At 40.9% G+C, this 72,089-nt stretch overlaps 2 protein-coding genes and 3 long non-coding RNA genes across 5 annotated transcripts; 4 read left to right on the top strand and 1 right to left on the bottom strand.

Annotated features, from left to right (window-relative positions):
• The first annotated feature begins 5,370 nt into the window (after positions 1-5,370).
• Positions 5,371-13,471, top strand: LOC116726796 (uncharacterized). The gene is made up of 2 exons (XR_004340666.1): positions 5,371-5,644; positions 12,587-13,471. It is a non-coding gene; the product is annotated as an uncharacterized LOC116726796 (long non-coding RNA).
• Positions 13,472-23,259: 9,788 nt separating this feature from the next.
• LOC116727400 (serine/threonine-protein kinase pim-2-like) lies at positions 23,260-27,605 on the top strand. Its single transcript, XM_032574811.1, is given in 11 exon segments — positions 23,260-23,311; positions 23,953-24,156; positions 24,657-24,944; positions 25,425-25,522; positions 25,525-25,546; positions 25,693-25,787; positions 26,296-26,343; positions 26,434-26,652; positions 26,974-27,151; positions 27,251-27,421; positions 27,514-27,605. Coding segments are annotated over 11 exon segments (1,467 nt in total).
• A 13,238-nt stretch (positions 27,606-40,843) lies between these two features.
• Positions 40,844-46,697, top strand: LOC116727403 (serine/threonine protein kinase KIN1-like). The gene is made up of 11 exons (XM_032574814.1): positions 40,844-40,895; positions 43,049-43,252; positions 43,370-43,654; positions 43,753-44,040; positions 44,521-44,643; positions 44,790-44,884; positions 45,388-45,435; positions 45,526-45,744; positions 46,066-46,243; positions 46,343-46,513; positions 46,606-46,697. Exons 1-11 carry the CDS (start codon positions 40,844-40,846, stop codon positions 46,695-46,697), a joined length of 1,755 nt encoding a protein of 584 aa, XP_032430705.1.
• A 9,603-nt stretch (positions 46,698-56,300) lies between these two features.
• Positions 56,301-57,034, bottom strand: LOC116726791 (uncharacterized). The gene is made up of 2 exons (XR_004340662.1): positions 56,914-57,034; positions 56,301-56,858 (listed from the first exon to the last, which is right to left on the bottom strand). It is a non-coding gene; the product is annotated as an uncharacterized LOC116726791 (long non-coding RNA).
• A 5,405-nt stretch (positions 57,035-62,439) lies between these two features.
• On the top strand, positions 62,440-63,425 carry LOC116726797 (uncharacterized). Its single transcript, XR_004340667.1, has 3 exons — positions 62,440-63,064; positions 63,143-63,199; positions 63,280-63,425. It is a non-coding gene; the product is annotated as an uncharacterized LOC116726797 (long non-coding RNA).
• Positions 63,426-72,089: the final 8,664 nt, after the last annotated feature.

The raw sequence follows: 72,089 nt of genomic DNA on the forward strand, positions 1-72,089 counted from the left end.
TCTGCAGTGAAGTGGGCGCTGTACCGGTCTGTTGTGGTGAAGAGAGAGCTGAGTCAAAAGGCGAAGCTCTCGATTTACCGGTTGATCTACGTTCCCACCCTCATCTATGGTCGTAAGCTTTCGGTCATGACCAAAAGAACGAGGTCGCGGATACAAGCGGCCGGAATGGGTTTTCTCCATAGGGTGTCTGGGCTCTCCCTTAGAGATAGGGTGAGAAGCTCAGTCATCCGGGAGGGACTCAGATTAGAGCCGCTGCTCCTCCACGTCGAGAGGAGCCAGATGAGGTGGCTGGAGCATCTGGTTCGGATGCCTCCTGGACGCCTCCTGGTGAGGTGTTCGGGGCACGTCCCAGAGGGTGGAGGCTCCGGGGAAGACCCAGGACACGCTGGAGGGACGATGTTTAAACCGAGATTTTTAGGATTCATGACCTCATCTATGGCCATGGGTGTTTATTAGCATAATTGGAGTTTCATGGATTTTCTCTGGATGCTCCGGTGTAATCCTTCAAACCAGTCAAAACAATTTGCTGGATCAAATTGAGATTAATAGGTTTATGCTCCTTTCTTCCCATTAGACTAAAAAGGGTCCATTAGCTCAAGTAGAGATCAGTGAGATTTTACTAGGTGATCTATTTTTGACCCTCTGGAAAAAATAAAACACGTGTTAGGTGGAGATTCTGCATCATCTTTAGATGATATAGAGTGTGCAAAATTGTCTTTGGTATGTGTTGTTGTTTAGGTTTTATTCCACTTCTTATCCATTGCACACAATAACTTAGCAGCGGTGGTTTAAAAATCCCCAAAGCATTTTAAACTGTTTTCATTAAACTTTGAATTACAAGTTTATATGTTATAAGTTGTTCCTGTCCTCTAGAGTCCATACAGGGTGAGATGCCTCTATGGGGCATTTGTTGCATAGGAATGGCCTACAGTACATTCATGTTGTTGATAACTTTCTTTAACAATAAAAATGCAGATTTCACATTAGGTAAATCAGTTAGGACACAACCACAGGCACTATCACAGTTACATGCACACAAAGATACAGAGCAGCCGAGAAAATGAGGAAAAAGTATCCTTGAATTTGTAGTTTACATATGTATTTGTGCAATGCATATTGTTTTTGCTAGTCATTAGTCACATTTCCATTGTTCATCCTATCCTGTCTCACTTTCTCTCCTGCCCCTTGTCTTTGATTTTTAGGTTCTGTTCTTCCATCAGAGCCAGAGCTCCAGTCTATGTTTTGTCTGTCTTGTCCACTTTCCTGTCCTCTCCAACCCCAGCCGGTCGAGGCAGACGGCCGCCCATCCTGAGCCTGGTTCTGCTAGAGGTCTCTTCCTTTGAAAGGGGAGTGTTTCCTCTCCACTGTCGCCCCGTGCTTGCTCAGGGTGGGGGATTGCATCCTGAGCTTTGATGCAATCTGCTGGTTTCCTCCCCTTCGCAGAATCGCCACCTTAACGTGGTGGAGGGGTTTGAGTACCCCTATGGTCTTGAAGTCTTGGCTGTCTGTGAGTTTCATCTCTGGTGGGGTCTCACATGGCATAAAGGCTTCAGGGCGGGGTCAGACCAAGAGCGATTCATAGACTTTGATGCAGAAAGACCATAAAAATGACAGGTATCAATTGCACAACGCACCTTCCTGGAGGGAAAGAGCTTCTAGCAAGCAACTGCTGGTCGACTTTGGCTGCATAACCTCAGCATCACTAACTCCGCTTAACATGCAACACCTGTAGAAAAGGACAATGAGGTCAGATGCCATGAAAATTCCTTCTTGTAACTTTTGCACGTTTTTGTCCCAAAGCTACAAACGTCAGTGTTCACATCATGAAGGACTCCACACATCCTGCACACAGACTGTTCCATTTACCTGTCATAATAAGCAGGGAACCCTGTTGCTTTTACATCACCTCTGTTTTGTCTCTTTGACCCCAATCAGCAATTATCCCTCCACCCTCCATTTTGGACTCCTCCTTTCATATGACAAAAAAGCCATGACGTGTTTATAATAAAGCAGGGGTCTCAAACTCCAGGCCTCGAGGGCCACAGTCCTGCAGTTTTTAGATGTGCCACAGGTACAAAACACTGGAATGAAATGACTTAATGACCTCCTCCTTGTGTAGATCACTTCTCCAGAGCCTTAATGACCTAATTATTCTGTTCAGGTGTGGTGCAGCAGAGGCACATCTACAAGTTGCAGGACTGCGGCCCTCCAGGACTGGAGTTCGAGACCCCTGTATTAAAGTTTTTAAGGATAACACTCTCCACAACTTTAGTTATAGGCCTTTTTGTATGAGTTGCCCACCTATTATTTATTCTACTATTTTCAATAAAGCACTATGCATCCTCTATTTTCCCAGAGTTCAGGCAGTCTCCACTCAAGAGCCACACAGATACAACCTGGGTGCACCTGTGTGGCTTGGTCATAGAAATAAAATTTTAAATTAAACTGGAATGAAATTATACAAAATTGATCATTTTCATTTATGAAAAGAGAGATGTAACTTCTAACATGACTATAGATGAGCAAAAACCATACAAATTACAGTGAAATGTTTTTTCTTTTCGAAATATTTTATTGTTTCTTGGGAAATTTTAAAACATGACATTGCACAGTTATACAGAAATGTTTTACTTTTCTTTTAATAAATACAATTCCTGAATTATTTGAACTTCATTTGTTTATATCTGTTTTCTTAATCTGCGACGGACTGGCGATCTGTCCAGGGTCAGCAGCCCTCATGACCCAACTATAGGGATAAGTCATGATAATTAATGGATGGATAAATGTGCTCTTAATGTAATGTATATTTGTCTCCAAAATATTGATTTGATTCATGTTTTATTACTTTTGTTTGAGATAGATTGGGTGTAAGGATAGATAAATACATCTCCATGTTTCCTTATTGTTGCTTATTCTAGATTGTTTGTTACTAATATAATTTTGTATAAAGATTTAATAAAGATTTGAAAATAAAAAAGTGACATATCACGTTTTGTAGCCATTTCTTTACTATTTAATTTGTATTTTTAATGTTGAAAGTCTTCTTGGGTGTTTTAAAAGGCGTTGTCAAATAAAATACGTTATTATTAGTATAATTATTATAACACGGTCGGTACAGGAAATAGTGTCACTAGCGCCCTCTTCATTTCCGGAATGAAATAGTCCCATTTCCATATAAGGTATGAGACTGACAGTGGTCCGTCCCCGCCCCTTTCTGTTTGCTGCAGCGAGGGTTTTTTTGGGTTGTTTTTTTTTTTTTTTTTATTAAACAAACAGTATACAAAGACTCGTTGAGGTATACGAACATTGCAACAAGGTAGAAAAAATAAACAAAAAACAAGGGGCTAAGACTAAAGATAAGCACATAAACAGTAAGGCAAATGAATAAGAATAGAGCAAGATTTTAAAACAAAAGAAAAGTAGAGATACTGGCAGTTACTTTTTTTGCAGAAATAGATTTCAAATGTTTCAATGAGGTGTAATACAATTTAAATTGGTTAAGAAAAAAATCAAAACAAGGTGTAGAACCTCTCCGTTTACAGCAGTGTATATGATATTTAACAAGCAAGAAGACAATATTTACCATGTCAGATATTTGACTATCAAGGCCATCAACATAGTATAATATGTGGGTGATGGTTATCTCTGGGATGTCTTCAATTTTAAGGGACAACCAGTTTTTAATGTCTCTCCATAGTTTAAAAGAAAAAGGACAGGAAAAAAAGAGATGATTAAGGGATTCTTCTGGACATTCACAAAAGGCACAACAGGTTGAATCAAATTTAAATCTTTTGTGCAAAAATTCAGCCACTGGGTAAAAATTGTGAGAGATTTTGAAGTGAGTTTCTTTAACCTTTGGTGAAATCGGCCATTTTACATCCTTGGAGAACGCCTTCTTTATATAGACAGATTGGCTGTTGTCAAGATACTATTGTTGTAATCATTAAATAATTTATATTTGATGGCAGTCACAAGCATAACATTATTGCACTTTCTATCAGTCACACTATATTCTCCAATTTTCAATTTGGGTAAAGATGAAATAACATTTGAATATCTTAAGGTGTTTTGGATGAGATGGATCAGAGCTACAGGAATAGCTTTGCATACTTTTAGATATTCATTACAAGTACAGTTCAGATCAAATTTGTTGGTAAAATCTATGATCTAACAAAACACCATTACTATCCATTAAGTCAGTTACAAATAAAATACCTTTTTCATACCAGTCAGTTTTAAAAATAGATTTTCTATTTATTAATATTGATCTGTTATTCCACACAATGGATCCATGTGGGGTAAAATTGTGGGTAAATATCATTTTCCAAAAAAGTAAAACTTGCTTGTGAAAATTAGACAGTGCAATATTAATCTTGGTTAATTCAAAATCACATTTAAGCAAGAAATCCAAGCCACCGAGCTTATTAAATATAGATTTAGGGATATGAAACCACATTGAGTTGGAATGAGACAAATAGTTTTTCAGCCAATTTATTCTAAATGAACCAATCAGAGCCTCAAAATCCAAAGCTCTAATTCCTCCTTTATCATAATCTTTAATAAGATGAGATCGTCTTAAATAGTGAGTTTTGTTCCTCCAGATAAATTGAAAGATTATTGAATTGGCTTTCTTAATATTCTTGTCAGAGATAAAAGCAGAATGGCATGGATAAATTAACTTGGACACTCCTTCAGCTTTGGACAGAAGAGTTCGTCCAAAAATAGTCAGATCTCTAGTTAACCAAAGACTCAAGGATCTCTTCATGCCATCCAAGCAACTTCCAATGTTTTCCTCCTCTCTTCTAATAGTATTTTTTGAAATCAGTATTCCCAGATATTTAACTTCAGACTTAACTGTAATGGAAGCAATAGACGTCTCAGAGCAGGAATGGATCGGCAGAAGTTCACATTTATCAATATTGAGAGACAGACCAGATGCGCCGGAAAACATTAAAATAGATTTTAGAGCAATGTCTACCATAGTTTTGTCTCTTAGAAAAATTGTTGTATCATCCGCAAATTGACTTATCTTGAATTCCTTATCAAAAATTTTGATACCGTGCAAATTAGAATTTTTCATAATTAGTAAGGTAAGCATTTGAGTTGTTAATATAAATAATTCAGGTGAAATTGGGCAGCCCTGCCTGATTCCTCTTGACATAGAGAAACTAGGGGTCATACTCGTTCCCAGGGAAACTGAGCTACTCATATCAGTATACAATAAACTAATATTACAAAATTTTTCCCCAAAGCCAAAATATTTTAGTGTTTTTATTATAAAGCAGTGTTCCAGTGAGTCAGAAGCCTTAAAGAAATAAAAGAATAAAATAAAACTGTCACTATCAATAAAGCTACGATAATCAATCATATCAAAAATCAGTCTAGTGTGTGTTGAGGCGCTTATCAAGCTCAAATACATTCACATGCTTTCACACACTCATATTCTCACACAAAGGCCCTTTGTAATTGTAACATCTATAGAAACTCCTCAGACTCCCGTCTCCCAGGAAATAGAAACTTAGTTGATAAAATGACGTAAGACATCAGATGACCACCAGGTGCATCCGTAGTATAGTAAACGAGTCTTCCCGTTTTGGATGAGATGCTGTATAGACTCGGTCACATCCACACCTAGTCTGTAAGGGTAAGCGTCTCCTTTTTTAGCGCTAAAAAAGAATAAAATAAGTAAAGTCTGATTACTTGTACTGGCTGATTTTCTGCTCTGTGTGCGGTACATTTTTGATCCATTTTCAACAATTGGTAGCAGAGGATGGTTGTGTGCTGAGACACGAGCAGAGATTGAACTGGCCGTTCCGGCGCAGCCTGCCGGAAGCAGTGCTCTGGTGTTGGGCCCACATATAAGGTGAGGAAAATTTTCCTTAACAAACGCCATAGCATTGTTTCTGTTGGACTGTCTAAATTCCAGAAATCAGCAGTGGATGGTGTTGCATTCTTCTTAAACCTCTGAATTCCAGCTATCGATTGCTGTTATATTGTGTGTTGAGTTGTCTGAAGTGGTCAACCATTGTTCGATTGTCAGCTGTTGTTCGTACTGCTTTTGATTTGTTTGTCTAAAGGCTTTCGAGTTATTCATAGGAGAAAAGGTTAAAGTTACTTAAACAGTTAATAGTCAAAGTAAAAGGTCGATTGGCTCTGTAGTGAGAACTGGTCGCCTCCGACCTTTCCTGGACGCGGGAAAGGGAAAGACTAGGTTTTGTCGGTTCTATCCTTGGGGAGTGCTGCCCCCTAAAAGAACGCGTTAGCCAATCTGTGACTTGCTCAAAAAACACAAAAGTGTTGAGAGGGGTCCACCATAGGAAAAAAGATAAGAGAATAAGATAAAGGCTGATCGCGATCTGTTCCTCTGTAGAGAAATAAGTGAAGAAAATGAAAAGAGGACATCATAGGAGCTGAAAAGCGTGGATCCATTTCTGTGTATCTGTCAGCTGTGTGTGTGTCTGTCAGCTGTGTGTGTGTCTGTCAGCTATGTGTATGTAAACGTCTGCCGCTGAGCAGACTTTGCGTGTTTAAATGTACTCTCCTTCGTTTATTGCAATGTCTTTTAAAACCATGGTAAACATTCGGGAATTATAATCTGTGGGAAGTTTCTTTATTTCATCTGTGGTCTTTGATTTTCTCGCCGCCGCGCGAGCAAAATCTTTCTGCTGTGTGTGATTTCCTCGCCGCCGTGCGAGCAAAAAAAAAAAAGGAGACAGAGGCTCGCCGCAGTGCGAGGCAGTAAAAAAAGGCAGGAAAGAGGAGAGGTGATCTCTGGGTTTGAATATGGCGCAGGAGGTCGACATGGAGAAATATGATCCAAAGTGGGGCATCGGGCCATGGATTGCGCTCAGTGAGCAAATAGAAGCGCTAATAACCTATTTGGCAGAACATGACGAATATCAAAATAAGAGAGAAAAAGAAAAGCTGAAAACAGGCTTGGGATCCCTGGTGCGGGAGAAAGGAGGCGATTTGCTAAGCAGACAGCCCCTGGGGAAACATTTGTTGCAGGGAATCAACAATTCTAAAAAACATTTGATAGACACTATGCAAAAAGAAGGAGAAGCAGGAGTTTTCACTAAAAGAAGCTGTAAAACAAACGAGCAGAATGCTGAGAGAGAACTCAGGCAGAGGGAAGAACTTTTGGTTTTCTGGCAGGGACTTTTTCATGCATTTGAACACAAAAAACAAAAAGTTGCCACCAGCTCTGAACACACAAACATAAATACAGACAATTCACTTCCTCCACCATATAGTGGAGACGAAACTCGGCCTTCCCAGGGCATTTATCCCATAGTTAACATTACACAGGGAATTTTAGCAGTCGAGGGGGAGACAGCTACCCCACAAAACGCTCCCGAAGTCCACACTGGGACTGAAACCCCGAACTGGACTATATTAGATCAGACCCCGTCCACACCAAATCCCATGGCTTGGTCTCAGTTAAATGACACCTTTGTCAGATCTGCTCAGAGGTTGCAGAACCTGTGTGACAGAGCAGAACAGATGGAGAGAGGAGAGATAAAATCTAATTCAGCCAAAAACGTTCAAATTAAAATGGATGCAAATGGAACGTGGGTTTCAGAGGAGAACCTTACAGATAAAACTGATGAACTGAAAGAGGTCTATCACATCTCGTGCCCTCTAGAGAGCATGTGTGGCTTAGGCCTTCACACAGCAGAAGGACAGCACGCCCTGGTTGGGAGCAACACAGGGGCTTATCCTCTTTTGAAAAACAGTACTGGGGGTCAGAAATACGTTCCTTTTCCTCTAGGTGACAGAGAGGCCATAGTAGATAAACTGCCCAGTATTACAGCTGGTGGGAGTCTTTGGTTGGCAGAGTTAGACCTGCTGACCTCTGGAATGACTCTAGCGCTGGGAGATTTCAGAGCAATAATGAGCAGAGCTATGTCTGGCATGGTTATGAGAGACATAGAACACGCAGCAGGGACCCAAAATGTAAGTAATTCTACTCCAGCACATCAATTCATCACACCTTTGGCACGGGAAATAAAAAGGCAGTTTCCACTGGCCACAATCACTCCCATCACCAGGTTTGAATGGGATTACAGCATGGATCCTAAAGAATACATAAATAAAGCTGCAGAAACCTGGTTCGGAAAAACTACAATTAATCCAAAAGGCCCACACTCAAACTTAACTGAAATGTTTAGAGAGGCAATCTTGAAAGGTGTTCCTGAACAGGTTGTACAATGTATAAGAAACAACCCAGATTTGACAGGGTGCGAGCACGTTAGGTGGGAGAGACATTTGCTTCATCACTTAATAAAGGCACAAGATGAGTTCAAGAAAAAGCAGTCTGACACTAAGGATTTAGAAATTCAGCTGTTGAAGCTCCAATTGCAGGAAGCAAAACAAAAATTGAATAAAAAGAAGACAGATAAAAAAGAACATGTGATGGTTGTGGCTGTAGGTGCTGCAACCCACACACAAAATGCAACTTCCTGGCAAAACACTAATCAGATTGGGGGAGGACTGGTTCCTCTTTCTGTTTTTTCTGTTTCATATCCTCAAAACAGGTACAGAGCGTTTCCTCGTGGACGGGGAAGGCGTTTGGCCGGTCACGGGGGCGGTGCTCCGTGGAGGGGTCGTGGGGCGCGGATCAGGGGACCACAGCAGGAGGACATATGCTACCGATGTGGACGTGTTGGACACTGGGCAAAACATTGCTGGGCCATACCAAATCACGGGGAACCAGGTATGATCCCCCACAATCCCAATGTTATACCTGGACAGTCTTTTCAGGGGAATAACGAGCCCACACAGAACATCTAGTGACACGCCCCTGGAGACCCACAGCCCAGCATGGGAACTGCAGACCCCATGTTGTCAGCAACACTGGAGGGGAGAGAAACACACTTCCTGGTGGACACAGGTGCTACACACAGCACATTGAACTTTGTTTCTTCCCTCAGTTTGACGTCACAAACTGCATCTTTAACTGGGTTCTCAGGGACAGAACAAAGTCTGCCTTTCACTAAGCCTCTGACCTTCACACTGGGCAATCAGCACCTGCAACATTCTTTTGTCAGCTCTCCCACAACTCCCGTCAATTTGCTAGGAAGAGACTTACTGATAAAACTGGGAGCAACAATTATGTGCTCTGTGAATGGATTAATTGTTTCATTTCCCGATGGCACGTCCCTCCCTTGTGCAAACTTTCTCACGGATGGACAATTTCTCATGCAGCCAGTTGTTTCTGAGTATGCAGACATATATTGGGGCCTTTTAACGAACTTACCCTCCAGCCGTCTAATGTCAACGTTTGTGGACTGGAAACCTTGGCTCCTGTGTCTGCGCTCCTACGTCTCTCCTCCGGATCCCCCCCACGTGACCCTGTGCTACGACAGAGACGTCTCTGAATGGTACCAGGAACCTTTCCTTTCCACTTTGGAGGAAACAACCTGGGAGGTAAAAATCTCAGATATTCATGTAGCTCCAGTTGGTGTAGCTGCTGCTGTCTCTTTCACAGAAACGCAGTCAGAATGTTATCAAATATCTGATGAAGCTGTGCCTCACATCTCTCTCTGTTTGCACCCTGAGCACCAAGCAAAAGAATTGGGCCCAATGATGAAACGCTCCCTGGCAGCCACAGATTGGATTGCGACAGCAGTGCCAGGTTTGTTTTTCTCCCCTTCTCTTGACACATATAAGATCAGCTTTTCAGGGTCTGAAACAGTAGAACTTCATCATGAACATGTCCAGGCATCACGGTAGGGAAAAATCAGACCACTCTTCAGCAGAACATATGATAACATCTATGCCTGCATCTCTCTGGGCGGAAACGCCTACGGATGTGGGGCTGGTCTCCTGTTCTCCTATTCCATTTCAGGTGGACTCTGAGAGACCCCTCTGGATTCCTCAGTATCCACACAAATCCGCAGCTGAACAGGGCATCGCAGAGACAATAACAGGACTGATTGAGGCTGGAGTGCTGGAACCCTCACAGTCTGACTGGAACACACCCATTTTGCCAGTGGAGAAAAAAGGATGTTTTGCAGGACTGTCCTCTCCCTCCACAAACGACCCTCATCCAATATGTGGACGACCTTTTGCTGGCTGCCCCCACCGCGGAGACCTGCGTTAAAGCGACCTCTCTGGTTTTGCAGCACCTACATCAGGCGGGTTTCAAGGTTAGTAAAAATAAATTGCAGATTGCAAGAAAACAGGTTTCTTTTCTGGGCAGGATAATTTCTGCAGGCACAACTAGCATGTCTCCTTCCCACAAGCAGTCCATTCTGCAACATCCTAAACCCTCCAGAGTTAAAGACATGCTCTCCTTTCTGGGTTTAACTGGCTACAGCAGAAGCTACATTCCGTCTTACACGGATCTGACCCAGTCTCTTCGGGCCTTGGTTAATGAACAAGGCATGAGAAATCTGAATAATCTCCTCTTTTGGACAACTGAGGCAGAACAAGCTTTTATAGCTGTAAAACAACACATGTCGTCCGCTGCAGAGCTCTCCATGCCAGACTACACTTTGCCGTTCTTTCTGGATGTTTCTGTTACAAAACTGGCCGTTAACAGAGTTTTGTATCAGAAAAAAGGGGGTGAGAGACGAATCATGATGTATTTATCTGCAATTTTGGACAAAATGGAACAGAGACATCATCCCTGCACACAGCATGCTGCTGGTGTAGCCAAATTGATACAAAAAACTGCACATATTGTCATGGGACATACACTGCAAGTGTTAACTACACACAGCGTGGTGGCATATGTAAACTCACAGAGTTTCACCATGACGGCGTTGAGACAACAAAGGCTTTCCAAAGTTCTGGAAGCTCCAAACATTTCATTCACTCATGAAGGCATAAATATGGCAGACTGTTTTTCAGAAGGAGAACCACACGTGTGTGCAGAACTTGTGGCAAAGTCAGAAAAGGTAAGACCAGACCTGGAAGCAACTCCCTTGATTGGACCAGAGGTGAGACAGTTCTTCACAGATGGTTGTTGTTACAGACACCAAACACAAGAACTAAGAGCTGGTTTTGCAGTAGCAGAAAGCACAAAAGCAGGCTTTCTCACAAGAAAAGCAGAAAGACTGGAAGGAACAGCGTCTGCGCAGAGGGCAGAAATAAAAGCAGTGATCGAAGCGTTAAAGCTTGCCCAAGGATCACAGGTAAATGTGTACACAGATTCCGCTTATGTTGCAGGAACAGTGCATTTGGAACTTTGCCAGTGGATGAGGGGCGGATTTCTGACCACCAGCGGCTGAACCATAAAACATGAGGCGGAGGTAAAAAAAAAAAAAAAAAACTTGCGGAAGCATTGCTATTGCCAAAAACAGTAGCTGTAATCAAATGCAAAGGTCATGACTTATCAGACACAATGATTGCAAAAGGTAATCAAGCAGCGGACAGAGCAGCTAAAGTAGCTGCGGGGTACACCAATTTGGCCATGGTGTGTTCCTCGGAGGAGGAATTGCATGACAAACTCACACTGGAGGAGGTGGTAAGATGCCAAAAGGGGGCGCCACTTGAAGAGAAAAACATGTGGAAGCAACGAGGTGCCTCTGAAACAAATGGATGCTGGAGGGGCCCAGACGGCAGGTTAATTCTGCCCCCTGGGAGGAAACAGGAGCTGTTTCAGGAAGCTCATGGGGTTGGACATGTGGGAACTAAACAGATGATGCATAATCTTAAAGACTGGTGGCATCCCCAAATGATCAACATGGTGAAACAGTTTGTAAATAATTGTGAAATGTGTGGACAGGTTAACCCTAAGAAAACTTTGAAGCCACATCAGGGACAGTTTCTTCCACTCACAGGTCCAGGGAAAGAGGTTGTGTTGGATTTCACTGACATGATAAACACGGCGCAAGGGAAAAAATATTTGTTGGTTTGTGTTGATGCTTTCACAGGATGGCCTGAAGCGTGGCCAGCAGCGAGAGAAGACAGTAAAACGGTCATAAAATGTCTGATCAACCATTACATCCCCAGGCACGGTTTTTCAGAAAAAATCAGATCAGACAATGGAACCCATTTCAGAAACAAGGACCTGCAAACAGTGGAAGCTCATCTTGGTTTGAAACACAAGTTCGGTACGGTTTATCACCCGGAATCCTAAGGCAAAGCAGAACGAATGAATCAAAATTTAAAAACAAAATTGGCTAAAGTTTGTGCACAAACTAAATTAACAGTGACCACGGCGCTAGAAGGACTTAAGACCCTTAGTAAAACGATGCATGAGCACTCTGGAGTTTCAAACCCCTTGGATAAGTGGTTCACTGATCTGTTTGGAAAATATAAAGAAATCATCATCTCTTTGCTCCTTTCTGTGACAACTTTCCTTGCCCTCCTGATCACCTGTGGTTGCTGCTGTGTTCCCTGTCTGAGGTCATTGGCGGTGCGGTGCATCACCTCAACCATAGAGAAAGGCAGCAGTAGTGATGGAAATCCACCTGCCTATCAGATGTTTTCCCGGAGACGTCAAAGAACCGTGAAATTCCAGATTGCCAGAGTTTAAGGGCAGTACTAGTATCCAGTGACAAAAGAAAATTTTCCTTTACTTTAATGTTCTTTATATAATCCATTGATTTCGCTTTTGTTGTGTTTTTTCTTGCAGAATGAAGTCCAATCCTTTCTGGGTGTGCCTTGGTGTGAGACTGTGGGCGCCTTCCACGATTGTTGGACCGAGTTACAGCCGAAATCCCACACTGAAGCCTTCCAGGCACTGTCGGGGTTTCCCAGCGACCGCGCCGGCTCTACATCTGGACACACGCAGAAACTGATTTGACGTTGATAGGTCTCGCTATAGAGAGGCTGCAGTGATTTGATTTCATTACAATGATTAAAGTTTGATCAGAAAACATTTTTACTTACTTTTAATCCTAGTTTAATCATGCCAGTGTATTTTGAGTGTACTGCCTTCAATCCTGATTTACTTTATTGATTTGATGTTTTACGAAGGTGTTCATTGTTCTGTGCCTTTCAATACTCAGAATTCTAAGCTTTTCTTACCATTTCATTCCGTTTAACTTTACATCCTTTTCGTAGTTCATTAACTTTTACATATTACATAGACATCTCACCGTTTAGTCTTCTAACAATGTGTTCATTTTTGCATACTACCTAACATTTCACTGATTTTACAAATAATTTCAACCTAACACTTCACTATTGCATTTTTATTAAGTTCCACACATTATCCTAACATTTTGTTCACTTAGCACTTATGTAGAACTTAACAACTTAGTAACTGTGACTTTTCACCTTGTTTTTAAATACTAACAATAAACAAAACAAAAAAAATATACAAAACCTAACACAAAATTTTAGACTTTGCTCTTTTGAGTTCATTACCCTCCTGTGGCATGGCGTTGAACTGAGGTCACTACAGAATGAATATAATGAAAAATCAGACATATGAAGTAATAATGACAACAAAATGATTAAGACAAAACTCACAAGACTACGGATAACATTTTATTGAAAATAAATATAATAAATAAAACAACAGAAACAGCTGACATAGTCATGCCATGGGTGGTTGACTAACATTTCCCTAAACCCTAACACCCTTCAAAATTTTGTGATGCAGCTTCAAGTCCAGGACTATCGATCTAGTAGTACTGGAGGGAAATAGAGTCGCTGCATGTAAGCTCGGCGTGAACGATTCGAATCCATGGTTGAGCGTTGGAGAATTTAGTATCAAATATCAGAATCCAATAAATCCAGTAGGTTTATTAAGGATGCAGCCCCAGGGGCGGATCTTCTGAGGTGGCAGTTGCCACCCCAAATGAGAGCTTTGCCACCCTTGTTGCCACCCCAGCTGGCGACTATGAATTCAATAAATAGTTATGGCAAAAAATCAGACATTAAGCGCATGAATATCTTTTTTCCGACAACATTGAATGCACCACAATGTAACCTGACACCTACTCGTGAGTAGCAAGGACAGAGCATGACGCAGCAGCATTGATATATACACTGCTCAAAAAAATAAAGGGAACACTTAAACACCACAATTATAACTCCAAGTAAATCAAAACTTCTGTGAAATCAAACTGTCCACTTAGGAAGCAACACTGATTGACAACCAATTTCACCTGCTGTTGTGCAAATGGAATAGACAACAGGTGGAAATTATTGGCAATTAGCAAGACAACACTCAATAAAGTAGTGGTTCTGCAGTTGGGACCACAGACCACTTCTCAGTACCTATGCTGTCTGGCTGATGTTTTGGTCAGTTTTGAATGTTGGTGCTTTCACCACTCGTGGTAGCATGAGACGGACTCCACAACCCACACAAGTGGCTCAGGTAGTGCAGCTCATCCAGGATGCCACATCAATGCGAGCCTGTGGCAAGAAGGTTTGCTGTGTCTGTTCAGCGTAGTGTCCAGAGGCTCGAGGCGCTACCAGGAGACAGGCCAGTACACCAGGAGACGTGGAGGAGGCCGTAGGAGGGCAACAACCCAGCAGCAGGACCGCTACCCCTCGCCTTTGTGCAAGAAGGAACAGGAGGAGCACTGCCAGAGCCCTGCAAAATGACCTCCAGCAGGCCACAAATGTGCATGTGTCTGCACAAACGGTTAGAAACCGACTCCATGAGGATGGTATGAGGGCCCGACGTCCACAGATGGGGGTTGTGCTCACAGCCCAACACCGTGCAGGACGCTTGGCATTTGCCAGAGAACACCAGGATTGGCAAATTCGCCACTGGCGCCTTGTGCTCTTCACAGATGAAAGCAGGTTCACGCTGAGCACATGTGACAGACGTGACAGAGTCTGGAGACGCCGTGGAGAGCGGTCTGCTGCCTGCAACATCCTTCAGCATGACCGGTTTGACAGTGGGTCAGTAATGGTGTGAGGTGGCATTTCTTTGGAGGGCCGCACAGCCCTCCATGTGCTCACCAGAGGTAGCCTGACTGCCATTAGGTACCGAGATGAGATCCTCAGACCCCTTGTGAGACCATATGCTGGTGCGGTTGGCCCTGGGTTCCTCCTAATGCAGGACAATGCTAGACCTCATGTGGCTGGAGTGTCAGCAGTTCCTGCAAGATGAAGGCATTGAAGCTATGGACTGGCCAGCCCGTTCCCCAGACCTGAATCCGATTGAGCACATCTGGGACATCATGTCTCGCTCCATCCACCAACGTCACGTTGCACCACAGACTGTCCAGGAGTTGGCGGATGCTTTAGTCCAGGTCTGGGAGGAGGTCCCTCAGGAGACCATCCGCCACCTCATCAGGAGCATGCCCAGGCGTTGTAGGGAGGTCATACAGGCATGTGGAGGCCACACACAATACTGAGCCTCATTTTGACTTGTTTTAAGGACATTACATTAAAGTTGGATCAGCGTGTAGTGTTATTTCACTTCAATTTTGTGTGTGGCTCCAAATCCAGGCCTCCATTGGTTAATAAATTTGATTTCCATTGATGATTTTTGTGTGATTTTGTTGTCAGCACATTCAACTTTGTACAGAACAAAGTATTCAATGAGAATATTTCTTTCATTCAGATCTAGGATGTGTTATTTGAGTGTTCCCTTTATTTTTTTGAGCAATGTATATTACTGGATTAGACATTACTTGACTCATTGTGCGCAACACACCCGCCATTGCTGTCCATTGAATAAGGAATATCGGTACGTAGTCCGAAAAATACCACAATCACTCAAAGAATCTGAGAAAAGGACGCAATGTTTTCCTGTCAATTCAACACTTTGACCGTAGTACATCACAAGGTTCATTGGTTTAACAGGTGAGGAAAAAGTTTTAGTTTGAAGAAAATATTGAGAAAGTGAGCAGTGGGTCACTTATGCTAGCCTAACTGTTGCTAGCCTGCTACCTACTTCGGCAACCTTAACATGTGCTGCGCAGTTCGGTGTGTTTTGGTTCCGTTAGCACTAAAGAGAACAACCCACACACCAAGTCATCAGTAGAGCAGGTGTTTAAATCAGCTAATGAACCACCGCTGTGTTCAGACGAAAATTTATTAATATCGCAATATAGACATCAAGCCTGACAACATAATGTAACAGACTGAATGTTATGTGTGGCTGTTTTTGCGTACTTTTTTTGTGTGGGAAATTTTTGTTTTTTGGTAATCCTGATAGGATTGAAGGTATTTCTGCTTTATCCCCTCATTGAACTTTTGTCTGTCGGTTTAGAAGTGGTTATAAGAAGTTATATTTCATACTCAGTACTAGGTGAAGCTGATTTTGAAACAATGCAAGTTAAAAACAATATTTTGTAACAAGTAAATCAAGTGAATTAAGTCCAATGTTAGATCTGTGTAAGCTAAACGTGGTATCTATCTAGCTATATAAATAGATAAATAGATAGGCCTATATATACATTTACAGGCCTGTCCCGATAAACAATAATTCAATTAATCGCACGATACATTAAAACTATCGACCTCATTTTAATTATCGGCTTTATCGTCTCTTCCGGCCTTTTTCTCTTACTGTTGATGACACTGAATGAAAAAACGCTCAACTCCGGTGCTCTCCACTGACTCCTCCCTTTCTCATTTCCTTGGTGTAATGCCCAGCGCATTACACAATCTTAGAGTTGTCGGTCCATTGTCAGCCCATTTTCAAAATCCGAGAGACCACACATTAGCCAACAGAAATCCTAGGTATAACGGTTCTAGCGGGTTCGTTCCTGCCGTGTGGTGTCCAACAATGGGCACGAAATAATGGCTACAAGTCCAGTTAACTCATTTTAAAACCTGGCATTAATCAATGCTTTACTACAAACTACCTGCAACGCATGTGGATCGTGTCAGCGTAAAGTCCTGACTGAATGAAAATCATTATAACCTATTTACGTCATGTTAACGAAGAACAGCTGAAAAGTTACCGACTTTCTCAACTGCGGTAGCAATTTCGCTCCAACTCCTCTCCTTGTCATTTCTATATTCTTTGCACGAAATGTTGAATAAACATTAATTTTGTTTCCACATATCATCTCCAATGTCCGCTGGACTTCGTGTCAGCTGTTTGGTATTTCCCTCCGTAATTTCCCCTCAGAAAGCACGGAGGGAGCGACAATCTTAGAACGGCCAACGTTCTAAGATTGTCATAAGGGGAAAATCTGGGCAAAAAAAACGTGTGGTATGAACTATTGCATCATGTAGTCGGATGTGTCTATTTTCTCTATTTAAATTTAATTATTGCTATACAGCAACATAGTATACAGACTTCATAATCTGCACTCTTTTGGTTGAATGCAGTATTTATTTCCACTTTGGCTTTATGTTGTTTAGTTTGTATTCAAGTATATTTTTTGTTAATGGAGACTGAGAATCCATTTTATTTTGGTTTTTGGTAGTTTTGTTTCAGTGTTTAGTGTTCTTTTGAAAATAAAGTGTATCTAACTTTGCCAGGAAATCGCATGCATTATTATGTCATTTCAATTAAATCAGTGTAAAAAGGTCTTCAAACAATATTATCGTTTATCGCAATAATTTTTGAGACAATTGCTCAACAAAATTTGTTATTGTGACAGGCTCATATATATATATATATAGTATATGGGGTGGATTTTTCCATAGATGGCAAAATCTATCATTAATTTTCCACAATGTTTCTCACTGATGATGGAAGCAAAAGAAGGTTCAACAGTGGCCAAGTGCAAAAAGGAAGAACTCCAGGAGCAGGTTCCAACCAGAGTCTTCCTCCTCAGTGGACATCCTCATAGGTTGGCTGCTTTGATGACACTAATGTTCATTAGCTTATGTTGACAGACCAAACGTGTAAAAAATGATCACTACTTATTCCCAACATCTCTTACTTTAGAGATCAACAGCAGCAGCACGATGCCACGGTGTGCTGAGTCTATTGGAGACAGCACACCAAAGAGAAGGACTGTCAGAGGTGCTGTGCAAGTGCAAGATGACAACTTTGGGACACCTGGTGGAGACAGCTGGACCGGACTTTGCCAACACCCAAGCCATTGCTTCTCCGCTTGGGGTCCGGTCTGCTAGACTGGTGCAGGCGCTTCCTGGGCCTGGTGAAAGAAAGACTGACGGCCGAGGAGAGGCATCTCCTGCAGCTGCTTCAGGAAAGAGAGGTTTCACTGGACCCGACAGACCCGATCCCTGATTTGACCCTGAATGCCAGCTTCACAAAAGACAGTGGTCCTCTGCTATTCAGTAAAAACTCACAGATGAGTCTACAGAACACGAGCCCAAAGGTACTCTACAGAAACTGCGTTAAAATCCTGAATTAAAGAACTCTGCGGAATCGAGCCGTGAGCGTGTGGGCGGACCGATTGGAAGGACAAACCCCTCCATGGAGGACCCTCTACAAACCTCCTATAAAAATACGGACTGGCGATCTCCAATGGAGGATCCTACATGGCGCCATAGCGACAAACTCGTTTTTATCGGTTATTAGTCCAGGGGTTTTAAATGAGTGTCCTTTCTGTGGTTTGTCTGAGAGTGTTTTTCATGTTTTTATTGATTGTAGGAGACTGATGACATTTTTTAGTTTATTGATGAGTGTTTTTAGCTGTTTTGGCATTGTTTTTACCAGTTCTATTTTTATTAATGGACTGCGTTTTAACAAAGCCAACAAATCAAAGGGTCAGATTTTACATTTTTTAATTGCAGAAGCAAAAAATGGCTATTTATTTATCTCGTAGAGACAGACTCCAGACTGGACCTCAACTCGATGCAGTGGCTCTGTGGAAGTGCAACGTCAAGGCCAGGCTGAAGCTGGAGTTTTGCTTCCACAGAGTCACTGGGAACATGCAAAATTTTCTGCAGCTATGGGGTTTTAATGGGATATTGTGCAATAAAACAATGCAAGGAAAACTGAAATTTAACAAGCACCTTATTTAATTATTTTTAAGCTTGTCATGATGTGATACCTTGTGTTTTATTTCATTGTATTTTGTACATTTCATAAATTGTAAATAAATGTTTTGTTAAAAATCAAATCAAAATCTTTCTGACTCTTAATTTTCTCTTAACACATTTTCTAGGGACCCATGCTGTTGAATCACCAGAATATCGTACACAGAATAAATATTTTGCTGGGAGCGATCCTGTCTGAAATTCTCCACAACAAGAATTTTGAGCGCCCCACACTGGAAGAGCTGCTCAATCACCCATGGTTTTCTTAAACTACACATCACACAAACATTAAATGATTAAATTTAACTTTTTTGTTGGTAGTGTAGTCTAATTTGGGATGAGGATTAAGGTTTAGGGTTCAAGGACAGGTTTGTAAGTTGGGGTTTTTATGGGGTCTCTGGTTTCCTCCTCTGGTTGAACATTTGTTTTTCTAGCATGTTTTCAGGACCCTCCCATAGGCCCACCACCTGTGAGAGGAGCCAAAGGGGTCAGGTGCAGTGTGGAATGGGTGATGGCCAAGGGAGGGGGCCCTAGCGGTCCGATCCTCGGTTGCAGAAGCTGGTTCTTGGGATGTGGAATGTCACCTCTCTGGTGGGGAAGGAGCCAGAGCTAGTGTGTGAGGTTGAGAGGTTCTGGCTAGAAATAGTCGATCTCACCTCGACGCATGGCTCTGGTTCTGGAACCAGTCTCCTTGAGAGGGGCTGGATGTACTTCCACTCTGGAGTTGACCACGGTGAGAGGCGCCGGGCAGGAGTGGGCATACTTGTTGCCCCCCATCTCGGTGCCTGTACATTGGGGTTTGCCCCGGAACAAGAGGGTACTGGAGCCGGAAAAGGGTAGAGTGCCTTCTATGGGTCGGGGGGGATGTCCTGCCCCAAATGGAGGAGTTTAAATATCTCGGGATCTTGTTCACGAATGAGGGAAGAAGGAAGCTGGAGATCGACAGGCGGATTGGAGCAGCGTCTGCAGTGAAGCGGGTGCTGGAGATTCTGCATCATCCTTAGATGATATAGAGCTTTGTCTCTCAGCTGAAGTTTCAAGTCAGCTGACAAGTCCTCGATTCTCCTCACCACTGTATTTCTGGGTAAGCTCACTGTAATGAAGAGATCTTCATTACTGGGACTATTTTTACTGAAATCACTGTATAGCACTTTTAAAAGTACTTCTTGCACTTTATTAACAAGCACTTTATTTAGCACTGCACTTTAAGCATGGATTTGCACATCAATAACAATTTGCACACAAGAAGTTTTAATTGTATTTATTGAGTATTTTAGAGATTAGCATGTAGCCTTCTGTTCTGGGCTCTGCACAGCTGCTCCTCATTGACGAGTGAGGTGGTTGCCTGTGGAGGGAGGATAATTGTTACTCAGAGCAATGAGCTACTGGTGGGTAAAGCTGAGCAAATGTGTTGTGCATAATCTGTTGAGTGTGGAGTGCTAATGTAGAGTGACTCACCTGTCTTTTCTGTGTCCTCTCCAGGGTGTTTGGACAAATACTGCCCGGGGGTCCAGACACCATATATAGTCTCCGGGAGAGGCCATTGAAAAGTGTGGGGGAGAATTGTTTATGGGTTTTGTGGTGTTTCATATGGTGTAATGATAAAACATAAAATGTTTATAAAAAATAAATTTAAATGTTTGTATTTAGTAAAAGGTATTTTAATTAAATAAGTGGATATTGATGAATTTAGATTCCCCTGTGAATTAAAGGTGGTTTGGTCTGTCACAGCTGGGACTATTTAAGACGGCAGTTTCATTTGTGAAGTGTTGTTGATTCTGTGTGAAGAATAAACCACTGCTGTTTTCCACCTGACTCTGCCTCAAAGCTTCATCCTCACTGTAAAATCCAACCACAAAAGGCTACCTTGTTACACTCACATTGTTGAAATCAGGCACTTTTTCTGGGCACATTATTTCTGTGACTTTTTATGAGGCACTGCTTTATGAAATTTGCCATGCTGGGCAATAAGTTTAGCAACTTCATAACTTGCTGTTGTGGCTAGCTGCCATTTGGTTAACTTTCTGTGTTTGTTCAGCACCAGTGTACGATATGTAGCTCTGATGTCTGGTCTCATAGTGCCGACGGACATTATACTCTTTCATCACAGAAACATTTTCATTGCAAATCAAACAGACACACTTTCCTTTGATTTCTTTGAAAAAATACTCATTTTCCCACCATCTCCTATCACTCACTTGCTATTTTGGGTTTCTTCGGTGCTGCCATTTCTGGTGACTCCCAGTAAAAGTTTTTCTTCACTTAATTTCGTTTCTGTGGCTGGCTCCATCTAGTGTTGAAACTGAGAAGTGCAACAAAGTTGAGCTCAAGCTTCGTGTGCGGGCCATATTCAATTGTATTTTCAGAATATGATGCGGGCCAATAAAAACTGGACCGCGGGCCGCATTTGGCCCGCAGACCATAGTTTGGACAACCCTGGCATAAAGGCTTCAGGGCGGGCTCAGACCAAGAGCGATTCATAAACTTTGATGCAGAAAGACCATAAAAATGACAGGTATCAATTGCACAGCGCACCTTCCTGGAGGGAAAGAGCTTCTAGCAATCAACTGCTGGTCGACTTTGGCTGCATAACCTCAGAGCATCACTAACTCCACATAGCAGCTAAAACTTTTAAGTGCAGTACTATAACTTTTAATTCATTGTTAAAATAAAATTGTGAAGATTTAAAAAATATCTTCCATTGAATATTTAAAAGACATTTATTTAGTATCATTTCTTCAGAACCCCTCTTGGCCCCCAGTCTAGAAGCGCTCCTGGGCTGCAGGTTTGGTGCATTTTTGCTTAGTGTGGCCTATGCGGATCTGGTGGCTTCTCTTGGTGTGGCAAGAACAATTATTCATAAAGTATATGTGAAGGAAAGATTTAGTAGCAAAGTTTGAATAAATTTAAATGTACACTTTATGATGTTTCTATTAAAGGTTTGCATTCAGTTGCAGCTCAACAGGATATATGCTCTTCTGACCCTCCTCAAAGAAGTGAAGAACAGGGTGTTCAGCAGTTAGAAATGTGAGACATGGCTAAGGTTATAAGCCTAGGTTGTGGAAATTCAGTTTCTAGTATCTGTTTAGCCATCAGCAGAGAGGTTTTTTGGAGAAACGCCTAAAGTTGAGCTGTGAATGTGTATGCAACTCTGCTCCACTGGAACTGACAGATAAGTAACGTATAGATTTTTACCTGACACTTGAGCCAGGGGGTGTGACTAAGTAATGTGTGATGTATCCTATGTAAATGAGGGGACGTTCAGCCCCAAGTCAGAACTCATCCGTTTCTCACTGAGATGTGAGCTTTGTATGTTTTCTCCATTTGCAAATGTTAATTAAAGCTGTGTTTGTTTTCTTTTAAAGCTGAAGTTTGGTCTCAAATTTTGTGCAACTTAACATATATCAACATTTTTGAATAAAACACACAGAAAGTAATGTAACGTAGGAAATATTTATGTATTTACTGTTAATCTATTAATCTATTTGTTTGATTTGTTCTTTAAATGGCCACTTATTTTGGCTAAAGCTACTATTTACTATTTATTATATATATATATATATATATATACTATATGTGTGTGTGTGTGTGTGTGAATATGGTGGCATATGCTGCCACCCCATAGATATTTTTCTAGATCCGCCCCTGTGCAGCCCTCTGCTGGGTCCTTGTGAAAAACTGAGAATGACGGAGATATCAGCGGCTTATAGCCCTGTGCGGCTTTTATATGTACGTTTCCAGATTTTAAAAAAAACAAAACTTTGTAGATGCGGCTTGCAGTAAGGTGCACTCTATAGTCTGGAAAATACTTTACAATGCTTGTTTCATTAAAATATTCTGTGTTGTTTTGTTTTTTTTGTTCAGATAAAATGAAAAAAAAAATCATAAAATATAAAAGTATATTTCTTTGGCCTATTTGCATTCTTTTATTATGAACATATTTGGCACACATGGCAAAAGGTTCGGACACCGGTGGTGTAAGTCTGCCTGTCAAATGAAATTTTATTTGGAAATGCTTTAAGTTGCTGCTTTGAATCATTTTTGATCAATAAAACGCTATAAATAGCAGCTGAAGCTCTTAAGATTTTGAAGCAAATAAAAACTAATGAAGAGCTTTGTGTGGCTATAATAGTTGGGATTCATTCCTCTAACTCTTTCCTGGTAAACCAACAGCAAATATATCATTTTTGTTGGTTTGGGGGGATTTTTCTGTTCTGTGGGTTTGTTTAGGTTTAAGTCAGAGGGTAACTAGGCATCATCATTCCATGCTAACATTTGTGACCAAAAGTTTGGAATGTTCTTCCTGATGTCACACTGGTTGGTGTCAGAACCCAACATTCTGTTTGAGCTCAGTTCGTCAGAAATCTGATAGAGTAAGACGTAACTTTGTGAGTTAAACCAGCTTTCTCTTGTGAATAAATTTACACCAAAATGGATAAATCTGACCAGGAACACAAAAGGCCATCCTCCAGGAGAACTAAAGGTAATGAGTTTGAGTTTCACTCTTACTTATCAAGACAAGGTTTATGTTTCAGTTTTTTGGAAAATTATACTGTAAAATATTTGACGGTGGTTTAACTTGAAAATGAAAGTCCGGCTGGTGCCTTGAAAATGCATCTGAAGTCAACAAGAAAATTTTATTGGTTTTAATTAAGAAATTAAAGTTCATGCAGTTGATTTAACAAGAGACAAGTTATTCAAACTTCTTTTTTAAGTTCACTAATCTTGAATTGAGTTTTAATTTAATGCTGCAATTTAAAGAGTAGAAGATAGTAGACAAAACTAAATGTGGCTCAAATGTTTTAGAGTGTAGAGGATCTAACAAGTCATTTTACACACTTAACAATAACAGTCTTGTAAACCTCTTAATATATAGTTAAGAGAGTTTGAATTTTTATTGCTCAGAAATTCTGTTTTATTAACTTCCATTGGTTAGGAACATTGAAATGTGTTAATCTCTGTTGGCTTCTTGGAGAAGCATGAATCTGGATGAAAATGAGTTAAATGTTCAACAGTTTATGTAATAAAGTCCCTGATCAGATATCAGTATGTGAGGTGATTCAGAAATACTAAACATGTACTCTAAACAATCCTTAATTTTCCACAATATTTCTCTTTCTTTAGAGAGCCATGGAAAAAGGATCAGGGCCTCTGAGATCCCTGGAACTTCAAGAAGCTGCCAGGACCTGATCGAATCCAGGAGGATGCTGAAGAGGAAGATGATTGAAGGAAAAGAGGAAGGTTCCACACCGGCCAAGTGCAGGAAGGAAGAACTCCAGGATCAGCTTCCAACCAGAGAGTCTTCCTCCTCAGTGGACATCATCATAGGTTGGCTGCTTTGATGAAACTAATGTTCATTTTCTCTTCTGTATGTTGACAGACCAAAATGTCAGACCGAACTATAAAACGAAATCACAAATTCTCCTCGGATTTCTCTTACTTTAGAGAGAAGCAGCAGCGTGAAGCTACCAAGTGGTGAGTCTGCTGAGGATTGCAGACCAAATAACAGGAGAAATTCTGGTGATGAGATCCACGGAAAAAGGATCAGGGCCTCTGAGATCCCTGGAACCTCAAGAAGCTGCCAGGACCTGATCAGAACCAGGAGGATGCTGAAGAGGAAGATGACAGAAGGAAAAGAAGAAGGTTCAACACCAGCCAAGTGCAGGAAGGAAGAACTCCAGGATCAGCTTCCAACCAGAGAGTCTTCCTCCTCAGTGGACATCCTCATAGGTTGGCTGCTTTGATGAAACTAATGTTCATTGGCTTTTGTTGACAGAGCAAACATGTAAAAAATAATCACTATTTATTCCCAACATCTCTTACTTTAGAGATCAACAGCAGCAGCACGATGCCACGGTGTGCTGAGTCCATTGGAGACAGCACACCGAAGAGAAGGAGAAGGGCTAAAAAAGAGACCCGCCGAAAATGGACCAGGGTTACTAAGATGTTTGGACCATCCAAAACCCACCAGGACGGGACGAGGATTGTGAGGAGACTGAGGAGAAAAATAACAGAAGAAGGAGAGGGATCTCCAACACCGGCAGAGAATGAGAATAAGGGACTCCTGCAGCAGGACGCAACCAAAGAGCCCCCATCCTCAGTGGACGTCAGCACAGGTTGGCTACTTTGGTGAAACCTCTGTTAATTTTCTCTTACCAGATTGATAATCTATTGCAAGGATTGAATATATCTGATTATTCAAAAGTGATTGAGACAAACTTCAAAAGATTATCACCTGAAGTTGCAGCAAAAAGTGGTTCTTTAAAGAGAGGGCGGCTGAATACAGTTCCATGCTACAACTTTTCAGATCTACATTTATAAATATATGCTCAGCACTTCAAAGTGATGCTTTACCTTATATTGGTCCTTCTTATGAAATTCCTGTAATATAACCTAAGTTTTGTGGTTGTCATGAGACAAAATGTGCAAAAGCAAGGAGGACAAGTGTTTTTACAAGTCACTATAAGTCTTATGTTTCTGTCGGGATGTTTTTCTCTTATGGAAAATATTGTTAAAATGCTCATGCTGTTTCTATGGGTTTTTCTCATTATTAGAGTCCAACAGCTCCAGCCTGGTACTTTACAGCTCAGGAATAGGCGATTTACGGAAGAGGAATCTGAAGAAGGAGGACAAGGACATTGAGGAACCACAGCTGAGGAATAGGAGAAAGAATACCAGGAAGAAGACGAAAAAGACAAAGAAATGGATTCCCAAAGAGGTCAGAGTTTAAGTCACAATAGAATTGTAATATAAACATTTGTTAGACAGACTTAAGGTGTGGTGATAATTAGATCTAAGGTAACATTAGTGAACATAGTTTATTCTGATGCTTTATGAAATTTAAAGATGCGTTCATGTGTTTAGCTGAATTCCAGGAAAAATATACTGAGCTGCATCTACTGGGAAAAGGAGGATATGGATCTGTGTTTGCTGGACATCGAGAGGTGGATAAATTACCTGTAGGTGTATTTGGAATACTTAAAATGAGGCTCTGTGAAGTTATCAGTAATAGTTCTTCTAACAGTGGCCAGTAGGAGTCAAAGTTTGTAAAAAAGAGTTAATATCCTCATAGAGGTGCAAGTCTAACAGCTAGTCAGACTCTGTTTTAGCTGATTTTAGCTAATAACATCTCAAACTGAAAAAGTTCAGATCTGTAAAATAAGACTATATTAGATAAATAATTTCATTAACCAATGAGACTTTAAGAATTAAGGTACATGAATTAACTAATACATACTAGAATTGCACAATTGTGAACATTTTCAGTTCTTGTAGTTTTAAATTAGATTTTGAAAAGACCAAACTAGATAGCTACATTTTCTTTCAATTCTAATGGTGCATTCACAACAAATGCATTCCGCACATCAATCATAATACAGTACTCAGAATACTGATAACTCAACGTCAAGCAACTTCAGAAATCTGAACATTCCCATTGTTGAGCAATGCTTTGTTTCTATTGTACAGGTGGCTATCAAACACATTCCAAAGGAAAAGGTGGACCGCAAACATAACGTAAGTGAGCAACATCATCTAGGACTGACTTTAAGTCCTACTGGATTCCAGATGCATTGTGGGTTTCTCCTGTTTGCTTCGATGTTTCAGGATGAGAACGGTAGGGAGATGGCGTTGGAGGTGGCCATCATGCTGAAACTGAAGAATCTGAGTAGCAGTTCATCAGGGCAGTTGGCCACAGTGTCCCTGCTGGACTGGTATGAACTGGAGGAGGAGCTGCTCATAGTGATGGAGAGGCCCACGCCTTCGCAGGACCTCAATGACTACCTTGATGAGAATGGAGGTTGTCTACATGAGGAGGAGGCCAAGGTAAGCTGCTGGATGGAAATTCGAGTGTTTTTTTTAAATATTGTCACTTACTGCTTCAGTTGGGGATTTTGTTTCATAGTGAATGTGATAAAATCAGAGAGATGAAATACAGTGCAATAATCCCTCCACAAAACAATTTTGTAAAACTTTATATTAATGCATCTCATAATGTCTCTACAAACATTGAAGTGTGTGGGTGTAATGTGACAATGTGAAAAATATCCGTATGAAAATAAAAATCTTTACAAGTCACTGTATTTCTCACTGAAGTCCAACATCAATTTGCAGAATTATGAGCTTCAAATCATTTTTGTCTTTTAGGTCATTTTAAAACAGTTGGTGGAAGCAACGATTCAACTTCAGGATGCAAACATCTTCCACAGAGATATTAAATTGGAAAATGTCCTTATTGAGAGGAGCTCAGAAGGCCTACAAGCCTATCTCATAGACTTCGGTCTAAGCTGCTTTGACCACGGAAGGAAATTTACCATCTTCCAAGGTACGATATCCTGCTTCTTTCTGCCAGTTCTGAGAAAACAAAGATTCTTTTTACTGTTCTTCTTCTTTCTGACTCTCTGAATTCTGACACATTTTCTAGGGACCCATGCTCTTGAATCACCAGAGTATCGCACACAAAAGAAATATTTTGCTGGACCCACAACAGTGTGGCAGCTGGGAGTGGTCCTGTTTGAAATTCTCCACGATACAAATTTTGACACCAACAAATTTCTCAAAAAGAAGCTAAAGATCAGCAAGAGGCTTCCCAAAAGTGAGACAAACATTGTATTATATCTTCTCACAGCACATATAAATCTGTCCGCAACTCTAACTGTTGTTGCACTTTGACCCCTGACCCTCCAGACTGCCATGATATTCTGACTAGGTGCCTGAAGACACACCCAGAGGAGCGTCCCACACTGGAAGAGCTGCTCAATCACGCATGGTTTTCTTAACTACACCTCACACAAACATTAAATTATTAAATTTAATCATTGGTAGTTAGTTTAGTTTAGTTTGGGATGAGGATTAAGGTTTAGGGTTCAAGGACAGGTTTGTAAGTTGGGGTTTTTATGGGGTCTCTGGTTTCCTCCTCTGGTTGAACATTTGTTTTTCTAGCATGTTTTCAGGACCCTCCCATAGGCCCACCACCTGTGAGAGGAGCCAAAGGGGTCAGGTGCAGTGTGGAATGGGTGATGGCCAAGGGAGGGGGCCCTGGCGGTCCGATCCTCGGTTGCAGAAGCTGGTTCTTGGGATGTGGAATGTCACCTCTCTGGTGGGGAAGGAGTCAGAGCTAGTGTGTGAGGTTGAGAGGTTCTGGCTAGAAATAGTCGATCTCACCTCGACGCATGGCTCTGGTTCTGGAACCAGTCTCCTTGAGAGGGACTGGATGTACTTCCACTCTGGAGTTGACCACGGTGAGAGGCTCCGGGCAGGAGTGGGCATACTTGTTGCCCCCCATCTCGGTGCCTGTATATTGGGGTTTGCCCCGGAACAAGAGGGTACTGGAGCCGGAAAAGGGTAGAGTGCCTTCTACGGGTCGGGGGGTGATGTCCTGCCCCAAGTGGAGGAGTTTAAGTATCTCAGGATCTTGTTCACGAATGAGGGAAGAAGGAAGCTGGAGATCGACAGGCGGATTGGAGCAGCGTCTGCAGTGACGCGGGCGCTGTACCGGTCTGTCATGGTGAAGAGAGAGCTGAGTCAACAGGCGAAGCTCTCGATTTACCGGTTGATCTACGTTCTCACCCTCATCTATGGTCATAAGCTTTCGGTCATGACCAAAAGAACGAGGTCGCGGATACAAGCGGCCGGAATGGGTTTTCTCCATAGGGTGTCTGGGCTCTCCCTTAGAGATAGGGTGAGAAGCTCAGTCATCCGGGAGGGACTCAGATTAGAGCCGCTGCTCCTCCACGTCGAGAGGAGACAGATGAGGTGGCTGGAGCATCTGGTTCGGATGCCTCCTGGACGCCTCCTGGTGAGGTGTTCGGGGCACGTCCCAGAGGGTGGAGGCTCCGGGGAAGACCCAGGACACGCTGGAGGGACGATGTTTAAACCGAGATTTTTAGGATTCATGACCTCATCTATGGCCATGGGTGTTTATTAGCATAATTGGAGTTTCATGGATTTTCTCTGGATGCTCCGGTTTAATCCTTGAGTCAAAACAATTTGCTGGATCAAATTGAGATTAATAGGTTTATGCTCCTTTCTTCCCATTAGACTAAAAAGGGTCCATTAGCTCAAGTAGAGATCAGTGAGATTTTTCTAGGTGATCTATTTTTGACCCTCTGGAAAAAATAAAACACGTGTTAGGTGGAGATTCTGCATCATCTTTAGATGATATAGAGTGTGCAAAATTGTCTTTGGTATGTGTTGTTGTTTAGGTTTTATTCCACTTCTTATCCATTGCACACAATAACTTAGCAGCGGTGGTTTAAAAATCCCCAAAGCATTTTAAACTGTTTTCATTAAACTTTGAATTACAAGTTTATATGTTATAAGTTGTTCCTGTCCTCTAGAGTCCATACAGGGTGAGATGCCTCTATGGGGCATTTGTTGCATAGGAATGGCCTACAGTACATTCATGTTGTTGATAACTTTCTTTAACAATAAAAATGCAGATTTCACATTAGGTAAATCAGTTAGGACACAACCACAGGCACTATCACAGTTACATGCACACAAAGATACAGAGCAGCCGAGAAAATGAGGAAAAAGTATCCTTGAATTTGTAGTTTACATATGTATTTGTGCAATGCATATTGTTTTTGCTAGTCATTAGTCACATTTCCATTGTTCATCCTATCCTGTCTCACTTTCTCTCCTGCCCCTTGTCTTTGATTTTTAGGTTCTGTTCTTCCATCAGAGCCAGAGCTCCAGTCTATGTTTTGTTGTCTTGTCCACTTTCCTGTCCTCTCCAACCCCAGCCGGTTGAGGCAGACGGCCGCCCATCCTGAGCCTGGTTCTGCTAGAGGTCTCTTCCTTTGAAAGGGGAGTGTTTCCTCTCCACTGTCGCCCCGTGCTTGCTCAGGGTGGGGGATTGCATCCTGAGCTTTGATGCAATCTGCTGGTTTCCTCCCCTTCGCAGAATCGCCACCTTAACGTGGTGGAGGGGTTTGAGTACCCCTATGGTCTTGAAGTCTTGGCTGTCTGTGAGTTTCATCTCTGGTGGGGTCTCACATGGCATAAAGGCTTCAGGGCGGGGTCAGACCAAGAGCGATTCATAGACTTTGATGCAGAAAGACCATAAAAATGACAGGTATCAATTGCACAACGCACCTTCCTGGAGGGAAAGAGCTTCTAGCAAGCAACTGCTGGTCGACTTTGGCTGCATAACCTCAGCATCACTAACTCCGCTTAACATGCAACACCTGTAGAAAAGGACAATGAGGTCAGATGCCATGAAAATTCCTTCTTGTAACTTTTGCACGTTTTTGTCCCAAAGCTACAAACGTCAGTGTTCACATCATGAAGGACTCCACACATCCTGCACACAGACTGTTTATTTTTTTATTTATTTATTCATTTACCTGTCATAATAAGCAGGGAATCTTGTTGCTTTTACATCACCTCTGTTTTGTCTCTTTGACCCCAATCAGCAATTATCCCTCCACCCTCCATTTTGGACTCCTCCTTTCATATGACAAAAAAACCATGATGACACTTTATATTAAAGTGTTTAAGGATAACTCTCTCCACAGCTTTAGTTATCGGTCTTTTTGTATGAGTTGCCCACCTATTATTGGGGCCTGCCCATAACAATGCATAAGGAGAGCAGTGACTGACTTGCAAAGCATGCATTGCATGGCAGGCACCTATTGTTCTACACCTCAAAATAACTGCCGCTTCCTACTACCGTTAATGCGGCTCGTACCGCTGCGTGCCCACCCACAAAAGTGGTATCAAAACGTGCAGCTCAATGCCAGGAGGGGAGCTATGGGCTCTTTGCACCTCCCTCGCTGACGTCACAACTGCATGCGCAAATGCGGCTCTCTTTTTCCCGCTTTGAGTTACCATGACGGCTAGAAAAGACAAAGTCGTATTTCAGACCCAAATAAAACAATACTATGCACTTTGTTGTCTTCCTAATATAATGGGCTTTTAAGTTTTCATGGATTTCCAAACGGTCCAAATTAAGAAGACGATGGCTTGTAAATATTCGTCGCTACCAGTTAAAGCCAGTTAAAGCTGCACAGCAACGTTTGCAGCCTTCAATTCACTCCGGATCAACTTCTTCAGTCTAAAGAAGAAGGTAGAGGAGCCGTTCTGTGTTATTTCCATGAATGAATCACTTCTGTATTCAGCCTGAAAGAGCGAGTTTATGGGAACCAGAGAGCAGACCAGAGCCAGACAGCCGAGCTACTGATCCGCCTGTACACACTGCTGTAAACACTGTCCTGCTTCACAAGAAGCATGCAAAACTAATAAAGCGAAATAACACGGAGACCTTCAGGAACACGGCCATATTTTTCTAAAAGCAACAACTTTGAACCTGAACCGTCAGCTGAACTAGAACTCCGACACCAGAGCTGCTCTACTGTTAAGCTATGGGCTTGTTGTTCCTCAGGCTTCAGAAGCAAAAAGCCTGAACCGTAAAATCCACCGTTACTTGGTCTCTGACACTAACGACAATAAACACATGTAATATACTTGAAAATAAGGTAAAAACATTGTCCATTAGAATGGATAAAAATGTTTAGATACTTAAATAGCACATTTTTACAAGAAAAATGTCTGAGAATAATGCCTACTAGCATAAGCATGTTAGCCACAAAGTTCAAAGAAAGTAAAACTCACCTTCGTATCTGTGTATAACGAGGCGAACATCTTAAAACCTTTCTCCAGCTTACTTGTTGGGGCTTCGTATCGATGTACATCATTAATTGTTACCTTGGACAAGCCCTGCAAATACCCAGTGTAAAGTGCCATTTTCAATAGATCGGAAACGATCGAGCCGCTTTTCCTCGAACGCGGAAGCTGAGGTGCAAAGAGCCCATTACTTTTGTTGGGAATCGGAGTTACGATGGCGACGTAAAAAGCGAAAAACGAGCAAAATTTCCAACTGCCGAAACGCAGAGCATAACTGACACCAACTGCCGCTTTGTTAGAGTGAGAATTGAAGTGGATTTTGACCCCAAAACAATTTTGAAATTGCTGTCACGCCCACAAATATTGCGCTATTGGTATCAAACTTGGTCATGACATTGATACGAATGCCTGCTCCCGTAAAATGATTTCGAAATTTCTCTAGGGCTTACGGTTTTCTGTCAAGGTGTTTCAGAGTGAAATCATGCGCCTGGGGTAACTGACAGATCTCCCAGATTCACTTCCATGTATTCCTGAAAAATTTCTGAGCTCAACACACACCATCTTTGTCTCATCACTGCAATTACTGTGAGTGAGCTACAAATATGAATCGCGGTAATATGGGAGACGACAAATAGCCCTCTCATACGCTTCAAACGGTTTTCGAATATGTCTCTCGGTTCCTGAACGGGAAAGGGTTGTTCAGACTGCGTTTTCCATATAAACTGACTGAGTGTCTCACAAAGATAGAATTCTTTCTCCACCTCTCTGTCTTACACACACGACAGTTAGCAGAGGTTTGATAACCATAGCAACGGAACACAGGAGGGGATTGGCTGCTGGTTAAGACTACAAATACGCATCTCTGTAGTTCTAATCAACATTCAATTAAAACAGAGGGCTGAGCTGCCATTTAGAACTACTGGCTGTTTTGGCCAGTAAATAACGAATTTATCCCAAACACTGTCAGACATTGGATTAGTGTGATCATTTAGTATGAAGCTTATGTTTTTTTTTCAAAATAAAAGCCTCACTATCCCCCTCAATAACATTAGCATGCATTATATTTTTCTCTGAGGTTCATTAGCATTAGCTTTTTACCTTAAATAAACTACTAGCTATTTTTCTTACTTATTAGCCATGTTTAATATACTGAATGGAGTAGGTCAATTACACACAACATTCTAATGATACCCCACATGCTATTGACAGCATTTAGGGAAGGAGTTGTAATTTTTGTTCATTGTAAACTTTACCTGTAAAAAGTTTGTAGAAATCTTTAACATAAGTTCAATATATATTTAAACGTGATCTGTTGTTTGTGTGGGTTTTTTAAATAAAATCTTTTGTCACTATTATGAAGTACATTAATTTACCTGTATAAGTGACAAAAGTAACTAACGTATAAATTTTAAAATATTTTATTGATTTCAAAGAAAAATTAAATAATGTTTAATATTATTGAACTAATATTATATTATAATAACAATAGCATTTAGGCTTACATTAGCATTTTAGCCAATTTTAGCTTATACAATAATTTCATCATATTGAATGGTTCAAGTCCATGTTAGTCAACATGCTTGTGACTCTCCCCATGCTTTTTCGAAAAGCATGGGGAGAGTCACCAGCATGACACCAACTGCCGCTCCATTAGAGTGAGAAAAAGCTTGGGGAGCTGCTGTGTCTCACTCACAGCTGGCAGACATGCTTAATTACCATAGCAACGGAACACAGAGCAGCTGATTAGGACTACAAAGGCGCATCACTTATTTAAGCATTTTAGCTTAAATAAGCTATAAGCTATTTTTCTTACTTATTAGCCATGTTTAGTATACTGAATGGATAACCGGATAACCAACCGCTTTGACTCCTTCCAGTCTGGTTTTCTTGCTCACCACAGCATAGAGACCGCCATCGTAAAAGTGTCCAATGATATCCATATAAATACAGACTGTGGGAGAACCACAGTGTTGGTTCTATTGGACCTCAGTGCAGCTTTTGACAATGTTGACCATGACATATTACTGAATCGACTGGAGAGTTGGGTCGAACTCTCCGGTCCAGTGCTTAACTGGTTTGAATCCTACATAAAGAACAGGGATTTCTTTGTTTCAATTGGAAACTTCTCATCAAAGAGGTCAAAGGTCACATGTGGGGTACCCCAAGGGTCAATCCTAGGACCCCTCTTATTCAATATTTATATGCTCCCACTAGCTCAGGTTATAACAGGAAATAATATTAGCTACCATAACTATGCAGATGACACAGAGCTCTTTATTACAATGTCACCAGGTGACTCAGAGCCCATCCAATCACTGAACAGATGCTTAGAACAGATAAATGTGTGGATGTGCCAAAACTTTCTCCAGCTGAACAGAAACAAAACTGAAGTTATTATTTTTGGACCTAAAGAGGAACGATCTAGAGTTATAGATCTAGAGCCAATGCACAGCTTCAGTTATTACAACTTAAAACCAGCGATCAGCCCGAAACCTGGGAGTAGTGATGGACTCTGACCTGAACCTCCAGAGCCACATAAAGACAGTTACAAAGTCGGCCTTCTATCACCTGAAGAACATTTCCAGGATTAAAGGACTAATGTCTCAGCCAGATCTAGAGAAACTCATCCATGCGTTCATCTTCAGTCATATTGATTATTGCAACAGCGTCTTCACAGGTCTGTCCAACAAATCAATCAAACAGCTGCAGCTGATCCAGAATGCTGCTGCTGGCGTTCTCACTAAAACCAGGAAGATAGAGCACATAACACCAGTTTTAAAGTCCCTACACTGGCTCCCTGTAGCTCAAAGAATAGACTTTAAAATACTGTTGTTAGTTTATAAATCACTGAACGGCATAGCACCACAATACATTAAAGATCTGCTGTTGTTGTATCAACCCTCCAGACCTCTCAGGTCTTCCGGTTCTGGTCTGCTCTGCATCCCCAGAACCAGAACCAAACGAGGAGAAGCAGCTTTCAGCATCTATGCACCACAAATTTGGAACAAACTTCCAGAAAACTGTAAAACAGCTGAAACACTGACTTCTTTTAAATCTCAACTAAAAACCCATCTGTTTAAAATTGTATTTGAAATGTAATCAATTACAAATTTATTGATGGAATTTGACTTAACGCTGTGTTTTGATTGTTGATTCTATGTTGCATTGTGTTTGTGTTTGTAATGATGTAAAGCACTTTGAAATGCCTTGCTGCTGAAATGTGCTATACAAATAAAATTTGATTGATTGATTTAATGGACCTCTAAATCAGTGGTAACAGCCAAGTCACAAAGACCACCGCTATCACCACCCAATGGAGGGGACTGCTGTCTTAGCCAAAAGGCAGAGAAGCGACATATGACAGTGAATACAGCTGCTTCCGGTGGGCGCCAGAAGTTAGACCCATAATCGTTTCCCCAGTAAGCCTCGCAGGAATAAGGTGGATAGCCTGGTGTGGCTTTTTTGTGGATTTTTCTTCAACCGCCACGGGGCTCCTTAGCAGAACGTGAGTCATTGAAGAAAGAGCTAATTTTCATTTAGAACAAGCACATGCTGGCAGCAAATTTCTCCACGGAGAAATTTCTTCAAACTTATACCCCCTCATCATGGAAACCACACGAAGAAGTTCATTTGATGCAGCTTTTAAGTTGAGGGCTATCGATCTGGTAGTACAGGAGGGAAATAGAGCCGCTGCATGTAAGCTCTGCGTGAACGAATCCATGGTTGAGCGTTGGAGAATCAATTATCCAGTATCAGAATCCAATAAATCCAGTAGATTTATTAAGGATGCAGCCCCAGGGGCGGATCTACTGGGGTCAAATGAGAGCCTTGCCACCCCAGCTGTCGACTATGAATTCAATAAATAGTTATGGCAAATCAGACGTTAAGCGCATGTATCTCTTTTTCCCGACAACATTGAATGCACCACAATGTAACCTGACACCTACTCACACGCGGGAAAATTACAATCTCTGATTGGCTGACACTATTCCCAAGCTGCTGAAGCTTCTGGAACATTCTGCTTCCGAGTCTGCTTCGGTCAAGGTAAGATAAACTATTTCAATATTTAATTTGATTACAATATTATTATAACTACTTACAGTTGTTAGATGTAATGTGTTCTTTAAGAAATGTGCTCGATTTTAAAAGTTTGACTGCTGTGGAATATTTCGTCTTGGCTCTGATAGCGGACCTGCTAGCTTGATGGAACAGGATTTTTCTGGATTTAGCCACTTTATTTCTAGCCCTCATGATATATGATATAGCTCCACAAGTGCGTCTTTCGTGACTTTCCAGTGGCAAGATGCTCTCTATAACAGGTTAATGTGTGATTCGGTTCGGTTGGAGTCCAGTGGGGGATGATTATCCGTATTATGGTCTGAAGCGCAACACCTGCGGTCATTTCTCTGTTGATTTGCAGCGTCACTCAGCAACGGAGAACCTCGAGGTTCTGGTTCTGATGGACTAAATAAACCCAGCTATTATATTTTGTCTTATAGAAATTTATTACTGGCCCAAACATAATGATAAAAAACACTGTCTGCGCCCACTTCATGAACTTTATTATTTTTTAAATTGAAATGAAAAATCAAAGTCACATCACACCAAGTTAATATAATGTAGTTCTGCTGTTTTATTTAGTAAAACTTGTGTACCGACACGCCGCCTGCTAAGATGCTCAGTACAAAGGATAGAAATTATGAGATTATTCACACACCCGCCATTGCTGTCCATTGAGTCAAGAATATAAACATCGGTAAAATACCACAATCACTCAAAGAATCTGAAAAAAGGACGCAATGTTTTGCTGTAACTTCAACACTTTGACCGTGATATGTAACAAGGTTCGTGGGTTTAACAGGGGAGGACCTAAAAGTTAAACAAGCGACACAAACTGAACCAATCATCAAACTATGGCTCCTACAGCATATCTAAAATAAAACAGTTGACCAACATAGGAGAAATTCGGCCTTTCTTGCATCTTGACAGAACTAACAGAAACCAAACTGTTTATAGGTTTGTATCAGGGAGACTTTATGTAGCAAACATCAGTGTTCTCAACTTTATCTTTAGTTGTATATAATAGATATATCTGATCAAAATGATGGTGCTACTAATATTTTAGTGACACATTTCTGCTCGTTCTGAATCGAATGGCTTTCTGGACATAACTCAATGGCGCAACACATAGCGACTACTAGGCGCTGTCCAATCCGGTAATACAAATCAATTAGCAGAAGTACGAAAGACGTAAAAATAATCAACTATACTACATTAAGATATTATATTTAATCCTCAGTGCTACATGAAGCTGATTTTGAAACAATGCAAGTTAAAAAACAGTATTTTGTAACAAGTAAATCAAGTAAATTCTTAAATAATTATTAAATTACTTAGTATCACCCTCTGGTGGTTCACAGAAAATAAAGCTGGCCACGTCATGTCGTCATAGAAACAACTAACAAACAAACTGACAGACTGGCAAACATAACTGACGACATAAATTACTGACATTTAATGTAACATAATTACCTGAAATGAGTGGTCCATCATACAGAAGGTTGATTGTTTTTGCTGTTTTTCTTCTTTCTGACTCTCTTAATTCTGACACATTTTCTAGGTACCCCATGCTCTTCAATCACCAGAGTATCGCACACAATGGAAATATTTTGCTGGACCCACAACAGTGTGGCAGCTGGGAGCGATCCTGTTTGAAATTCTTGACAATATCAAGTTTGAGACCAACAAATGTCTCAAAAAGAAGCTGAAGATCAGAAAAAGTCTTTCCAAAAGTGAGACAAACATTGTATTATATCTTCTCACAGCGTATATAAATCTGTCCGCAGCTCTAACTGTTGTTGCACTTTGACCCCTGACCCTCCAGACTGCCAGGATATTCTGAGTAGGTGCCTGAAGACACACAAAGAGGAGCGTCCCACACTGCAGAGCTGGTCATGGGTGATAGTTCTCTTAACTACACATGGATGATCCCATGGAGGAGTCCATCATCCAAAAGGTTCAACACCAGCCAAGTGTAGGAAGGAAGAACTCCAGGAGCAGCTACCGACCAGTCCACTGAGGAGTCTTCCTCCTCAGTGGAAGACTCCTCCATGGATGATCCCATGGAGGAGTCTGTCATCCGGAAGGTTCAACACCAGCCAAGTGTAGGAAGGAAGAACTCCAGGAGCAGCTTCTGACCAGTCCACTGAGGAGTCTTCCTCCATGGATGATCCCATGGAGGAGTCTGTCATCCATAGTGATCCATGATCACCATGGATGATCCATCATCCATGACAAGTCCTGGAGTCTGTTTGGAAAGACGGGATGGCTCACGTTGCGCCAAACTGCGGTGGCATTTCCGTACTGGAGGCCGCGCACTGGAGTCACTGGTCTCCAGTCCTGCACAATAGAAATAGTAAAATGATGGTTAGTTAAAATCCTGCTCTCCTCTTCTTACAGTTTAAAATGTTCTAAAAATTTCTGTGTAAAAGTGTATGCCGGTGGGAGGTTAAAAGCTCCCACCGGCTTTTAGCCTCCCACCTGCAGTGGGAGGTATACGCCTAAAAGACTAAGTGTCACTGTCACTTAGTTGTTTAGGTGTTCTGTTGACTATGTTTTCCTCCTACGTCATCCTGAAGACGTCTATGAGCTGTTTTTGTAACTCCACTCAGACAACAATATCGACCCACTAACATGTTCTTTGTCATTTTAGGTTCTGTTCTTCCATCAGAGCCAGAGCTTCAGTCTATGTTTTGTCTGTCTTGTCCACTTTCCTGTCCTCTCCAACCCCAGCCGGTCGAGGCAGACGGCCGCCCATCCTGAGCCTGGTTCTGCTAGAGGTCTCTTCCTTTGAAAGGGGAGTGTTTCCTCTCCACTGTCGCCCCGTGCTTGCTCAGGGTGGGGGATTGCATCCTGAGCTTTGATGCAATCTGCTGGTTTCCTCCCCTTCGCAGAATCGCCACCTTAACGTGGTGGAGGGGTTTGAGTACCCCTATGGTCTTGAAGTCTTGGCTGTCTGTGAGTTTCATCTCTGGTGGGGTCTCACATGGCATAAAGGCTTCAGGGCGGGGTCAGACCAAGAGCGATTCATAGACTTTGATGCAGAAAGACCATAAAAATGACAGGTATCAATTGCACAACGCACCTTCCTGGAGGGAAAGAGCTTCTAGCAAGCAACTGCTGGTCGACTTTGGCTGCATAACCTCAGAGCATCACTAACTCCGCTTAACATGCAACACCTGTAGAAAAGGACAATGAGGTCAGATGCCATGAAAATTCCTTCTTGTAACTTTTGCACGTTTTTGTCCCAAAGCTACAAACGTCAGTGTTCACATCATGAAGGACTCCACCCATCCTGCACACAGACTGTTCCATTTACCTGTCATAATAAGCAGGGAACCCTGTTGCTTTTACATCACCTCTGTTTTGTCTCTTTGACCCCAATCAACAATTATCCCTCCACCCTCCATTTTGGACTCCTCCTTTCATATGACAAGAAAGCCATGACGTGTTTATATTAAATTGTTCAGGTTGCAGATCCCTGATCTAGCAGATGGAAAGTGTGATCCTATCTCCATATAGCAGCTAATACCTTTAAGTGCAGTACTATAATTTTAATTCATTGTTAAAATAAAATTGTGAAGATTTAAAAAATATCTTCCATTGAATATTTAAAAGACATTTATTTAGTATCATTTCTTCAGAACCCCTCTTGGCCCCCAGTCTAGAAGCGCTCCTGGGCTGCAGGTTTGGTGCATTTTTGCTTAGTGTGGCCTATGCGGATCTGGTGGCTTCTCTTGGTGTGGCAAGAACAATTATTCATAAAGTATATGTGAAGGAAAAATTTAGTAGCAAAGTTTGAATAAATTTAAATGTACACTTTATGATGTTTCTATTAAAGGTTTGCACTCAGTTGCAGCTCAACAGGATATATGCTCTTCTGACCCTCCTCAAAGAAGTGAAGAACAGGGTGTTCAGCAGTTAGAAATGTGAGACATGGCTAAGGTTATAAGCCTAGGTTGTAGAAATTCAGTTTCTAGTATCTGTTTAGCCATCAGCAGAGAGGTTTTTTGGAGAAACGCCTAAAGTTGAGCTGTGAATGTGTATGCAACTCTGCTCCACTGGAACTGACAGATAAGTAACGTATAGATTTTTACCTGACACTTGAGCCAGGGGGTGTGACTAAGTAATGTGTGATGTATCCTATGTAAATGAGGGGACGTTCAGCCCCAAGTCAGAACTCATCCGTTTCTCACTGAGATGTGAGCTTTGTATGTTTTCTCCTTTTGCAAATGTTAATTAAAGCTGTGTTTGTTCTCTTTTAAAGCTGAAGTTTGGTCTCAAATTTTGTGCAACTTAACATATATCAACATTTTTGAATAAAACGCACAGAAAGTAATGTAACGTAGGAAATATTTATGTATTTACTGTTAATCTATTAATCTAGTTGTTTGATTTGTTCTTTAAATGGCCACTTATTTTGGCTAAAGCTACTATTTACTATATTATATATATATATATAGATATATATACTGTATGTGTGTGTGTGTGTGAATATGGTGGCATATGCTGCCACCCCATAGATATTTTTCTAGATCCGCCCCTGTGCAGCCCTCTGCTGGGTCCTTGTGAAAAACTGAGAATGACGGAGATATCAGCGGCTTATAGCCCTGTGCGGCTTTTATATGTACGTTTCCAGATTTTAAAAAAAAACAAAACTTTGTAGATGCGGCTTGCAGTAAGGTGCACTCTATAGTCTGGAAAATACTTTACAATGCTTGTTTCATTAAAATATTCTGTGTTGTTTTTTTTTTTTTGTTCAGATAAAATGAAAAAAAAATCATAAAATATAAAAGTATATTTCTTTGGCCTATTTGCATTCTTTTATTATGAACATATTTGGCACACATGGCAAAAGGTTCGGACACCGGTGGTGTAAGTCTGCCTGTCAAATGAAATTTTATTTGGAAATGCTTTAAGTTGCTGCTTTGAATCGTTTTTGATAAATAAAACGCTATAAATAGCAGCTGAAGCTCTTAAGATTTTGAAGCAAATAAAAACTAATGAAGAGCTTTGTGTGGCTATAATAGTTGGGATTCATTCCTCTAACTCTTTCCTGGTAAACCAACAGCAAATATATCATTTTTGTTGGTTTGGGGGGATTTTTCTGTTCTGTGGGTTTGTTTAGGTTTAAGTCAGAGGGTAACTAGGCATCATCATTCCATGCTAACATTTGTGACCAAAAGTTTGGAATGTTCTTCCTGATGTCACACTGGTTGGTGTCAGAACCCAACATTCTGTTTGAGCTCAGTTCGTCAGAAATCTGATAGAGTAAGACGTAACTTTGTGAGTTAAACCAGCTTTCTCTTGTGAATAAATTTACACCAAAATGGATAAATCTGACCAGGAACACAAAAGGCCAGCCTCCAGGAGATCTAAAGGTAATGAGTTTGAGTTTCACTCTTACTTATCAAGACAAGGTTTATGTTTCAGTTTTTTGGAAAATTATACTGTAAAATATTTGACGGTGGTTTAACTTGAAAATGAAAGTCCGGCTGGTGCCTTGAAAATGCATCTGAAGTCAACAAGAAAATTTTATTGGTTTTAATTAAGAAATTAAAGTTCATGCAGTTGAACAAGAGACAAGTTATTAAAAGTTTTTTTTAAGTTCACTAATCTTGAATTGAGTTTTAACTTAATGCTGCAATTTAAAGAGTAGAAGATAGTAGACAAAACTAGAAAATTTCTGAAGAAATTTAACCGGGGCCTGCCAAAGCATGCCCATCGGTTTGGGCCCGGCGTTGTCATGCTAGAAATTAGCATCAATGCTAAAGAACGCTGCAATGTAATCAATAGCATGTGGAAAATCACAAGAATGTTAAGTAAGGTGGACGTGCACCATTCAGTATGATTTAAAATTTGTCAAGGCTTTTATTTTGGAATTATTAATATGCTTCATTTTAAAGTTCCGAACTAATCCCATGTATAACAGTCATTGGGTTAAATCAGTTATATAATGCTCAACAGAGCAATTACCTGATTTAAAAATATTCAAGGCTTTTATTTTGAAATTATTATTATGCTTCATTTTAAAGTTCCAAACTAATCCCATGTGTAACAGTTACTGAGTTAAATCAGTTATATACAGCCCATAGCAGCAAGTAGTTCTAAAGGCCAGTTCAGTCCTGCTCTGTTTCAACTGAGCGTTCCACTATAGTTAGAACTACAGTGATGCTTATTTGTAGTCCTAATCAGCAGCCAATAGCCTCTTGAGTTCCGTTGCTATGGTAAATAATTGTCTCAGCAAAGTGTGAACTGTTAGTGAGAGAGGCTGGGGCAGACAATACTCTGTTTGAGCCAGCCAGTTTTACCCAAAAAAAGCATTGGAAACAACTCCTTTCCATTCGGGAACCGTAATACATATTCGAAAACCGTTTGAAGCGTATGAGAGGGCTATGTGTCTTCTGCGATAGTCCCAAGATTCATGTCTGTACCTCCCTCACAGCAATAACAGCGATGAGAGAAAGAAATGTTTTGCACAGATCTGAAATTCTAGTCAAATACATGGGAGAGAGCATCAGACAGCATCAGAAAATCCTGTCGCATGACTTTGCTCTGAAGCACCGTGACAGAAAACCGTACGGTCTAGATAAATTTCGAAAACATTTTACCGGAGCAGGCATGCGTGTCAATGTCAGGACCGATTTTGATACCAATCATGCGATATTTGTGGGCGTGATGGCGATTTCAAAAATGATTTGGGGTGAAAAATTATCTTCATTTCTCACTCTAGCAGAGGGGCAATCACTAAGAGACACACTCTAATTTTAGGAAAAATGAGAAACTTTGGGTCGCTTAGAGACAAATTGTGGACAAACCGTAACTGGTATCGACGAGCCGTCTTCACTTTCGAAGACATCACAGACGTATCTACAAAATGAAATTTGAATGGCATTTCTACGTGAATTCGTGACGACACAGAAAATCCTCAAAAATAGGGTATTTGTAGGATTTTTCCCATTGACTTATAATGGGGTTTTTTTCGTAGTTTTTTGCGAATTATGTCGCCATGTTAACCCCGAATCCCACCAAAAGTAATAGCTCCAATGGCGTGAATTTTCTGCACGTTTTGATACCTCATTTGTAGGTGTACACGCAGCGGTATGAGCCGCATTAAAGGTTACGGATGAAAAATAAAGAATTGGGAGAATAGTAATAGGTTCCTGCCATTGCTTTGCATGGCAGGCCCCAACTAAATGTGGCTCAAATGTTTTAGAGTGTAGAGGATCTAACAAGTCATTTTACACACTTAACAATAAGAGTCTTGTAAACCTCTTAATATATAGTTAAGAGAGTTTGAATTTTTATTGCTCAGAAATTCTGTTTTATTAACTTCCATTGGTTAGGAACATTGAAATGTGTTAATCTCTGTTGGCTTCTTGGAGAAGCATGAATCTGGATGAAAATGAGTTAAATGTTCAACAGTTTATGTAATAAAGTCCCTGATCAGATATCAGTATGTGAGGTGATTCAGAAATACTAAACATGTACTCTAAACAATCCTTAATTTTCCACAATATTTCTCTTTCTTTAGAGAGCCATGGAAAAAAGATCAGGGCCTCTGAGATCCCTGGAACCTCAAGAAGCTGCCAGGACCTGATCGAATCCAGGAGGATGCTGAAGAGGAAGATGATTGAAGGAAAAGAGGAAGGTTCCACACCGGCCAAGTGCAGGAAGGAAGAACTCCAGGATCAGCTTCCAACCAGAGAGTCTTCCTCCTCAGTGGACATCATCATAGGTTGGCTGCTTTGATGAAACTAATGTTCATTTTCTCTTCTGTATGTTGACAGACCAAAATGTCAGACCGAACTATAAAACGAAATCACAAATTCTCCTCGGATTTCTCTTACTTTAGAGAGAAGCAGCAGCGTGAAGCTACCAAGTGGTGAGTCTGCTGAGGATTGCAGACCAAATAACAGGAGAAATTCTGGTGATGAGATCCACGGGAAAAGGATCAGGGCCTCTGAGATGCCTGGAACCTCAAGAAGCTGCCAGGACCTGATCGAAACCAGGAGGATGCTGAAGAGGAAGATGACAGAAGGAAAAGAAGAAGGTTCAACACCAGCCAAGTGCAGGAAGGAAGAACTCCAGGATCAGCTTCCAACCAGAGAGTCTTCCTCCTCAGTGGACATCCTCATAGGTTGGCTGCTTTGATGAAACTAATGTTCATTGGCTTTTGTTGACAGACCAAACATGTAAAAAATAATCACTATTTATTCCCAACATCTCTTACTTTAGAGATCAACAGCAGCAGCACGATGCCACGGTGTGCTGAGTCCATTGGAGACAGCACACCGAAGAGAAGGAAAAGGGCTAAAAAAGAGACCCGCCGAAAATGGACCAGGGTTACTAAGATGTTTGGACCATCCAAAAGCCACCAGGACGGGACGAGGATTGTGAGGAGACTGAGGAGAAAAATAACAGAAGAAGGAGAGGGATCTCCAACACCGGCAGAGAATGAGAATAAGGGACTCCTGCAGCAGGACGCAACCAAAGAGCCCCCATCCTCAGTGGACGTCAGCACAGGTTGGCTACTTTGGTGAAACCTCTGTTAATTTTCTCTTACCAGATTGATAATCTATTGCAAGGATTGAATATATCTGATTATTCAAAACTGAGTGAGACAAACTTCAAAAGATTATCACCTGAAGTTGCAGCAAAAAGTGGTTCTTTAAAGAGAGGGCGGCTGAATACAGTTCCATGCTACAACTTTTCAGATCTACATTTATAAATATATGCTCAGCACTTCAAAGTGACGCTTTACCTTATATTGGTCCTTCTTATGAAATTCCTGTAATATCACCTAAGTTTTGTGGTTGTCATGAGACAAAATGTGCAAAAGCAAGGAGGACAAGTGTTTTTACAAGTCACTATAAGTCTTATGTTTCTGTCGGGATGTTTTTCTCTTATGGAAAATACTGTTAAAATGCTCATGCTGTTTCTATGGGTTTTTCTCATTATTAGAGTCCAACAGCTCCAGCCTGGTACTTTGCAGCTCAGGAATAGGCGATTTACGGAAGAGGAATCTGAAGAAGGAGGACAAGGACATTGAGGAACCACAGCTGAGGAATAGGAGGAAGAATACCAGGAAGAAGACGAAGAAGACAAAAGAAATGGATTCCCAAAGAGGTCAGAGTTTAAGTCACAATAGAATTGTAATATAAACATTTGTTAGAGAGACTTAAGGTGTGGTGATAATTAGATCTAAGGTAACGTTAGTGAACATAGTTTATTCTGATGCTTTATGAAATTTAAAGATGCGTTCATGTGTTTAGCTGAATTCCAGGAAAAATATACTGAGCTGCATCTACTGGGAAAAGGAGGATATGGATCTGTGTTTGCTGGACATCGAGAGGTGGATAAATTACCTGTAGGTGTATTTGGAATACTTAAAATGAGACTCTGTGAAGTTATCAGTAATAGTTCTTCTAACAGTGGCCAGTAGGAGTCAAAGTTTGTAAAAAAGAGTTAATATCCTCATAAAGGTGCAAGTCTAACAGCTAGTCAGACTCTGTTTTAGCTGATTTTAGCTAATAACATCTCAAACTGAAAAAGTTCAGATCCGTAAAATAAGACTATATTAGATAAATAATTTCATTAACCAATGAGACTTTAAGAATTAAGGTACATGTATTTACTAATACATACTAGAATTGCACAATTGTGAACATTTTCAGTTCTTGTAGTTTTAAATTAGATTTTGGAAAGACCAAACTAGATAGCTACATTTTCTTTCAATTCTAATGGTGCATTCACAACAAATGCATTCCGCACATCAATCATAATACTCAAAATACTGATAACTCAACGTCAAGCAACTTCAGAAATCTGAACATTCCCATTGTTGAGCAATGCTTTGTTTCTATTGTATAGGTGGCTATCAAACACATTCCAAAGGAAAAGGTGGACCGCAAACATAACGTAAGTGAGCAACATCATCTAGGACTGACTTTAAGTCCTACTGGATTCCAGATGCATTGTGGGTTTCTCCTGTTTGCTTCGATGTTTCAGGATGAGAACGGTAGGGAGATGGCGTTGGAGGTGGCCATCATGCTGAAACTGAAGAATCTGAGTAGCAGTTCATCAGGGCAGTTGGCCACAGTGTCCCTGCTGGACTGGTATGAACTGGAGGAGGAGCTGCTCATAGTGATGGAGAGGCCCACGCCTTCGCAGGACCTCAATGACTACCTTGATGAGAATGGAGGTTGTCTACATGAGGAGGAGGCCAAGGTAAGCTGCTGGATGGAAATTCGACTGGTTTTTTTAAATATTGTCACTTACTGCTTCAGTTGGGGATTTTGTTTCATAGTGAATGTGATCAAATCAGAGAGATGAAATACAGTGCAATAATCCCTCCGCAAAACAATTTTGTAAAACTTTATATTGATGCATGTCATAATGTCTCTACAAACATTGAAGTGTGTGGGTGTAATGTGACAATGTGAAAAATATCCATATGAAAATAAAAATCTTTACAAGTCACTGTATTTCTCACTGAAGTCCAACATCAATGTGCAGAATTATGAGCTTCAAATCATTTTTGTCTTTTAGGTCATTTTAAAACAGTTGGTGGAAGCAACGATTCAACTTCAGGATGCAAACATCTTCCACAGAGATATTAAATTGGAAAATGTCCTTATTGAGAGGAGCTCAGAAGGCCTACAAGCCTATCTCATAGACTTCGGTCTAAGCTGCTTTGACCACGGAAGGAAATTTACCATTTTCCAAGGTACGATATCCTGCTTCTTTCTGCCAGTTCTGAGAAAACAAAGATTCTTTTTACTGTTCTTCTTCTTTCTGACTCTCTGAATTCTGACACATTTTCTAGGGACCCATGCTCTTGAATCACCAGAGTATCGCACACAAAAGAAATATTTTGCTGGACCCACAACAGTGTGGCAGCTGGGAGTGGTCCTGTTTGAAATTCTCCACGATACAAATTTTGACACCAACAAATTTCTCAAAAAGAAGCTAAAGATCAGCAAGAGGCTTCCCAAAAGTGAGATAAACATTGTATTATATCTTCTCACAGCATATATAAATCTGTCCGCAACTCTAACTGTTGTTGCACTTTGACCCCTGACCCTCCAGACTGCCATGATATTCTGACTAGGTGCCTGAAGACAAACCCAGAGGAGCGTCCCACACTGGAAGAGCTGCTCAATCACCGATGGTTTTCTTAACTACACCTCACACAAACATTAAATTATTAAATTTAATCATTGGTAGTTAGTTTAGTTTAGTTTGGGATGAGGATTAAGGTTTAGGGTTCAAGGACAGGTTTGTAAGTTGGGGTTTTTATGGGGTCTCTGGTTTCCTCCTCTGGTTGAACATTTGTTTTTCTAGCATGTTTTCAGGACCCTCCCATAGGCCCACCACCTGTGAGAGGAGCCAAAGGGGTCGGGTGCAGTGTGGAATGGGTGATGGCCAAGGGAGGGGGCCCTAGCGGTCCGATCCTCGGTTGCAGAAGCTGGTTCTTGGGATGTAGAATGTCACCTCTCTGGTGGGGAAGGAGCCAGTGCTAGTGTGTGAGGTTGAGAGGTTCTGGCTAGAAATAGTCGATCTCACCTCGACGCATGGCTCTGGTTCTGGAACCAGTCTCCTTGAGAGGGACTGGATGTACTTCCACTCTGGAGTTGACCACGGTGAGAGGCTCCGGGCAGGAGTGGGCATACTTGTTGCCCCCCATCTCGGTGCCTGTACATTGGGGTTTGCCCCGGAACAAGAGGGTACTGGAGCCGGAAAAGGGTAGAGTGCCTTCTACGGGTCGGGGGGGATGTCCTGCCCCAAGTGGAGGAGTTTAAGTATCTCAGGATCTTGTTCACGAATGAGGGAAGAAGGAAGCTGGAGATCGACAGGCGGATTGGAGCAGCGTCTGCAGTGAAGTGGGCGCTGTACCGGTCTGTTGTGGTGAATAGAGAGCTGAGTCAAAAGGCGAAGCTCTCGATTTACCGGTTGATCTACGTTCCCACCCTCATCTATGGTCATAAGCTTTCGGTCATGACCAAAAGAACGAGGTCGCGGATACAAGCGGCCGGAATGGGTTTTCTCCATAGGGTGTCTGGGCTCTCCCTTAGAGATAGGGTGAGAAGCTCAGTCATCCGGGAGGGACTCAGATTAGAGCCGCTGCTCCTCCACGTCGAGAGGAGCCAGATGAGGTGGCTGGAGCATCTGGTTCGGATGCCTCCTGGACGCCTCCTGGTGAGGTGTTCGGGGCACATCCCAGAGGGTGGAGGCTCCGGGGAAGACCCAGGACACGCTGGAGGGACGATGTTTAAACCGAGATTTTTAGGATTCATGACCTCATCTATGGCCATGGGTGTTTATTAGCATAATTGGAGTTTCATGGATTTTCTCTGGATGCTCCGGTGTAATCCTTCAAACCAGTCAAAACAATTTGCTGGATCAAATTGAGATTAATAGGTTTATGCTCCTTTCTTCCCATTAGACTAAAAAGGGTCCATTAGCTCAAGTAGAGATCAGTGAGATTTTTCTAGGTGATCTATTTTTGACCCTCTGGAAAAAATAAAACACGTGTTAGGTGGAGATTCTGCATCATCTTTAGATGATATAGAGTGTGCAAAATTGTCTTTGGTATGTGTTGTTGTTTAGGTTTTATTCCACTTCTTATCCATTGCACACAATAACTTAGCAGCGGTGGTTTAAAAATCCCCAAAGCATTTTAATCTGTTTTCATTAAACTTTGAATTACAAGTTTATATGTTATAAGTTGTTCCTGTCCTCTAGAGTCCATACAGGGTGAGATGCCTCTATGGGGCATTTGTTGCATAGGAATGGCCTACAGTACATTCATGTTGTTGATAACTTTCTTTAACAATAAAAATGCAGATTTCACATTAGGTAAATCAGTTAGGACACAACCACAGGCACTATCACAGTTACATGCACACAAAGATACAGAGCAGCCGAGAAAATGAGGAAAAAGTATCCTTGAATTTGTAGTTTACATATGTATTTGTGCAATGCATATTGTTTTTGCTAGTCATTAGTCACATTTCCATTGTTCATCCTATCCTGTCTCACTTTCTCTCCTGCCCCTTGTCTTTGATTTTTAGGTTCTGTTCTTCCATCAGAGCCAGAGCTCCAGTCTATGTTTTGTCTGTCTTGTCCACTTTCCTGTCCTCTCCAACCCCAGCCGGTCGAGGCAGACGGCCGCCCATCCTGAGCCTGGTTCTGCTAGAGGTCTCTTCCTTTGAAAGGGGAGTGTTTCCTCTCCACTGTCGCCCCGTGCTTGCTCAGGGTGGGGGATTGCATCCTGAGCTTTGATGCAATCTGCTGGTTTCCTCCCCTTCGCAGAATCGCCACCTTAACGTGGTGGAGGGGTTTGAGTACCCCTATGGTCTTGAAGTCTTGGCTGTCTGTGAGTTTCATCTCTGGTGGGGTCTCACATGGCATAAAGGCTTCAGGGCGGGGTCAGACCAAGAGCGATTCATAGACTTTGATGCAGAAAGACCATAAAAATGACAGGTATCAATTGCACAACGCACCTTCCTGGAGGGAAAGAGCTTCTAGCAAGCAACTGCTGGTCGACTTTGGCTGCATAACCTCAGCATCACTAACTCCGCTTAACATGCAACACCTGTAGAAAAGGACAATGAGGTCAGATGCCATGAAAATTCCTTCTTGTAACTTTTGCACGTTTTTGTCCCAAAGCTACAAACGTCAGTGTTCACATCATGAAGGACTCCACCCATCCTGCACACAGACTGTTCCATTTACCTGTCATAATAAGCAGGGAACCCTGTTGCTTTTACATCACCTCTGTTTTGTCTCTTTGACCCCAATCAATAATTATCCCTCCACCCTCCATTTTGGACTCCTCCTTTCATATGACAAGAAAGCCATGACGTGTTTATAATAAAGCAGGGGTCTCAAACTCCAGGCCTCGAGGGCCACAGTCCTGCAGTTTTTAGATGTGCCACAGGTACAAAACACTGGAATGAAATGACTTAATGACCTCCTCCTTGTGTAGATCAGTTTTCCAGAGCCTTAATGACCTAATTATTCTGTTCAGGTGTGGTGCAGCAGAGGCACATCTACAAGTTGCAGGACTGCGGCCCTCCAGGACTGGAGTTCGAGACCCCTGTATTAAAGTTTTTAAGGATAACACTCTCCACAACTTTAGTTATAGGCCTTTTTGTATGAGTTGCCCACTTATTATTTATTCTACTATTTTCAATAAAGCACTATGCATCCTCTATTTTCCCAGAGTTCAGGCAGTCTCCACTCAAGAGCCACACAGATACAACCTGGGTGCACCTGTGTGGCTTGGTCATAGAAATAAAATTTTAAATTAAACTGGAATGAAATTATACAAAATTGATCATTTTCATTTATGAAAAGAGAGATGTAACTTCTAACATGACTATAGATGAGCAAAAACCATACAAATTACAGTGAAATGTTTTTTCTTTTCGAAATATTTTATTGTTTCTTGGGAAATTTTAAAACATGACATTGCACAGTTATACAGAAATGTTTTACTTTTCTTTTAATAAATACAATTCCTGAATTATTTGAACTTCATTTGTTTATATCTGTTTTCTTAATCTGCGACGGACTGGCGATCTGTCCAGGGTCAGCAGCCCTCATGACCCAACTATAGGGATAATTCATGATAATTAATGGATGGATAAATGTGCTCTTAATGTAATGTATATTTGTCTCCAAAATATTGATTTGATTCATGTTTTATTACTTTTGTTTGAGATAGATTGGGTGTAAGGATAGATAAATACATCTCCATGTTTCCTTATTGTTGCTTATTCTAGATTGTTTGTTACTAATATAATTTTGTATAAAGATTTAATAAAGATTTGAAAATAAAAAAGTGACATATCACGTTTTGTAGCCATTTCTTTACTATTTAATTTGTACTTTTAATGTTGAAAGTCTTCTTGGGTGTTTTAAAAGGCGTTGTCAAATAAAATACGTTATTATTAGTATAATTATTATAACACGGTCGGTACAGGAAATAGTGTCACTAGCGCCCTCTTCATTTCCGGAATGAAATAGTCCCATTTCCATATAAGGTATGAGACTGACAGTGGTCCGTCCCCGCCCCTTTCTGTTTGCTGCAGCGAGGGGTTTTTTTTTGTTTTTTTTATTAAACAAACAGTATACAAAGACTCGTTGAGGTATACGAACATTGCAACAAGGTAGAAAAAATAAACAAAAAACAAGGGGCTAAGACTAAAGATAAGCACATAAACAGTAAGGCAAATGAATAAGAATAGAGCAAGATTTTAAAACAAATGAAAAGTAGAGATACTGGCAGTTACTTTTTTTGCAGAAATAGATTTCAAATGTTTCAATGAGGTGTAATACAATTTAAATTGGTTAAGAAAAAAATCAAAACAAGGTGTAGAACCTCTCCGTTTACAGAAGTGTATATGATATTTAACAAGCAAGAAGACATTATTTACCATGTCAGATATTTGACTATCAAGGCCATCAACATAGTATAATATGTGGGTGATGGTTATCTCTGGGATGTCTTCAATTTTAAGGGACAACCAGTTTTTAATGTCTCTCCATAGTTTAAAAGAAAAAGGACAGGAAAAAAAGAGATGATTAAGGGATTCTTCTGGACATTCACAAAAGGCACAACAGGTTCAATCAAATTTAAATCTTTTGTGCAAAAATTCAGCCACTGGGTAAAAATTGTGAGAGATTTTGAAGTGAGTTTCTTTAACCTTTGGTGAAATCGGCCATTTTACATCCTTGGAGAACGCCTTCTTTATAATAGACAGATTGGCTGTTGTCAAGATACTATTGTTGTAATCATTAAATAATTTATATTTGAAGGCCGTCACAAGCATAACATTATTGCACTTTCTATCAGTCACACTATATTCTCCAATTTTCAATTTGGGTAAAGATGAAATAACATTTGAATATCTTAAGGTGTTTTGGATGAGATGGATCAGAGCTACAGGAATAGCTTTGCATACTTTTAGATATTCATTACAAGTACAGTTCAGATCAAATTTGTTGGTAAAATCTATGATCTAACAAAACACCATTACTATCCATTAAGTCATTTACAAATAAAATACCTTTTTCATACCAGTCAGTTTTAAAAATAGATATTCTATTTATTAATATTGATCTGTTATTCCACACAATGGATCCATGTGGGGTAAAATTGTGGGTAAATATCATTTTCCAAAAAAGTAAAACTTGCTTGTGAAAATTAGACAGTGCAATATTAATCTTGGTTAATTCAAAATCACATTTAAGCAAGAAATCCAAGCCACCGAGCTTATTAAATATAGATTTAGGGATATGATACCACATTGAGTTGGAATGAGACAAATAGTTTTTCAGCCAATTTATTCTAAATGAACCAATCAGAGCCTCAAAATCCAAAGCTCTAATTCCTCCTTTATCATAATCTTTAATAAGATGAGATCGTCTTAAATAGTGAGTTTTGTTCCTCCAGATAAATTGAAAGATTATTGAATTGGCTTTCTTAATATTCTTGTCAGAGATAAAAGCAGAATGGCATGGATAAATTAACTTGGACACTCCTTCAGCTTTGGACAGAAGAGTTCGTCCAAAAATAGTCAGATCTCTAGTTAACCAAAGACTCAAGGATCTCTTCATGCCATCCAAGCAACTTCCAATGTTTTCCTCCTCTCTTCTAATAGTATTTTTTGAAATCAGTATTCCCAGATATTTAACTTCAGACTTAACTGTAATGGAAGCAATAGACGTCTCAGAGCTGGAATGGATCGGCAGAAGTTCACATTTATCAATATTGAGAGACAGACCAGATGCGCCGGAAAACATTAAAATAGATTTTAGTGCAATGTCTACCATAGTTTTGTCTCTTAGAAAAATTGTTGTATCATCCGCAAATTGACTTATCTTGAATTCCTTATCAAAAATTTTGATACCGTGCAAATTAGAATTTTTCATAATTAGTAAGGTAAGCATTTGAGTTGTTAATATAAATAATTTAGGTGAAATTGGGCAGCCCTGCCTGATTCCTCTTGACATAGAGAAACTAGGGGTCAAACTCGTTCCCAGGGAAACTGAGCTACTTGTATCAGTATACAATAAACTAATTATATTACAAAACCTTTCCCCAAAGCCAAAATATATTAATGTTTTTATTATAAAGCAGTGTTCCAGTGAGTCAAAAGCCTTACAGAAATAAAAGAATAAAATAAAACTGTCACTATCAATAAAGCTACGATAATCAATCATATCAAAAATCAGTCTAGTGTGATGATGGATATTTCTTCCCTTTAAAAACGCTGATTGGCATTCATTAATAATCGTTCCTAATCCACTGTTTAAGCGATTGGCATAAACAAGAGCTAAAATTTTATAATCTGTACATAAAAGAGTGATGGGTCTCCAATTGTTTAGTGATAAAGGATCTTTGTGGATCTTCAGTGGTAACGGCCAAGTCACAAAGACCACCGCTATCACCACCCAATGGAGGGGACTGCTGTCTTAGCCAAAAGGCCGAGAAGCGACAAATGACAGTGAAATACAGCTACTTCCGGTGGGCGCCAGAAGTTAGACCCACAATCGTTTCCCCAGTAAGCCTCGCAGGAATAAGGTGGATAGCCCGGTGTGGCTTTTTTGTGGATTTTTCTTCAACCGCCACGGGGCTCCTTAGCAGAACGTGAGTCATTGAAGAAAGAGCTAATTTTCATTTAGAACAAGCACATGCTGGCAGCAAATTTCTTCACGGAGAAATTTCTTCAAACTTATACCCCCTCATCATGGAAACCACACGAAGAAGTTCATTTGATGCAGCTTTTAAGTTGAGGGCTATCGATCTGGTAGTACAGGAGGGAAATAGAGCCGCTGCATGTAAGCTCTGCGTGAACGAATCCATGGTTGAGCGTTGGAGAATCCATTATCCAGTATCAGAATCCAATAAATCCAGTAGATTTATTAAGGATGCAGCCCCAGGCCCGGATCTACTGGGGTCAAATGAGAGCCTTGCCACCCCAGCTGGCGACTATGAATTCAATAAATAGTTATGGCAAATCAGACGTTAAGCGCATGAATCTCTTTTTCCCGACAACATTGAATGCACCACAATGTAACCTGACACCTACTCCTGAGTAGCAAAGACAGAGCCTGAGGCAGCAGCATTGATATAGGACATTATCTGATTTATCGTGTGCCACGCACGCGCCATTGCTGTCCATTGAGTCAAGAATATCGGTAAAATACCACAATCACTCAAAGAATAATAAGAAGGTTCAATACAAAACAGATGGTTTCTCGAATCAGTACGAGGCTGTTTGTGATCTTAGCTAAAGACCTAGCATTAAGCAAAGCCAGGCAGATGGTTGATGGTGCAGAAACACAAGTTGAAGACGTAACATAGTTCAACCGCCTGAGGTTTCCATTATCCACATTCCTCTTTTGATCCCGAAACCGTCGATGATGGAAAAACTCCACCGCGTCCTTCCGAGAGCAACACATCCCAGGAACAACGGGGCGAATCCAGCGGCGTCCTACGTTCAGGAAACGAGGACACCATCCCAGTCGAGGAGAGCCGCCTCGACGGCAAAGAATTGCCAAATAGGCTTTAATCCTCACCGCCAGTCCTCCACGTTTACCACGTCTTCGACGGAAACGCCATTCCGGAATCAGATGTGGACAACTGAGCAGCTCATTAGGGATGTGTTGTGATTTAAACTCGACGGACCCAAAGCGTGTGAGCACACAAACAGGAAATCAGCCAACACAGAATAATCAGAGTTTACTTTTTTTATTTTTTTTTAGCGCTAGAAAAGAGAGAGACGCTTACCCTCACAGGCTAATTTGTTGTGGAGTGAATATAACCGAAATTATACAGCATCTGCTCAAACACGGAAGACACATTGCTTATATCCTAAAGTCCGCCTCCTGGTCTGCTGATGTGTTACGTCACGAAGGTCCTCCTAGTGGTCAGACGACGAGCTAAAGTTAAGTTTCGTTTCCACAGAAAGTGTCTATATAAAACAAAAGGCTTTTGTGCAGAATCTTTGTGTCCGTAGTTGTGTGTGCGTGCATGTATGGTGCGTGTCTGGAGTAAACGACTCAACAACTCCCCCTTTTGGTCTCCAAGAGACCACACATCTTTGAAAGAACATCACACATTTGGGGAGCAACACATCCTGAGGAAGACATTGCCCACTGTTCGGAAAACATCCCCCGGGCCCATTACGGTGCTTGTTGGTTTCATTTCATTGCATTCATCGGAGGTAAAAACGAACAGGGCGCCCCATTTGGCCCCAAAATGGCGGCGGGTTGACACCACAATGTTCCTCTTACAGGCTGAATAGGAACAGAAAAATATAAGGTAAAAATAAAGTAAAACAAAATGAAATGTTAAACAAAATTGTTAATGTTAATTACTATTAGTAAAATGTGTGATTCGAAAATAATATGTGAATGTTAATAACCCTTTAATGAATAAAGTTAAATGAGTAAAAATAGGTGTTAGGAGTTGACGCCGGCATTTTGATTTTTCAATAATTAGTAAACTGTGAACAAACAATAAAATGTAAATTTAATACAGTGCACGGTTAATACTATGAATGGCGGTAAAATATAAATTGAATACTGCAAAATGAATGACATGTTAGTTAATATGCAAGCTGCAGTAATCCAAAACTCAATGAGAATAAAAACTTTTAATGTTAGGAATAATGCTGACAATTAAAATGTTGAACCAAAGTAGTGTTAAGATCCCTTTTTTGTATTTGAGAGGTGAAATCTCTAAGGTCAAAATGTGAAAGTAGTTAATGGTCATAAAGGGATGCGAGCTTACCCACTGAAAAGAAATGTTTAGTGCACATAATATGAAAGAAACACACTTGAAATATGCAAATCAATGTTTTAGGCAAAAAGTCATTCATAACACAATGTAATGATACTGGCAAAATCTTAAAAAGTCAGCAGGTTAAATTTTCGTAATGAGATCTACAAAGTTATTCAAAACAGTGTCTTCTGGCATCATTTGATGTCAAATCGGTTTCTACGTGTGTCGAGATGGCTCAATTTCATCCGGACACACCCAGAAAGGATTACACTCTGGAAAGTTGCAGGTCCACGGTTGTCTTACGTTTCTGAGAAACCATCTGATAGGCAGGGGGCTTTCCATCACTGTCGCTCCCTTTCTTTATAGATGAAGTTATGCACCTTACAGCCAAAGACCTCAGACAAGGAACACAGCAGCAACCGCAGGTGATCAGGAGTGCCAGGAAGGTTGTCACAGAAAGGTTTGATGGTTTCTTTATATTTTCCAAACAGGTCAGTGAACCACTTATCCAAGGGGTTTGAAACTCCAGAGTGCTCATGCATCGTTTTACTAAGGGCCTTAAGTCCTTCTAGCGCCGTGGTCACTGTTAATTTAGTTTGTGCACAAACTTTAGCCAATTTTGTTTTCAAATTTTGATTCATTCATTCTGCTTTGCCTTGGGATTCCGGGTGATAAACCGTACCGAACTTGTGTTTCAAACCAAGATGAGCTTCCACTGTTTGCAGGTCCTTGTTTCTGAAATGTGTTCCATTGTCTGATCAGATTTTTTCTGGAAAACCGTGCCTGGGGATGTAATGGTTGATTAGACATTTTATGACAGTTTTGCTATCTTCTCTCGCTGCTGGCCACGCTTCAGGCCATCCTGTGAAAGCATCAACACAAACCAGCAAATATTTTTTGCCTTGCACCGTGTTTATCATGTCAGTAAAATCCAACACAACCTCTTTCCCTGGACATGCGAGTGGAGGAAACTGTCCCTGCTGTGGTTTCAAAGTTTTCTTAGGGTTAAACTGTCCACACATTTCACAATTGTTTACAAACTGTTTCACCATGTGGATCATTTGGGGATGCCACCAGTCTTTAAGATTATGCATCATCTGTTTAGTCCCAACATGTCCCACCCCGTGAGCTTCTTGAAGCAGCTCTTGTTTTTTTTCAGGTGGCAGAATTAACCTACCGTCTGGACCCCTCCAGCATCCATTTGTTTCAGTGGCGCCTCGTTGCTTCCACAGGTTTTTCTCTTCAAGTGGCGCCCCCTTTTGGCATCTTACCACCTCATCCATTGGCAAAGTTCCAAATGCACTGTTCCTGCAACATAAGCTCAATCTGTGTACACATTTACCTGTGATCCTTGGGCAAGCTTTAACGCTTCGATCACTGCTTTTATTTCTGCCCTCTGCGCAGATGCTGCCCCTTGTAGTCTCTCTGCTTTCCTTCTCTTCTGTTGCCACAAGTTCTGCACACACGTGTGGTTCTCCTTCTGAAAAACAGTCTGCCATGTTCACGCCTTCGTGTGTGAATGAAATGTTAGGAGCTTCCAGGACTTTAGAAAGTCTTTGTTGTCGCAACGCTGTCATGGTGAAACTTTGTGAGTTTACATATGCCACTACACTGTGTGACGTTAACACCAACAGTGAATGTCCCATGACTATGTGTGCAGTTTTTTGTATCAGTTTGGCTATCCCAGCTGCATGTTGCGTGCAAGGGTGATGCCTGTTTTCCATGTTGTCCATCATTACAGATAAGTACATCAGCACTCTTCTCTCTCCCCCTTTTTTCTGGAACAAAACTCCGTTTACAGCCAGTTTTGTCACAGAAACATCCAGAAAGAACGGCAAAGTGTAGTCAGGGATGGAGAGCTCTGCAGCCGACGCCATGTGCTGTTTGAGAGAGGTAAAAGCTTGTTCGGCCTTAGTGTACCAAATGAGGAGATTATTCAGATTTCTCATGCCTTGCTCGTTAACCAAGACTCAAAGCGGCTGAGTCAGATCCGTGTAAGACGGAATGTAGCCCCTGCTACATTTGTACTCTTCTTCTGTTCTTGTCGTCTGTTCGTGTGTGGTACTTGGCGGAATAAAGGGGTGCAAAGAAACAAGTTATTTTTACTGACTAACAAACGTAAACTAGCGAAACACAAGATATGTCAAGCGTCTGCATTTAAAGTGCACACGCGTTGAACATGAAGCGTCGGACACGTATTTGATGTGCCGAACGTATTTGTTGTGAATGCACCATTAGAATCTAACTTAAACTCTGACCTCTTTGGGAATCCATTCCTTCTTTTGTCTTTTTCGTCTTCTTCCTGGTATTCTTCCTCCTATTCCTCAGCTGTGGTTCCTCAATGTCCTTGTCCTCCTTCTTCAGATTCCTCTTCCGTAAATCGCCTATTCCTGAGCTGCAAAGTACCAGGCTGGAGCTGTTGGACTCTAATAATGAGAAAAACCCATAGAAACAGCATGAGCATTTTAACAATATTTTCCATAAGAGAAAAACATCCCGACAGAAACATAAGACTTATAGTGACTTGTAAAAACACTTGTCCTCCTTGCTTTTTCACATTTTGTCTCATTACAACCACAAAACTTAGGTTATATTACAGGAATTTCATAAGAAGGACCAATATAAGGTAAAGCATCACTTTGAAGTGCTGAGCATATATTTATAAATGTAGATCTGAAAAGTTGTAGCATGGAACTGTATTCAGCCGCCCTCTCTTTAAAGAACCACTTTTTGCTGCAACTTCAGGTGATAATCTTTTGAAGTTTGTCTCACTCAGTTTTGAATAATCAGATATATTCGATCCTTGCAATAGATTATCAATCTGGTAAGAGAAAATTAACAGAGGTTTCACCAAAGTAGCCAACCTGTGCTGACGTCCACTGAGGATGGGGGCTCTTTGGTTGCGTCCTGCTGCAGGAGTCCCTTATTCTCATTCTCTGCCGGTGTTGGAGATCCCTCTCCTTCTTCTGTTATTTTTCTCCTCAGTCTCCTCACAATCCTCGTTCCGTCCTGGTGGCTTTTGGATGGTCCAAACATCTTAGTAACCCTGGTCCATTTTCGGCGGGTCTCTTTTTTAGCCTTTTTCCTTCTCTTTGGTGTGCTGTCTCCAATGGACTCAGCACACCGTGGCATCGTGCTGCTGCTGTTGATCTCTAAAGTAAGAGATGTTGGGAATAAGTAGTGATCATTTTTTACACGTTTGGTCTGTCAACATAAGCTAATGAACATTAGTTTCATCAAAGCAGCCAACCTATGAGGATGTCCACTGAGGAGGAAGACTCTCTGGTTGGAAGCTGATCCTGGAGTTCTTCCTTCCTGCACTTGGCTGGTGTTGAACCTTCTTCTTTTCCTTCTGTCATCTTCCTCTTCAGCATCCTCCTGGTTTCGATCAGGTCCTGGCAGCTTCTTGAGGTTCCAGGTATCTCAGAGGCCCTGATCCCGTTTTCTGTGGATCTCATCACCAGAATTTCTCCTGTTATTTGGTCTGCAATCCTCAGCAGACTCACCACTTGGTAGCTTCACGCTGCTGCTTCTCTCTAAAGTAAGAGAAATCCGAGGAGAATTTGTGATTTCGTTTTACAGTTTGGTCTGACATTTTGGTCTGTCAACATACAGAAGAGAAAATGAACATTAGTTTCATCAAAGCAGCCAACCTATGATGATGTCCACTGAGGAGGAAGACTCTCTGGTTGGAAGCTGATCCTGGAGTTCTTCCTTCCTGCACTTGGCCGGTGTGGAACCTTCCTCTTTTCCTTCAATCATCTTCCTCTTCAGCATCCTCCTGGTTCTGATCAGGTCCTGGCAGCTTCTTGAAGTTCTGGCAATCTCAGAGCTCCTGATCCCTCTCCTGTGGCTCTCTCAGTCCTCACCAGACTCTGTACGTTGTAGCATCATGCTGCCACTTCTGTCTATAGTGAGAAATATTGTGGAAAATTAAGGATTGTTTAGAGTACATGTTTAGTATTTCTGAATCACCTCACATAGTGACATTTGATCAGGGACTTTATTACATAAACTGTTGAACATTTAACTCATTTTCATCCAAATTCATGCTTCTGTAGCATCACTTTGAAGTGCTGAGGATAGGCCTGTCACGATAGCAAATTTTGCTGAGCGATTAATTGTCTCAAAAATTATTGCGATAAACGATAATATTGTTTGAAGACCTTTTTACACTGATTTAATGGAAATGATGTAATAATGTATGCAATTTCTTGCCAAAGATAGATACACTTTATTTTCAAAAGAATATTTAACACTTGAACTGATAAACAAAATAAACAAAACAACCAAAAACAAAAATAAAATGGATTCTCAGTCTCCATTAACAAAAAACTCACTTGGAAAAAAAAAACTAAACATAAAGCCAAAGTGGAAATAAATACTGCATTCAACCAAAAGAGTGCAGATTATTAAGTCTGTATATTATGTTGCCCTTCAGTAATAATTAGATTTAAATAGAGAAGATGGGCACATCGACTACCTGATGCAATAGTTCACACTACATGATTTTTTGCTCCTATTTTTCCCCTTACAACAATCTTAAAACGTTGGTCTTTCTAAGATTGTGTGGTGTGTTATGGTAGATCGTCGTTGCCGCTCCGATCTAAATCAGGGGTTTTTCCCCGACTGGGAGCTTTAACTCAGCATGTTGAATGTGACAGGTAGCCAATCAGAAAGCGCGGATTCTCCTCCGTGTTTTCTGAGGGGAAATTACATCGGGGAATCCCAAACAGCTGACACGACGCAACCCGAAGTCCAGCGGACATTGGAGATGATATGTGGAAACAACATTAATGTTTATTTAACATGCAAAGAATATAGAAATGACAAGAGGAGGAGTTGGAGCGAAATTGCTACCGCAGTTGATAAACCCGGTAACTTTTCAGCTGTTATTCGTTAAGGTGACGTAAATAGGTTCTAATGATTTTCATTCGGTCAGGAGTTTACGCTGACACTAGCCACATGCATTGCAGGTAGATTGTAGTAAAGCATTGATTAATGCCTGGTTTTAAAATTAGTTCACTGGACTTGTAGCCATTATTTTGTGCCCATTGTTGGACACCACAGGGCAGGAACCCGATCGAACCGTTATACCTAGGATTTCTGTCGGCTAATGTGTGATCTCAGGTTTTGAAAATGGGCCGACAATTGGCTGGCAGCTCTAAGATCGTGTGGTCTGAGCTGGGCTTCACACTAAGGAAATGAGGAAGGGAGGAGTCGGTGGAGAGCACCGGAGTTCAGCCTTTTTCATTCGGTGTCATCAACAGAAAGAGAAAAAGGACGGAAGAGACGATAGTGCCGATAATTAAAATGACGTCGATAGTTTTAATTTATCGTACGATTAATCGATTTATCGTTTATCGCGACAGGCCTAGCTGAGCATATATTTATAAATGTAGATCTGAAAAGTTGTAGCATGGAACTGTATTCAGCCGCCCTCTCTTTAAAGAACCACTTTTTGCTGCAACTTCAGGTGATAATCTTTTAAAGTTTGTCTCAATCACTTTTGAATAATCAGATATATTCAAACCTTGCAACAGATTATCAATCTGAAATCTGCTTGGACTCTGACTAGGCAATTATAGGGTCACGTTTTGGAATGATGTGCATTATTTTCAGTCACACACATGTACTCTTCCAATTAGCCTAAAATCACAATTTTGATTTTGACTTAGAAAAACTTTAGGTTGGGGTTCTGCTGGCTTTCTCTGACAGACCTCTGAAGTCTTTATAAAACAACAGTGGGATTTCTGAAAGAAATTTGTTCACATTTGTTACTTAGGACCCCTTTTCCTTTGATCAATTTTCAGGTCGACACCATTTCTGCTTCTATCTATCATTTTGGTTTGTCAACATACAGAAGAGAAAATTAACAGAGGTTTCACCAAAGTAGCCAACCTGTGCTGATGACCACTGAGGATGGGAGAGAGACTCTATAGGCACCCTTCTGTCAAAATTTAATCGGAGTTTGATGGATGAGTGATTTATGACCCTAATCATTAATTGCTATTAATATCCACCCACCCCCCCACCCCCACCCTTTCCCACCCATCCCCCACACACACCTGTTACGACAACTGTTATTCCCACTATGTGTTTTAAAAATAGTACAAGTATGAAAAAACATTATGAGTTTTAAGAATAATACAATGAAAGTATGAAAAACAATAAGTGTTAGATAATTGAGAATAATATACAATATAGTATATTTAAATAGAATGTTGTAGTTACCTCCGGTTTTTCTCACTAAGCCATTTGGTGTTTGTGCGTGTGTGTCCGGCTGTCTCGTGCTGACTATGAGTTTGTGACATAATACCGGACAGGCCTCACCTGTCATCTGTGTGTGGCAGGCTAAAAAAAACCCCTAGGTAGGTGATTCTCATGACCTGAGGGTCATCACACACCGCCTGCAAGGAAACTCTATGTCTCCGGAAAACAGATTTTCAAACCGTCATCGATTATCAGCTCGGGATCTGCGCGGGAAAAGGCGGGAGCCATCTGTCAGGCTCTCTCATGCTGACTATGAGTTTGTGACAGAATACCGGACAGGCCTCACCTGTCATCTATGTGTGGCAGGCTAAAAAAAAACCCCTAGGTAGGCGATTCTCGTGACCTGAGGGTTAACACAGAGGGCCTGCAAGGAAACTCTATGTCTCCGGAAAACAGATTTTCAAACCGTCATCGATTATCAGCTCGGGATCTGCGCGGGAAAAGGGTTCCTGCCAGCTGTCCGTGTCTTTCAGGGTGATTCTCATCAATTATCAGGTATAACTGTTTTACCGCTTTATTTTATGGTAGCACGATTAGTCAGTGCTAACTATGAGTTTGTGATTTCCTTCATCACTTAAATTTTAAACTCTTATAGATTTTTTTCCTGTAACACTTGCTAGTGTGAAACATGTCAGTAAATGTTCCTCATTTGTACACGTACTTCTGAAGAATATGTGACAGACAGTAAACAGGCCTACGTGAGGCTGCTCAAATTTAACTTTTATCTTTCCGCAGTTAAAGAATTTGTCCAGACTTTTCCAGAATTTGGCCCTGCATCATTGTGAATGATTTTGTTCAGTTTTTTTCTTGCTGATGAATCAACACTGTGTAAATCCTGGTTTAAATACATTTGAAACTCATAGATTTTTTTTCTGTAACACTTGCTAGTGTGAAACATGTTAGTAAAAGTTCCTCATTTGTATACGTACTTCTGAAGAATATCTGTCAGGGACTAAACAGGCCTAGGTGGCTCTAATGATGCAACTCTCAGAATCTGAGCGTGAGGCCATCTGTGTGCCAGGACATATGAGCTGAGGGTCAGTGGTGACCCCTCCCACGCAGAGGACCCCCCTTGCTCTCTGCCTGCGTGTGTGACAAGACTTAAAGCTGGACATATACCTCACGCGTTCTTTTAAAAGCAGACGTCATCTCGGGGTAAGAATCACAGCTCTGCAGAATTTCGACTCACTTTTGTTACAAATCCAGCTGTATTTCCAAACTTGTTAATTTTCTTTAAAGAAGTATTATTTTGAATCATGTCCGACTTTACAGGAAGATCTGCAGGTATAAGTTCTCAGGTTCTGTCCACATTGTTCGATCGTAAGTAAATACAATTCTCAAATTCTCTTTCTCTAATCATATACTGAATATATATATGTATATACAGAAATGCATCATGCTTAATAATGATTTTCTTATTTTTAGGGGCAGTCTCAGAAGATCCAAACATTGTCTTAGAGTCGGAATTTATAAGCGGTAAGTTTGTTTTCAGCATACCTTTTTTTCTTCTTTAACCAGAGTTGTAACATAATTTAAAATATTATCTGCTTACAGATCTTGCCAATACTCAGGAGACATACCAGAACCACACAGCATTAAACAATACAATTGGTAATTTAATATCTCTGTAACCAGAATTCTAAAAGCGAGAAAATAAAACATTTACTCTAATTTTACTCTATTATTTACAGATAACCGGGAGAATCCTAGGAAGAACCGCTTGTCATTGAATAAAAAAAGAACTGACTCTGAAGCTATCAGATCATCACAGCTGGTGAATACGGCTCTGACACCATCCGGTTCTGTTCAGACAGGAGTACACAGTAAGTTTTTTTTCTTTTTTTTAAAAACAACTATCTTAACCAATCAAGAAACAGTTTTTTTTTTATTATTTATTTTTTCGTCATTTTACAGGCATAAACCGCGATGAAGACGTAATTCTCATCTCGTCAGAATCGGAAGACGAACCTGTGTCAGACCTGCCTTCAGGGCAGAGATTTGATTTCAACTCCGTCACGCCTCCTCCCACACCACGGCAGGCTGCCAGGGCAAGGCCAGACATCGAACAGAGAGCAGAACCTGAAGCGGAACCGGAACCAGAACCTGAAGCGGAACCAGAACCGTTACCTGAGAGGCCTACTAATTCTCTAAACCCATGTAAGTTTAATTATTTGTTTTAGATAATAAAGATATATACCTTTAATGCTTCTCATGTCTGATTCCAATGCAAGTCCCAATTTTCAAACTGTTATTTTAAGTTAAAAGAAAGATATATATCCGTAACGTAAACTCTAATAAAGTTTCTCTTTATAACACCTTAAAATACGAAACATGGGGATGGGTGTGAATATTTTTCTACACCGGGAACATTTCACTGAAAACTTTTCTCAACCCACCCCGACACACAGAGACAGAGACAGCAGAGGGGAGGGGTGTGTGTGTATAGGGCTGGGTGTGTGTCCAGGGGTGTGTAGGTGTGTGTGTGTGTGTGTGTGTGTGTGTGTGTGCATGCGCTTTTTTTTGTCTCCAGGACATAACAGCCGATGGCCAGGGGTGGGTGAGCGATCCCCCCACCCGCAGAAGATCCCTTGCTCTCTCTGCGTGCGTGTGTATGTCTCGTTGACATAAAGCTGGACATGAAAGCAGACGTAATAAAAAGGAGTTTGTGTGTATTTATTTCCCCACATACCACTATAAAAATAAATAAATAATAAAAATTTAAAAAACCTTACAAGTCGCCAAGAGCTACGTTCTTGTCAAGTTGGAGACTCCAGTTTGTCTTATTGTAAAATTAAAGTGCAATGTTTGTTCACTACCCCCTCTAACATGCTACATGCTTTTTTAAAAAAAAAATATTTATTAATTTATTCTATGTTATTTTTTGTATTTACTTTATCCTAATCTACTTTATTTATTTTTTAAATGCTTTTTCAGTATTGCTTTAATTCGGCCTTACCTAACTGATTGTAATCATATTAAATATATTCCACAGCTTCCGTACTCAGGGGCTGGGAGAGGAAGAGGAGAGCACATAATCTCCAATTCAGAACCGTTTTATTAGATGGATTGATTACAGGTATTTTATTTGAATTTATCTAGTAAAATCACATTTCATAGCTGCTAGAAGTTTATTCCTAATTATTTATTGCAGAATCTTTCATGCTGCTGGACAGACCTCCTACGGACAGAGGACGACGACGACAAGCTCTGGCTCGCAACCGAGAACAAGTTAAAATCCTGCTACAAGCCAGCAGAACAGTGTTGCATAATCTTTCCTCCGATGCAAAGGTGATTGTGAAATGATTCATGTATGATTTGTCTCTTATAACTCAGTAAAGAATGGAAGACCAACAAGCTAGAGTTGAATCATCTCAATCAGATTATTCTCAACAAATTTCTAATTCCATCCAAACTCTGCAAACACTTGCATTAGCATTGAATACTGGGGGAAATGACTTTTCACAGAGCCCTGCTCTTAGCCCTGCTAGATCACCAATCTCTGATATTTTAAACGCATCTGAAGTCTCAGACTATTTCAGACAAATTAACGATGCAGTCCGTGGTTTAAATGACTACATATCTCCGCAAAACTCACCCGTTGGTTCACCGGCTACTTCGTCTAGCATTTCATTAGATGAAGGTTTTCAAAATACAGAATCTGTGTTACCATCTGAAACAGTTTCTGCAGCAAATGATCAAGCACGGCAGCAACAGCAGCGAGGAGGTAATCTAGATCAAAATCAGAGAATTGAACGTCAGCGTTTCAATAACATTGAAATAAGGAGATCGTTATCAATCGGGCCTCCAACCCAAGCTGTACCTGACATTGCTGAATTCTACACCGCAGTTATGAATGTTTTAACTGATCTGGCAAATGATGCAAGATCAATAGCTGAACGTAATGACTTTGTACAGTTAGAATTAGTGTGGGGTGATATTTCTCATCACATAAATATCTCTGTTACTGATAACGACGCAATCCTGCCTGCATTTGAAGAATTTTTAGATGACCTCGTTCAATCTAATGCAGAGCTGCCCTCAGAAAGTAATTTGGAGCTGATTCTTCAGATAGTCAAGAATCCTACAGGAGGTTCAAAACGCAAGGCTGAAAGAACATTGGAATGTGAATTGATTAATAAGAAGAGGCGTCACCTGTATATTGTAGAAAATACAGGAAATAAATTGTGTTTTGCTACCAGCCTGGCACATATAGCTCACCCTGAATTTACAGATAAACAAGCTCTTGAACAGGGAAGAAAGTGGCAGCATCAGGCAGGTCTAACTGATCAGACAGCGGTTACATTCAGCGACGTCGCAAAGTTTGAAAACATTCTACAAAGAAAAATTGTAGTGTTTCATCGAACCTCAAAAGATAGGGCTTTATCTAAATTTGAAACAGATTTCCAAAATCGTTCAAATCCCTGCTTTCTCCTCCTCCATAATAATCACTTCTATGGCATTAGGAATCTTGCAGGTTTTACCGGGTCGAGATATATTTGCAGATTTTGTTACGGCGGTTATAATAATTCTAACACCCATCATTGCCAAGGTTACTGTGGTGTCTGCAGTTGTTACAGTTGCACACAATTGCAGTACAATCCAGTACATTGCGATGACTGTAACAGAATATGTCGAAACTCTACATGCTTCGATAGGCACAAAGAACCTCGCAACAGACCTCATGCTGAAATGCTTGTAAGTGATTGCGAGACGATCAAATTTTGTTCTACGTGTAAAAGGTTGTATCGCGTTCCTATGAACAAAGAGAAAACTTTACACATATGCGAATCAAAATGTGTCATCTGCGGTGAAAAAAATCTACCTCCTGGTACAGATGTAACTCTTAACGATCATCAATGCTACATTCAAACCAGTACTATTGATGACAAACTTCATGACAAACTTGTGTTTTACGATTTTGAAACCTTTGTAGATCAGAGCGGCGTACATAAACCCTTTCTAGTCTGTTCAAAAACTGTGAAAGGTGTTGAATGGCACGCTTATGGCCTGGATTGTGCACAGCAATTCCTTCTTCATTTCCGAAGACCAATGTTTAAGGGACACACTTTCATCGCACATAATGCACGTGGGTTTGATAGTTATTTAATGCTTAACTCTATGGTGCAGTTAGGTATCAAGCCTTTTCTAATCATGCAAGGAGGAAAAGTTCTTTGTTTTACAGACCCCGATTACAAATTGAAATTCATTGATAGCCTGTCATTTCTGACTATGAAACTGAGTGCCATGCCGAAAGCACTGGGCTTCCATGACCGCTCGAAAGGATATTTTCCCCACGAATTTTCCGCTGAAGAGCATCTCAAGTATGTGGGTGTGTTTCCTCCTTTAGATTCGTACGGCGTCAGACTTATGAATCCTGATGAGAGGCAGAAAATTACTGACTGGTACGGTGAAACATCCAAAGGCATTTTTGACTTTGAGAAAGAATCCCTGCATTATTGCAAAAATGATGTGGACATTCTTTTTCAAGGTTGTGTTAAATTCAGAGAGGAGTTTTTTAAGGAGACAAATGTGGATCCCTTTAAGAGCATCACAATTGCTTCTGCGTGCATGCAGGTTTTTGTGACCAATTTTCTTCCAGAGAAATCCTTGGCGATCCCATCCGCTGTAGATTACAGGCGTGGGTCCAAAACCTTCTCCAATGCTTCAATTCAGTGGCTAGAGTGGAAGATGGACAGTGAGAACTTACATATTGAGCACGCGCTAAACTCGGGCGAACGCAAAATCGGACCCTATTTTGTCGACGGATTCGCAGTAATCTCAGGTTTAGCCACCGTATTCTCTTTCAACGGCTGTCTTTACCATGCCTGCCCTCGGTGTTTCAAGCAGACTGAAATGTGTCCTTTGAGAAAAGTACCGTTTGAACAAATTTATGCAGCTACGGTTGAAAGATCTAAGATTCTGCAAGCCGTTTATGGTGTTCGAGTCGAGACTGTGTGGGAACATGAGTGGGATGAAATGAAAAAGTCTGATCCAGGGGTAATCAGATTCCTGGAAAAATTTGATGCGCCAGAACCTTTGACCCCACGGAACGCTCTGTACGGAGGTCGAACTTGTGCTCTAAAGCTCAGGTTCACAGCTGGACCGGGTGAGTCTGTGCATTATGTGGACTTCACATCTCTCTACCCTTATGTAAATGCTACGTGTGAATATCCGCTAGGTCACCCCACCCTCATTTACAAAGATTTCGATGATCCCTTCAACTATTTTAGTTTTATCAGAGCTACCGTTTATCCTCCACGAGGCCTGTTTTTTCCAGTTCTACCCTACAAGACATCTAGGGGTAAGCTAGTTTTCACTCTTTGCCGCACATGTGCAGATATTAACAATCAAACAGGGATCTGCACCCATGAGGACGAGGCTCGATCTCTGACAGGTGTTTGGGTGAGTGCGGAGTTTCAAAAAGCATTGCAATGTGGTTATCGTCTTGGAAAAATCACTGAGGTCTGGCATTTTGAGAGAAGCAGTAGCTCGATCTTTAAAGGCTACATTCACACCTTTTTGAAGGGGAAACAGGAAGCCAGCGGTTATCCCCCTGAAGCGATGGATCAGGAGAGCAGGTTGAAATATGTGAGAGATTATCAAATTAATCAAGGTATTCAACTAGATGCTGGGAAAATTGAGGTGAACCCTGCTAAAAGACAAGTAGCTAAACTGTGTCTCAATAGCTTCTGGGGAAAGTTTGCGCAAAGAAATGATCTCTCTCAGACCAGCTTTGTAAGTGATCCTGATGAATATTTCAATTTTTTTTTCTCAGGTAAATACGTGGTGAAGTACTTTCACTTTATCAACCCTGAAACCTGTCTGATCCAGTGGAATTACAGCAAACGTTGCATCGTTCGTCCTAACAAATCAAATAATATTTTCATCGCAGCATTTACCACAGCTTATGCTCGTTTAAAACTTTTCAGCTGTCTGGAGCGTGTGCAGGATAAGATTCTCTACATAGACACAGACAGCCTGATCTATGTGGTAAAAGATGGTGAGAGTCCTCTAGAACTGGGAAATTATCTCGGTGATTTAACCGACGAATTAGGAGGTGACACCATTCAGGAATTTGTAGCAGCGGGGCCTAAAAGTTATGCTTACCAAACCAAAAATCAAAAGAACGTGGTGATCCGGGTGAAAGGCATCACTCAAACTTATGAGTGCAGCGAGAGAGTCAATTTTGACAGCATCAGAGAGCTGGTGGGAGGGTACTTAGAGGGGTCCCGACACGGTGTTATCAAAACACCGCAACACACCATAAAACGCGATAAAAAAGGGTTCGTTTTAAGAAACGCGACATTTCTTAAAAGGTTTCAGGTTGTGTATGACAAACGCAGGCTTTTTCCTGATGGTTCAACTCTACCTTTTGGTTATTAGAGTTTAAGAGACAAGGAAAAAATAAAAAAAAAAATAAAAATGTCTTATTCCAACGATGTTCAAGAGGTATACTTTGACCCTAGATTCAATTCACCTTTCTCATGTATGATCGTCGGGGCAAGTGGAAGTGGAAAATCATACTTTGTAGGGAAAATGTTGCAAAATCTTGAGCATGTCATGAATGTTGTACCTGACAATATTGTTTGGATTTTTACTTCTTTTCAACCATTATATGCTGAATTGCAAAAACTGAATAAAAATATTAAATTTGTGGAAGGACTGCCTGATTCTTTCGATGATGAAGATTTATTCCCCGTGAATCAAAGTCACTTGGTCATTTTGGATGATGTCATTTTCCAGGCTTCTAACCACCCTGAAGTAGCCAAATTGTTCACCCAATATCGACATCATAGAAATATGTCTGTTCTATATCTCACCCAGAATGTATTTCAGCAGGGAAAATACAGCCGCACCATTAGTCTCAACAGTAATTATATGGTGCTCTTTAAGAACCCTCGAGATAAATTACAGGTGGATATACTAGCGCGTCAAGTCTTCCCATCAGCTAAAGCAAGTTTCCTGGAGAGTTTTGAAGATGCAACCAAAGAAGCTCATGGATATTTAATCGTAGATCTTACTCCTAGCTGCCCAGAACGTTACAGGTTAAGGACGGGGATATTACCCGGCGAATGGCCAGTGGTGTATGTACCTAAATCAAAATAAGTCAGAATGTCTGCACGCATAAAAAGGAATGCTCCGATGCTCAGGGCTCTTTACCAGGCCACCCCTCAGAAGCGTAAAGATATTTTAGCTCATTGCTCACCGGATTTTCTTAAAACTTTATGTGAGATTGCTCTGAACATTCTAAAAGGAAATATTAAACTAACACCTTCTCAACACCGGAAATTGAAAAAGCAGCGAAAAATTATCAGACTGTTGGCGGATAAAAGAACCGGATTAAAGCGTAAACAGCTGGCTCTTAAAAGTCAAGGAGGAGGATTTATTCTCCCCCTGCTAGCTGCTCTGACTCCGTTAATAGGAAACTTAGTGGGCGGAATCCTCAGCAGATAGAACAAAAGCAATGGCTCTTAAAACATCTCAAAAGATGTTTCTCATCTCACCTCATCAGTTTAAACATTTGAACTCCTCAAAGACTTCAATCAGAGATGCGGCGGAGGAGGATCTGGATTCTCAAATGAGAGCCATTTTGAATGAATCAGGGCTCACTGCATACGAGAAAATTAAGAAATATGATGCTTTGCTACAAAGATCTCTATCTTTAATCAAGCAAGGTCAACTAGAAGAGCCACAGTTATCTGTGACTGTGCAGCGTACCAAGGATGATCCTGAACTTAGAAACCGTGAAGATGATTCTATTCAAAAAACTACCGAATTGGATGAAACTGCTAATGAAGTTGTGAAAGCGCTTCCTGAAAGAGATCGTAAAAATGCTGAATACATTTTGAAAAAGCTGTCCAAAAGTAACAGCGGTTGGACATCTAAAGCAGAATTTGTTTATAAAGGAAATGTCACGAAAGGTTCTCATTTGGTTGATTTACTCAAAAACCTTCTGCTTCCGTTTAAAAGAAAATCCCAAAGCCTCCTGCCTGCAGGATGGACCGATTTCCTTTCCACACTGGATGAATTAAATTTCCCGGTATCGTCTGTTAATAATCCACAAGCTCGTGAACAATATTTGCGTGTCAAGACAGACGGTGTCAAAATCCCTTCCAGAAGAGAAAAAAAGAAGATTATCCTATCCCCTAAATTTGATTTCGGGGATGAGGTGACGGATGTAAAAAGTACGCGTAAAAAGAAATTTATCTCATCCCCTAAATTTGATCTACCGAATAAGATCAGAAACAGACAAAGTATGCGTAAAAGAACAAAACCATCACGTTGGATTGCTTTTACTCCATAAACTCTCTGACAACAATTCTTTTTTTTCAATAAAATATTTTATTAAAGAATTTTTCAGGTGTACAGTCTCTTGTTTTAATACAATAATATTAGAAAATCACGTTAACAATTTGTGACAATCTTTAAACATTTGCATAGAACATGTTCCGTGGTGAAAAGAACAAAACTTTTGGTTTTTTACACAGCGTTGATATTTTCTCACAAAATCTGAAACCATGACATCGTTTTTTTTCACATCCCCGGGGTATGAATCAAGCACTTGTTGCATTGATAAACCACATGCTCTATTACATAAGTAATAAACACAATGATGACCGCAGACAACAGACAGAGTATCTTGAAGTTGATTATTATGATATATTATTTTTGAAGACCTGTCTTTCAAAAATTTTACGATGCTTGTTGGATAGAAATCAAAGTCTGGCCGAAAGCCGTAGGAGTCAAAAAACGTGGCAATCCCGTTCCCTTCCAAAGTAAGAGCTAGCCAGTGTTCTCCGGGCATGTGAGCAGGATGCGTGTTCACAATAAAATATGCGGGTCCTGCGTACTCGTGTGAGAGCAAAGACAGTTCATCGCATGCCCAAACTCCACAAAATACTTTCCCCAACAGCTGGTGTAGCAGACTCTCAAGTTGATGATTATTCATGATTAATAATAATCCACCAAAACCTCTCTTTTAGAATTGATCTCCAGAATAGAATCGTAACACGTATATACGATTAGCGTGGTCGTGTGTGGTAATGGGACTCTGAACCGGATCTCTAACCTCAAGTTTCCGTTGGAAACCGGTGATAATGCGTCTGCGTCCTCTCCAGGGTTGAGATTAAAGACAAACAGTGAGTATCCCTGGTTAAAATCAGTTCGGTCTATGCTCAGCGGAAGGTCTTTAAGATGACGGCCTGATGCAGAGAATATGTTGTAAAATTCTCTGACCGATATTCCTTGGTTGAATTGGGGCTGGAAAGCTTTGCCGGGGATCTGTTTGCCCTCCTGGCACAGAGCCAAGTACTCAACGTCCATATGTTTAAAATGAAAAGGTGACAAGTCCCTTCTTCCTGTGAAGGCCTCGTGATGAACCATTCCCAGAACTATATACTTTGGTATAGCCCCCAAAAATAGGTTCTCCTGAGTACATATTCTTGAGTTTTCAGGGATAGAATATGTTTTAACATTAACTCTGGAAAGTGGGTACAACGCA

Source organism: Xiphophorus hellerii, chromosome 10 (assembly GCF_003331165.1).
Source record: "Xiphophorus hellerii strain 12219 chromosome 10, Xiphophorus_hellerii-4.1, whole genome shotgun sequence".
In the NCBI taxonomy this organism is placed as follows: domain Eukaryota; kingdom Metazoa; phylum Chordata; class Actinopteri; order Cyprinodontiformes; family Poeciliidae; genus Xiphophorus; species Xiphophorus hellerii.

Bases quoted from the DNA above. Each gene is read 5' to 3' on its own strand.
- LOC116727403 (XM_032574814.1), top strand. From the start codon at position 40,844: ATGGATAAATCTGACCAGGAACACAAAAGGCCAGCCTCCAGGAGATCT. The intron at 43,253-43,369 runs GTTGGCTGCTTT...CTCTTACTTTAG, and splicing joins CTCAGTGGACATCATCATAG to AGAGAAGCAGCAGCGTGAAG. The intron at 44,885-45,387 runs GTAGGTGTATTT...TCTATTGTATAG, and splicing joins GAGAGGTGGATAAATTACCT to GTGGCTATCAAACACATTCC.